The following is a 72,089-nucleotide window of genomic DNA, read 5'->3' on the forward strand; positions in this document are numbered from 1 at the left end:
ATATAGTCAGTCTAGCAGTATTATATAGTCAGTCTAGCAGTATTATATAGGCAGTCTAGCAATATTATATAGTCAGTCTAGCAGTATTATATTGTCAGTATAGCAATATTATATAGTCAGTCTAGCAATATTATTTAGTCAGTCTAGCAATATTATATAGTCAGTCTAGCAGTATTATATAGTCAGTCTAGCAATATTATATAGTCAGTCTAGCAGTATTATATAGTCAGTCTTGCAGTATTATGTAGTCAGTCTAGCAGTATTATATACTCATTCTAGCAGTATTATATAGTCAGTCTAGCAATATTATATAGACAGTCTTGCAGTATTATATAGTCAGTCTAGCAGTATTATATATTCAGTCTAGCACTATTATTTAGTCTGTCTAGCAATATTATATAGTCAGTCTAGCAGTATTATATAATCAGTCTAGCAGTATTATATAGTCATTATAGCAATATTATATAGTCAGTCTAGCAGTATTATATAGTCAGTCTAGCAATATTATATAATCAGTCTAGCAGTATTATATAGTCAGTCTAGCAGTATTATATTGTCAGTCTAGCAATAATAAATAGTCAGTCTAGCAGTATTATAATGTCAATATAGCAATATTATATAGTGAGTCTAGCAATATTATTTAGTCAGTCTAGCAGTATTATATAGTCAGTCTAAAAATATTATATAGTCAGTCTAGCAATATTTTATTGTCAGTCTAGCAGTATTATATAGTCAGTCTAGCAGTATTATATAGTCAGTCTAGCCGTATTATATAGTCAGTCTAGCAGTATTATATAGTCAGTCTAGCAATATTATATAGTCAGTCTAGCAGTATTATATAGTCAGTCTAGCAGTATTATATAGTCAGTCTAGCAATATTATATAGTCAGTCTAGCAATATTATATAGTCAGTCTAGCAGTATTATATAGTCAGTCTAGCAATATTATATAGTCAGTCTAGCAGTATTATATAGTCAGTCTACCACTATTAATTAGTGACTCTAGCTATATTATATAGTCAGTCTTGCAATATTATATAGTCAGTCTAGCAGTATTATATAGTCAGTCTAGCAGTATTATATAGGCAGTCTAGCAATATTATATAGTCAGTCTAGCAGTATTATATAGTCAGTATAGCAATATTATATAATCAGTCTAGCAGAATTATATAGTCAGTCTAGCTAGCAATATTAAATAATCAGTCTAGCAGTATTATATTGTCAGTATAGCAATATTATATAGTCAGTCTACCAATATTATTTAGTCAGTCTAGCAATATTATATAGTCAGTCGAGCAGTATTATATAGTCAGTCTAGCAATATTATATAGTCAGTCTAGCAGTATTATATATTCAGTCTAGCAGTATTATGTAGTCAGTTTAGCAGTATTATATAGTCATTCTAGCAGTATTATATAGTGAGTCTAGCAATATTATATAGTCAGTCTTGCAGTATTATATAGTCAGTCTAGCAGTATTATATAGTCAGTCTCGCACTATTATTTTGTCTGTCTAGCAATATTATATAGTCAGTCTTGCAGTATTACATAGTCAGTCTAGCAATATTATATAGTAAGTCTATCAGTATTATATTGTCAGTCTAGCAATATTATAAAGTCAGTCTAGCAGTATTATATAGTCAGTCTAGCAGTATTATATAGTCAATCTAGCAGTATAATATAGTCAGTCTAGCAGTATTATATAGTAAGTCTAGCAGTATTATATAGTCAGTATAGCCGTATTATATAGTCAGTCTAGCAGTATTATATAGTCAGTCTAGCAATATTATATAGTCAGTCTAGCAGTATTATATAGTCAGTATAGCCATATTATATAGTCAGTCTAGCAGTATTATATAGTCAGTCTAGCAATATTATATAGTCAGTCTAGCAGTATTATATAATCAGTATAGCAATATTATATAATCAGTCTAGCAGTATTATATAGTCAGTCTAGCAGTATTATATAGTCAGTCTAGCAGTATTATATAGTCAGTATAGCAATATTATATAGTCAGTCTAGCAGTATAATATAGTCAGTCTAGCAGTATTATATAGTCAGTCTAGCAGTAGTATATAGTCAGTCTAGCAGTATTATATAGTCAGTCTAGCAATATTATATAGTCAGTCTAGCAGTATTATATAGTCAGTCTAGCAGAAGTATATAGTCAGTCTAGCAGTATTATATAGTCAGTCTAGCAGTAGTATATAGTCAGTCTAGCAGTATTATATAGTCAGTCTAGCAATATTATATAGTCAGTATAGCAGAATTTTATAGTCAGTCTTGCAGTATTATATAGTCAGTATAGCAATATTATATAGTCAGTCTAGCAGTATTATATAGTAAGTATAGCAGTATTATATAGTCAGTCTAGCAGTATTATATAATCAGTCTAGCAGTATTATATAGTCAGTCTAGCAGTATTATATAGTCAGTCTAGCAGTAGTATATAGTCAGTCTAGCAGTATTATATAGTCAGTCTAGCAGTATTATATAGTCAGTCTAGCGATATTATATAGTCAGTCTAACAGTATTATATAGTCAGTCTAGCAATATTATATAGTCAGTCTAGCAGTATTATATAGTCAGTCTAGCACTATTAATTAGTGAGTCTAGCAATATTATATAGTCAGTCTTGCAATATTATATAGTCAGTCTAGCAGTATTATATAGTCAGTCTAGCAGTATTATATAGGCAGTCTAGCAATATTATATAGTCAGTCTAGCAGTATTATATACTCAGTATAGCAATATTATATAGTCAGTCTAGCAGTATTATATAATCAGTCTAGCAGTATTATATAGTCAGTATAGCAATATTATATAGTCAGTCTAGCAGTATTATATAGTCAGTCTAGCATTATTATATAATCAGTCTAGCAGTATTATATAGTCAGTCTAGCAGTATTATATAGTCAGTCTAGCAATATTAAATAGTCAGTCTAGCAGTATTATATTGTCAGTATAGCAGTATTATGTAGTCAGTCTAGCAGTATTATATAGTCATTCTAGCAGTATTATTAAGTCAGTCTAGCAATATTATATAGTCAGTCTAGCAGTATTATATAGTCAGGCAAGCACTATTATTTAGTGTGTCTAGCAATATTATATAGTCAGTCTTGCAGTATTATATAGTCGGTCTAGCAATATTATATAGTCAGTCTAGTAGTATAATATAGTCAGTCTAGCAGTATTATATAGTCAGTCTATCAGTATTATATTGTCAGTCTAGCAATATTATAAAGTCAGTCTAGCAGTATTATATTGTCAGTCTAGCAGTATTATATAGTCAGTCCTGCAGTATAATATAGTCAGTCTAGCAGTATTATATAGTCAGTCTAGCAGTATTATATAGTCAGTATAGCCGTATTATATAGTCAGTCTAGCAGTATTATATAGTCAGTCTAGCAATATTATATAGTCAGTCTAGCAATATTGTATAGTCAGTCTAGCAGTATTATATAGCCAGTCTAGCAGTATTATATAGTCAGTCTAGCAATATTATATAGTCAGTCTAGCAGTATTATATAGTCAGTCTAGCAATATTATATAGTCAGTCTAGCAGTATTATATAGTCAGTCTAGCACTATTAATTAGTTAGTAAAGCAATATTATATAGTCAGTCTTGCAATATTATATAGTCAGTCTAGCAGTTTTATATAGTCAGTCTAGCAGTATTATACTGTCAGTCTAGCAATATTATAAAGTCAGTCTAGCAGTATTATATAGTCAATCTAGCAGTATAATATAGTCAGTCTAGCAGTATTATATAGTCAGTCTAGCAGTATTATATAGTCAGTCTAGCAGTATTATATAGTCAGTATAGCTGTATTATATAGTCAGTCTAGCAGTATTATATAGTCAGTCTAGCAATATTATATAGTCAGTCTAGCAATATTGTATAGTCAGTCTAGCAGTATTATATTGTCAGTCTAGCAGTATTATATAGTCAGTCTAGCAGTATTATATAGTCAGTATAGCCGTATTATATAGTCAGTCTAGCAGTATTATATATTCAGTCTAGCAGTATTATATAGTTAGTCTAGCAATATTATATAGCCAGTCTAGCAGTATTATATAGTCAGTCTAGCAATATTATATATTCAGTCTAGCAGTATTATATAGTCAGTCTAGCACTCTTAATTAGTGAGTCTAGCAATATTATATAGTCAGTCTTGCAATATTATATAGTCAGTCTAGTAGTATTATATAGTCAGTCTAGCAGTATTATATAGGCAGTCTAGCAATATTATATAGTCAGTCTAGCAGTATTATATAGTCAGTATTGCAATATTATATAGTAAGTCTAGCAGTATTATATAGTCAGTCTAGCAGTATTATATAGTCAGTCTAGCTAGCAATATTAAATAATCAGTCTAGCAGTATTATATTGTCAGTATAGCAATATTATATAGTCAGTCTAGCAATATTATTTAGTCAGTCTAGCAATATTATATAGTCAGTCTAGCAGTATTATATAGTCAGTCTAGCAATATTATATAGTCAGTCTAGCAGTATTATATAGTCAGTCTTGCAGTATTATGTAGTCAGTCTAGCAGTATTATATACTCATTCTAGCAGTATTATATTGTCAGTCTAGCAATATTATATAGACAGTCTTGCAGTATTATATAGTCAGTCTAGCAGTATTATATATTCAGTCTAGCACTATTATTTAGTCTGTCTAGCAATATTATATAGTCAGTCTAGCAGTATTATATAGTCATTATAGCAATATTATATAGTCAGTCTAGCAGTATTATATAGTCAGTCTAGCAATATTATATAATCAGTCTAGCAGTATTATATAGTCAGTCTAGCAGTATTATATAGTCAGTCTATCAATAATAAATAGTCAGTCTAGCAGTATTATAATGTCAATATAGCAATATTATATAGTGAGTCTAGCAATATTATTTAGTCAGTCTAGCAGTATTAAATAGTCGGTATAGCTGTATAATATAGTCAGTCTAGCAGTATTATATAGTCAGTCTAGCAATATTATATAGTCAGTCTAGCAATATTTTATTGTCAGTCTAGCAGTATTATATAGTCAGTCTAGCAGTATTATATAGTCAGTATAGCCGTATTATATAGTCAGTCTAGCAATATTATATAGTCAGTCTAGCAATATTATATAGTCAGTCTAGCAGTATTATATATTCAGTCTAGCAATATTATATAGTCAGTCTAGCAGTATTATATCGTCAGTCTACCACTATTAATTAGTGAGTCTAGCAATATTATATAGTCAGTCTTGCAATATTATATAGTCAGTCTAGCAGTATTATATAGTCAGTCTAGCAGTATTATATAGGCAGTCTAGCAATATTATATAGTCAGTCTAGCAGTATTATATAGTCAGTATAGCAATATTATATAATCAGTCTAGCAGAATTATATAGTCAGTCTAGCTAGCAATATTAAATAATCAGTCTAGCAGTATTATATTGTCAGTATAGCAATATTATATAGTCCGTCTAGCAATATTATTTAGTCAGTCTAGCAATATTATATAGTCAGTCGAGCAGTATTATATAGTCAGTCTAGCAATATTATATAGTCAGTCTAGCAGTATTATATATTCAGTCTAGCAGTTTTATGTAGTCAGTCTAGCAGTATTATATGGTCATTCTAGCAGTATTATATAGTGAGTCTAGCAATATTATATAGTCAGTCTTGCAGTATTATATAGTCAGTCTAGCAGTATTATATAGTCAGTCTCGCACTATTATTTAGTCTGTCTAGCAATATTATATAGTCAGTCTTGCAGTATTACATAGTCAGTCTAGCAATATTATATAGTAAGTCTATCAGTATTATATTGTCAGTCTAGCAATATTTTAAAGTCAGTCTAGCAGTATTATATAGTCAGTCTAGCAGTATTATATAGTCAGTCTAGCAGTATAATATAGTCAGTCTAGCAGTATTATATAGTAAGTCTAGCAGTATTATATAGTCAGTATAGCAGTATTATATAGTCATTCTAGCAGTATTATATAGTGAGTCTAGCAATATTATATAGTCAGTCTTGCAGTATTATATAGTCAGTCTAGCAGTATTATATAGTCAGTCTCGCACTATTATTTAGTCTGTCTAGCAATATTATATAGTCAGTCTTGCAGTATTACATAGTCAGTCTAGCAATATTATATAGTAAGTCTATCAGTATTATATTGTCAGTCTAGCAATATTTTAAAGTCAGTCTAGCAGTATTATATAGTCAGTCTAGCAGTATTATATAGTCAGTCTAGCAGTATAATATAGTCAGTCTAGCAGTATTATATAGTAAGTCTAGCAGTATTATATAGTCAGTATAGCCGTATTATATAGTCAGTCTAGCAGTATTATATAGTCAGTCTAGCAATATTATATAGTCAGTCTAGCAGTATTACATAGTCAGTCTAGCAGTATTATATAGTCAGTATAGCCATATTATATAGTCAGTCTAGCAGTATTATATAGTCAGTCTAGCAATATTATATAGTCAGTCTAGCAGTATTATATAGTCAGTATAGCAATATTATATAATCAGTCTAGCAGTATTATATAGTCAGTCTAGCAGTATTATATAGTCAGTCTAGCAGTATTATATAGTCAGTATAGCAATATTATATAGTCAGTCTAGCAGTATAATATAGTCAGTCTAGCAGTATTATATAGTCAGTCTAGCAGTAGTATATAGTCAGTATAGCAGTATTATATAGTCAGTCTAGCAATATTATATAGTCAATCTAGCAGTATTATATAGTCAGTCTAGCAGTAGTATATAGTCAGTCTAGCAGTATTATATAGTCAGTCTAGCAGTAGTATATAGTCAGTCTAGCAGTATTATATAGTCAGTCTAGCAATATTATATAGTCAGTCTAGCAGAATTATATAGTCAGTCTTGCAGTATTATATAGTCAGTCTTGCAGTATTATATAGTCAGTATAGCAATATTATATAGTCAGTCTAGCAGTATTATATAGTAAGTATAGCAGTATTATATAGTCAGTCTAGCAGTATTATATAATCAGTCTAGCAGTATTATATAGTCAGTCTAGCAGTATTATATAGTCAGTCTAGCAGTAGTATATAGTCAGTCTAGCAGTATTATATAGTCAGTCTAGCAGTATTATATAGTCAGTCTAGCAGTATTATATAGTCAGTCTAGCAGTATTATATATTCAGTCTAGCAGTATTATATAGTCAGTCTAGCGATATTATATAGTCAGTCTAACAGTATTATATAGTCAGTCTAGCAGTATTATATAGTCAGTCTAGCAGTATTATATAGTCAGTATAGCAGTATTATATAGTCAGTCTAGCAGTATTATATCGTCAGTCTAGCAATATTGTATAGTCAGTCTAGCAGTATTATATAGTCAGTCTAGCAGTATTATATAGTCAGTCTAGCAGTATTATATAGTCAGTATAGCAGTATTATATAGTCAGTCTAGCAGTATTATATAGTCAGTCTAGCGATATTATATAGTCAGTCTAGCAGTATTATATAGTCAGTCTAGCAGTATTATATAGTCAGTATAGCAGTATTATATAGTCAGTCTAGCGATATTATATACAGGGAGTGCAGAATTATTAGGCAAGTTGTATTTTTGAGGATTAATTTTATTATTGAACAACAACCATGTTCTCAATGAACCCAAAAAACTCATTAATATCAAAGCTGAATATTTTTGGAAGTAGTTTTTAGTTTGTTTTTAGTTTTAGCTATTTTAGGGGGATATCTGTGTGTGCAGGTGACTATTACTGTGCATAATTATTAGTCAACTTAACAAAAAACAAATATATACCCATTTCAATTATTTATTTTTACCAGTGAAACCAATATAACATCTCAACATTCACAAATATACATTTCTGACATTCAAAAACAAAACAAAAACAAATCAGTGACCAATATAGCCACCTTTCTTTGCAAGGACACTCAAAAGCCTGCCATCCATGCATTCTGTCAGTGTTTTGATCTGTTCACCATCAACATTGCGTGCAGCAGCAACCACAGCCTCCCAGACACTGTTCAGAGAGGTGTACTGTTTTTCCCTCCTTGTAAATCTCACATTTGATGATGGACCACAGGTTCTCAATGGGGTTCAGATCAGGTGAACAAGGAGGCCATGTCATTAGATTTTCTTCTTTTATACCCTTTCTTGCCAGCCACGCTGTGGAGTACTTGGACGCGTGTGATGGAGCATTGTCCTGCATGAAAATCATGTTTTTCTTGAAGGATGCAGACTTCTTCCTGTACCACTGCTTGAAGAAGGTGTCTTCCAGAAACTGGCAGTAGGACTGGGAGTTGAGCTTGACTCCATCCTCAACCCGAAAAGGCCCCACAAGCTCATCTTTGATGATACCAGCCCAAACCAGTACTCCACCTCCACCTTGCTGGCGTCTGAGTCGGACTGGAGCTCTCTGCCCTTTACCAATCCAGCCACGGGCCATCCATCTGGCCCATCAAGACTCACTCTCATTTCATCAGTCCATAAAACCTTAGAAAAATCAGTCTTGAGATATTTCTTGGCCCAGTCTTGACGTTTCAGCTTGTGTGTTTTGTTCAGTGGTGGTCGTCTTTCAGCCTTTCTTACCTTGGCCATGTCTCCGAGTATTGCACACCTTGTGCTTTTGGGCACTCCAGTGATGTTGCAGCTCTGAAATATGGCCAAACTGGTGGCAAGTGGCATCTTGGCAGCTGCACGCTTGACTTTTCTCAGTTCATGGGCAGTTATTTTGCGCCTTGGTTTTTCCACACGCTTCTTGCGACCCTGTTGACTATTTTGAATGAAACGCTTGATTGTTCGATGATCACGCTTCAGAAGCTTTGCAATTTTAAGAGTGCTGCATCCCTCTGCAAGATATCTCACTATTTTTGACTTTTCTGAGCCTGTCAAGTCCTTCTTTTGACCCATTTTGCCAAAGGAAAGGAAGTTGCCTAATAATTATGCACACCTGATATAGGGTGTTGATGTCATTAGACCACACCCCTTCTCATTACAGAGATGCACATCACCTAATATGCTTAATTGGTAGTAGGCTTTCAAGCCTATACAGCTTGGAGTAAGACAACATGCATAAAGAGGATGATGTGGTCAAAATACTCATTTGCCTAATAATTCTGCACTCCCTGTAGTCAGTATAGCAGTATTATATAGTCATTCTAGCAGTATTATATAATCAGTCTAGCAGTATTATATAGTCAGTCTAGCAGTATTATATAGTCAGTCTAGCAGTATTATATAGTCAGTCTAGCAGTATTATATAGTCAGTATAGCAGTATTATATAGTCAGTCTAGCGATATTATATAGTCAGTCTAGCAGTATTATATAGTCAGTCTAGCAGTATTATATAGTCAGTCTAGCAGTATTATATAGTCAGTATAGCAGCATTATATAGTCAGTCTAGCGATATTATATAGTCAGTATAGCCGTATTATATAGTCAGTCTAGCAGTATTATATAGTCAGTCTAGCCGTATTATATAATCAGTCTAGCAGTATTATATAGTCAGTCTAGCGATATTATATAGTCAGTATAGCCGTATTATATAGTCAGTCTGATGGCCGCTGCTACATAAATATGGACTGCAGGTTCTCTTGTGACGAAGGCTGGCAAAAGTCTTTGATAAATCAACCCCTTAGTGTTGTGAAATTAAGAGATTTTTAGTCAAAATATCTTCCCTTTTTACATAGAAATATTTAGGTGAAATTTCGAATGTAACATTTGATTTAACAAATACTATTTAGAATTTCAACAATTCACGTGGGAGAGAACATAATAGATAAAAATACATCAATTAGAATTTTTCTAATTTGAATATTGCAGTATTCGAATATTAAATTGAAAGATAGCATTAGAAATAATATTACATTAAACAAATGTTAGAATGTACAAACGTTCAAAATAAAACAAACAAACAAATGTGTTAAAATTTGTTTAATATAATGAATGTTGCGAAACAGCAAGAGGTGTTTATTGTCCCTTTAACTGGCATCTAACATAAACTATAAAGCCCTACTGAATCAATCGGAAGCTGATCACATAATCATTGTTAGACTTTTTTTTAAACGTCTTGGCTAACTGTATTTTAGTTCATTTGATAATTGACAGCAAGCTCTCTCATAAGCCATGTAATTACGTAAACTATAATAATACTACAATCATTTAAAATGAATTTGTTTCTGATTAAAACCAATTCATTATGGGCTAGATTTCAAATGGAGCACAAAATATTAGAGCTATTGGGGTCGATTTATGAAGCAGCGGATGCTGCTTCCGACCCACTCCGCTTCAGTTCCGCCTGAAGTGGAAGTTAAAAAGCAGCGGTCCTAATCAGCCTGATCGAATACGATCGGGTTGATTGACACCCCCTGCTAGTGGCCAATTGGCTGCGAATCTGTAGGGGACGGTATTGCACCAGCAGTTCACAAGAACTGCTGGTGCAATGATAAATGCCAACAGTGTATGCTGTTGGCATTTATCGATGTGTGGCGGACATGATTCGCTATAGCGGATCATGTCTGTCCGCACCATGATAAATCTACCCCTTGAGTGTTAACATTGCTCAAGCTCAATCATTAGATTTTCTTTTTTGCCCTCATATCACAAGTCCAGAGTTATTCTTTAGTGCTTGAGCATGTTGGATAGCGAAGGGTGGGCTAAACCCCTTGCAAAATATACTTCTATGGGGGTGCACAGTAAAACTCATGTTGGATCTTGCTTGAGCGCTAAGCCGATGTGTGCGTTATGACATTGGTGCTTAAAGTGATGGTAAATCCGTACTTTTCTGAAATGCTATGATTTACCATTGGAACAAATAAAGAGGACTTTCAGTCATGAAGGATAAAATACTTCATGCTGAAAGCTCCTTTATTTGTTTGCAGCGGCTATTGGCTAAGAGGTGGAAACATCATCTATCAGCCAAATTGCATTCTGCTGTGTGCTGCCTTATCAGCTCAGTGCAGCAAATGCTGCAAACAAATAAAGGAGCGTTCAGCATATTTTATACTTCATGACTGAAAGTCCCCTTTATTAGTTCCAATTGTCAATTCTAGGGTTTCAGAAATGCTAGCATTTACCAGCCCTTTAAGTAGTGCATTTCTTCATGTAGCTTTGTGCTATAACATTTTAACTAAAGTTAGGTATAAAACATTTCATACCCCTTCACACATATACACACTCACACACACACACACTCACACACACACACTTATATATATATACACACACATTCACACACACACTCACACACACACACATATATATACACACACAAACAAACACACACACATACATATATACACACTCACACACACACTCACACACACACACACACACACACATATATATATATATACACACACTCACACACACATATATATATATACACACACACATATACACACTCACACACACACTCACACACTCACACATATATATATACACACTCACACACACACACATATATATATACACACTCAAACACACACTCACACACACACTCTCACACACACACATATATATATACACACACATACACACACACATATATATATATATATATATATAAACACACACATATACACACTCACACACACATATATATATATATATATACACACACATATACACACTCACACACACACACATATATATATATATACACACACATACAAACACACACATATATATATATATATACACACACACATATACACACTCACACACACACACACACACACATATATATATATACACTCACGCACACACACATATATATATATATACACACACATACACACACACACATATATATATATACACACACATACACACACACACACACACACACATATATATATATATATATATATATATGTAGATAGAGAGCACTCTCACTTTCCAAACTTAATGCCAGGGTGCCAGCAGATGAATATGCACAGTAAAGGAAGGCACTCATTGGTCTTTTTCTTCAAATTAACTTTAATAATCGTGACGTTTCGGGGACACACTCTGTATATGTTACAGTACCAACAGGGTACCAAGGGTTAATACCAGATGAACAATGTCCTGAATAGGGAATCAGCAATTCACAACCCCAAGCAGTTCCCCCCTCAAACATGAGACCAGGCTCCACATTAAAGGTAAAACAAAGTGAACTTTATTAAGGGCCATATGCCCAGTATTTATGCAGGTCTGACCCCAGGTGGAGGGGTTGAAAGAATGTTAAAAATTAGATAGAGGGAACACGCCCTTTGACATGATACAATAGAATTACCTTGCTTAAGCTGATAACAGTTTAAACACAAGACACACTTGGCTTTTCTTATCACCTAGGCGTCTGCTCTCTGGAGGTGATTAAACAATGGAATGTTTATCACTAACTTTAATGACAGTACACAATAGCTGAGGCTAGTAACCTTGTCGTTAGAAAATAGCTTCTTAAAGCTGAACAAATTTAACTCCTTCAGTACTGACAGATGGGTCTGTCACATGGCTCCCCCCTGGTGGAACACTCCGGCAGACCCGGCTTGACCCTTTGGCGGGTCAACTTGGGGATGACCGGACTAGGAGGTGGTAAGCATGTCAGTTTGCCGGGATAATCCATCTGCATTCCCGTTATGAGAGAGAATTCCTGCCCGTATAAATAAGGGTTCAATTTCCTCAGTGCCCAGACTAGGGCTAAACAGTCTTTCAAAATATCATCGGCTTCTTTACGTGGTTTTAGTACCTGCTCTTTATAGGTATCCACAATCCCTTCATACTGACATAGGGTGCCCTTGAGTTGCTGCACCTCACTATGAGCCAGCGTCAGCTTCTCCTCCAGTGTCACTAAGTTTGTCTTTAATGTTTCATGTTCCACTCTCAAGCTGGTGTTTTCTGCAGTCTGTCGGTGCAGCTTGTCTAGCAGAGATTCCCATTCTAAACGTGCTTTCTCCTCTGCGCCCCTCTTCTCTTTCATCAGCGCATTGTAACGGGACTTCCACGTATCAATAGCGGATAGAGATTTACTGAGCTCAGCGTCCTGGGGCTTAGCAGCAGGTGGGTCAGTCTCTGCAGCACGGATCTGGGCACGGGTAGTCACAGGGTTAACATCAGCAGGACCCATAGGAGCGTAGGCAGAAAAAAGGGGGGCCAAGTTATTTCCAAGGAGAACATCAGCTGGTAAATCCTTCATGACCCCCACATTCACAGGTCTAGCGCCCACTCCCCAATCCAAATGTACCCTGGCAACAGGTAGGCGGAACACAGCGCCTCCTGCTACCCTCACAGCCACAGTGTCTCCAGTGTGCTGTTTCTCAGACACCAAGTTCTTTTGAAGCAAGGTCGTGGTAGCACCAGTATCCCGTAGACCACTGACCTCCTTCCCATTCACTTTAACCAGTTGCCGGTTATTCCGGCGGGCAGCTTGCACAAGGTCTGCTTCATGTAGGATGCCCCAGCATTCTTCCACCTCTACGCAGTGGGCCGCAGGCTGAGGGTTATGTGTGATTCCGCCGGCAGGTCTTCTCCAGGACTGTGCTTGGTTCGCTGCATTTAGGGGACACTCTGGTCTTTTGTGCCCTAGTTGCTTACATCCAAAGCACCAAATAGGTTGTGAGTAGCCCCGCAAATTGAACCAGGCTCTCTGAGGGTAGTTTGTGGCCAGAGGCCGTGTGGTATAGCGGTGTGCCGGGGGTTGGTAACTGGCAGCTGCTGGGGTGACTGGGGGTCTGTACTCCACTCTGGCAGGGGATTTAGTGGTAGCAGTGTCCAGTTTGCGGGCATCCGTATACTCATCTGCCAAGCGAGCAGCTTCATGCAGGGTGGAGGGTTTACGGTCCCGAACCCACTCTCTAACTCCTGCTGATAACTTGTCAAAGCAATGTTCCAACAGGAATAGCTGCAGCACCTCTTCCCCAGATACGGCTTGGCACCCCGCCATCCATTGATCTGCTGTGCGGTGCACCTTATATGCCCACTCAACGTAGGAATCACCAGCTAATTTAACAGTGTCTCTGAACCGCCTCCGGTATGCCTCCGGTGTAAGCGCATACCTGGAGAGCAGAGCCTCTTTTACAGTATTATAATCCCCGACTTCCTCATCTGGAATAGCCCGAAAAGCCTCTCTGGCCCAGCCGGATAATTTTCCGGATAATATCGTGACCCAGTCCTCTGCGGGTACCTTGTGTAGTGCACATTGCCTCTCAAAATCCGCAAGGTACCGATCAATCTCTCCTTCTGTTTCCAGGAAGTTTTTAAAAGCTGCAAAATTTACCTTTCCCTTTTCCACTGGGGTTGCTGTGACTTGGGCTGCTGAAGCGCCGCTTTGGCGAAGTAGGTTGGCCTCCACAGCTGCTATGACCTGGTCGATAATTTCGGCAGATGGGTTGGGGCCATAATATGCCAGTCTTATTTTAACCGCCCAATCAAAGCTTGCTTCTTCAGGGGTTCTGTCTGATATGCTGGGCCCATTGGTTCCTTCTTTCCCTGGTACTCTTTCCATCTTAGTCAGTATTGTAATAATCCCCCTCTTCCTGAGGTTACTGGCTTGTGTAGTTGCTCTTCTGGGCAATAAGGATCTTCCCGTCGCTTGCCACCAATTGTTACAGTACCAACAGGGTACCAAGGGTTAATACCAGATGAACAATGTCCTGAATAGGGAATCAGCAATTCACAACCCCAAGCAGTTCCCCCCTCAAACATGAGACCAGGCTCCACATTAAACGTAAAACAAAGTGAACTTTATTAAGGGCCATATGCCCAGTATTTATGCAGGTCTGACCCCAGATGGGTGGTTGAAAGAATGTTGAACATTAGATAGAGGGAACACGCCCTTTGACATGATACAATAGAATTACCTTGCTTAAGCTGATAACAATTTAAACACAAGACACACTTGGCTTTTCTTATCACCTAGGCGTCTGCTCTCTGGAGGTGATTAAACAATGGAATGTTTATCACTAACTTTAATGACAGTACACAATAGCTGAGGCTAGTAACCTTGTCGTTAGAAAATAGCTTCTTAAAGCTGAACAAATTTAACTCCTTCAGTACTGACAGATGGGTCTGTCACAATATATATATACACACACATATATACACACTCACACACATACACATGCCTACATTATACATACACATGGATACATTATGCACACATACCCTCTTCCCAAGTCTGTCCCCTTGTCATATACCATATCCCTTTAAATCTGACACTTTTTTTTATTACTCAACCTTTGTTTCATAAGTGTTAAGCCTAAATATAACTTGAAACCTTTATTTCCATGTGTGTTATATAAACTAGAAAGTGGTTTACTTCAGGTCTCAAAACCTGCAAAATTTTACAGAGATATTTTGGATTATGCTCGAATAAAACACTGAGCCAACCATTTGTAATTTGAGTGCAGTGAGCAATCTAATAGTGCTCTCTACGCTATCAATAAAAAGTATAGTGTGCACTTTAGGTTTCAGCCTCATTAAGATGCTTTGGTTAAATTATTTAACTAGCCACTTAAAATATCAATTTGTGCCTTGTTCTTTACACACAGTCACGCTCTATTTTGTGTTCTCCATTCATAATCTAAACCTGTATGGGCATCTAAGTTTGTATTTATTTTTTAAAGTCGCTGTTTTTAAGAGCAATGACACACACAACATATTCAAAATCGATATAGGTCCGCTGCTCTTTTTTCTTTATCATGTCAACATGTTCAATAACATAGCCGATTTTTTCTAAGGTCTTTCTTAAGAACGCTTCATCATATGTAGCATTATTGAACTTGTGCTCACCCACCATGTAATAAGACATATTGCAACATCCGAAATATATCAAGCAACCTCCTACTTTTAGTAAAGATGAGATTTTTATCAGATTGTCAGTGAGCTCTTCTTTGCTTTTGCTGATAACATCAAGTCCACCTAGACAAAGCAGGCAATCGACTTTTTCTAACATAACAGGATATGTTGGGTTTTCTTTTGTAAGATCAAATTTTAGAATGCGTTTAATTATTTTTCTTAGCTTTTCTTCCTTTTTTTGGCAGTCGTCACTGAAATATATATATAAAAATGAAAGTAAAAAATCAATTTTGATATACATTTACACTACAGAAAATAAAACAAAAAACAGATCATTTCAAAAACACTCAGATAAAATATTGCACAGTGTAGGCAGGTATATAAAAAGATCATTATGAAAATGCAGTTGGTATTGGTGTGTGTTTGTGTGTCAATGGCCTCTATTCACCAAAGTCTGGCGGACCTGATCCGACAGTGCGGATCAGGTCCGCCAGACTTTGCTGAATACGTAGAGCAATACGCTCGCTGTATTCAGCATTGCACCAGCAGCTCACAAGAGCTGCTGGTGCAACGCCGCCCCCTGCAGACTCGCGGCCAATCAGCCGCCAGCAGGGGGGTGTCAATCAACCCAATCGTACTCTATCGGGTTAAATTGTGGCGATGTCTGTCTGCCTGTTCAGAGCAGGTGGACAGGTTATGGAACAGTGGTCTTTGTGACCGCTGCTTCATAACTGCTGTTTCTGGCGAGCCTGCAGGCTCACCAGAAACACAGGGCATCAAGCTCCATTCGGAGCTTGATAGATAGGCCTCAATGTGTTTGTTGCATATGTATGTGTGCGTGCGTTTATGTGTCTATGTGAGTGTGCCTGTGCTTGTGTATAACTGTGTGTGCGTTTATGTGTATATGTGTGTATATTTGTGTGCAGGTGTCTGTGTGTGTGTTTTTGTATGTATGTGTGTGTGACTGTGTGTCTGTGTTTGTGACTGTGCCTGTGTGTAACTGTGTGTATGTGTGTTACTGTGCATGAGTATGTATGTGTGTTTGCATTTATGTGTGTTTGTGTGACTGTGCTTGTGTGTAACTGTGTGTGCGTTTATGTGTGTTTGTGTGTATATCTGTGTATATTTGTGTGCAGGTGTCTGTGTGTGTGTGTTTGTATGTATGTGTGTGTGACTGTGTGCTTGTGTGTGTGTGTGTTTATGCATTACTGTGCATGAGTATGTATGTATATATGTGTATATTTGTGTGCTTGTGTGTGTGTTTATGCATTACTGTGCGTGAGTATGTATGTGTGTGTGTGTTTGTGTGCGTTTGTGTGTGTATGAGTGTGTGAGTTTATGTGTATTTTTGTGTGTGCGTGTGTGTCTACATGTGCATGTGTGTATGTGTATCTGTGCATATGTATATGTTTGTGTGCATGTCTGTATTTATGTCTGTGTAACTGTGTGTCTATGTGTGTGTGACTGTCTTTGTATGTGTTTGTGTGTAAGTATGTATGTGTGTTTGTGTGCATCTGTGTGTATGTGCATGTGTGTGTCAATCTGTGTGTGTATGTGTGTTTTTGTTTGTGTTTATGTGTGTGTGTGTATGTGTGTGTATGTTTGTCTGTGTGTGTATGTAACTGTGTATGTACAGTATGTGTTTGTGTGTTACTGTGTGTGAGTGTGTTTGGGTGCATGTGTATGTGAATCTGTGCGTCTGTGTGGGTGTGTCTATGTGTGCTGATTGATTACAATTTAGATCTATTTTCATGGGTCAAGTCCTACAAAAAAAGTGTGGGAACTCAACAAGACTTCCACCCTCCCTCACAATTAATATTATTTATATATATATACACACACACACACACATACTGTATTTATATTTAGATAATCTATACACTTTTGTTGAAGAAAGCAAATTAAATACAATGAAGGGTTGAATGGTTGCCTTTGGGCCTGATAATCCTCCTCTGTCCCTTAGTCCCAAAGTCTCACCCATTTAAGGTGCAATAGTCCTATTTCTGCTGAGGGGAGTTAAACAAACCCAGAGCAAGCCACACAGAAATGTAAGCACCATGTGTAATAAAAGATAATAAAGATAATATTCATAACAGGGGTGATAACACAGCAGGACCACTGACATTTTGCCCATTACTAGAGGATCTCACTATCCTTCTAACCCGACTGTGCCCCAGCTCCTCCCACCAGCAGCAGCAGTGTTTACTGAAGTTCCTCCTGCAAAAATAGTGCAGGAACACCATTCCCATGCGTTCCCTTTCGACTTGACCCCTGTCTATTTTTTATGTTTATATAACACAGTCCTATACATCTCTATTATGCATAAAATAAGGCACTTTTGACAATGATTATTATTATTATTATTGCAATAACGATTCAATGTGAGCCAATAAATGTTTGCAAAATTATTTTTTTTGTTTCTATAGTTTTTGCCGAGTCTAATCTCTAGCTTTAACAGCTGAGTTTGAACAACACCAATGGGCCTAGCTTCAATAAAACCTGTTTGTAAAATAAATTCTTCTGAAATAAATTGCAGCAACTCAAAGATTGCGGATTTCATAAAGATTCTGCATTTGCCTCATGTTGCAGCTATTAGCAATGAGATCAGCTCCTTTATACTCAAGGGAGCGGCTTCTATCTCACAACTTCACACTGCATAGAGTGAGTTCCACTGTCAAGATATAATTATGGAATAATATTCTAAATTATATTATATAAATAAATCTCCCGCTATAAAACAGCCCACTCTAAAACTTTAAAAAATATCAAGAGAAATAATAAAAAAATAAAAACAAGACAATGTGGTCAGCGACCACAAGATGACATACTTTACAAAGGCAATAAATACTATATGAATCTGTCATCCTTATATGAGTTTAGGTAAAACATCCTGACCACACCTGTAGAATCCCCCCCACAACACCCATGACCAGCCCCTTGTTTACATCTGTGAGTTTTCTTAGAAGGTTCTCGTTCTATTCAGCAAGACTTACCCAATAAAACAGACATGCACATTTTTTTAAATTATGAACATGTACAAAACCCTTTAGGTGTACTTCCTAAGTGTTGTGGATTTAATCATTTTTTCCATAACTTGCAATTTTCATTTGTGCGAGTTATCGTGCAATGAAAACTACAGACAGCAGAAGCTTTTACCTTGCTGTGATAGCGGGCAATAGGTTCCCAGGAGAAAACCTTATCTCACATTCCATAAATGTGGGTCATTGGAATCTAGCCCATTGCGCTTACAATTTCTAATCATCCATATGAAAGTACAGCATATAAACATGTTGTATTTGTTTTGCCAGAAGTAGAAAAATCTGTTAAATCTAAACAACTTTCCAAATCTCCTTTCCCCCTGACTAGGAAAGGGCGAATGTTTTGCAACATTAGAAAAATAAAACAAATTTTAACACCTTTGTTCATTCGTTTGTTTTGAATTTCGAATGTTTGTACAGCATTCTAACATTTGTTTAATGTAATATTATTTCTACTGCTTTCTTTGAATGTAATATTATATTTGAATTTTTCTAATAATTTTATTTGAATTATGCAATATTCAAATTCGAAAAATTATATTGTTCTGTTTAAATGTAAAATTCAAATTATGCAATATTCAAAATAAAAACATTGATATATTTGTATCTATTATGTATCAATTTACTAAATTCCCTACCATATGAACTATTGAACTTCTGAAAAGTATTTGTTAAATCGAATGTTACATAAAACATTTTTAATGTGGATTTTCAATCTAATTATGAACATTCGAAAAAGAAAGTAACATTAGGGAATCATAAACATTTGATTATCGAATTGTAATGGATTTTCATTCTTATTAACATTCAGTTGTCCAAAACGAATGTCCAAAGGACTATTTGTTCTACCAAATGAATTACAGTTTCAGCACATTCGCCCATCCCTACTCCTGGCTAACTTATTTTCAAATAAGGCACCTTCCCAGAATTTACCTTATCTCTACCCATCCACACAAGAAGGACTTGGTCAGACCATAAACTATATTTGAAACCTTATGTTCTAAACAGTTTAAAACAAGACGTACAATATCTATTTCTTATAAAATGATCCTTACATTTTTGCTCAATCTTTACCTTCTTACGACTCTCTTGAAGACAGAGATTTAAATATAACTATTTCTAATGTACAATGGAATAAGATATTTCTATGTATAAAGAAACATATCTCCGTATTTACACTGGAAACAAACTATACATTTTTGACTAGATGGTACCTAACTCTGTCTCGTCTCCATTCTATCTATCCCTCAGCTTTGCTAGATGCTGGAGGAAGTACGGGTGAGGCGGCATTTAAAGGGACAGTCTAGTCAACATAAAACTTTCATGATTTAGGTAGGGCATGCAATTTTAAAAAAACTTACCAATATACTTTTATCATCCATTTTTTATTTGTTCTTTTTGTATTCTTTTTTTGAAAGCTAAACCTAGGTAAAATGTTTAAACTGTTTAAAGCCTCCTCTTACCTTAGTGCATTTTGACAGATTTTCACAATTAGTGCTATTTCATGTGTGTCATATAGATAAGATTGTGCTCACTCCTGTGGAATTATTTATGAGTCAGCACTGATTGGCTATAATGCAAGTCTTTCAAAAGAACTGAAATAAGTGGTAGTCTGCAGAGGCTTAGATACAAGGTAATCACAGAGGTAAAGAGGTATTAATATAACAGTGTTGGTTATGCAAAACTGGGGAATGGGTAAACAAGGGATTATCTATTTTTTTTAAACAATAACAATTCTGGAGTAGACTGTCCCTTTAAGTCATACCTGCTGGAGTTGTGAGGTGCTTTAGACCTACTGGTCTTGTGTCGCCAAGCAAATTAACTCAGTTATTGGTTGCTCTATTGATTTTTCCCCACAACAAATACTTTTAAACTACCCTCCTAAAATTGCATGTGAATATAGGCCTGCCTTGTTTAACATTATGCTGAACTGTGCTAAATGTTTTACCCCTCAATATTGGAAGCAAATAAGATTTTCATCCAAGGCCAGTTTGACCTACGAGGGCACTGGGAGATTCACTGGGGGCTGTAGCAGTTGGGGCTGGCCAACTAAAATTGAAGGAGTTGGTGCTGTTGGTGAGTTCATGCAGCTGTAATACCTCTCTTTTCTCCCCTGACCCATATGCATTAAGGCCACAAAGTATTTCATTGCATGTTTATTTCTAAGACAAAAGGGGGCGATTTATCATTTGTTTGGCGGACATGATCCTCTGTAGCGATCATGTCTGCCAGACATTGATAAATCGGCCACTAGCGGGGGGTGTCGATCAGCCCGATCGTATGAGATCGGGCGGATTGATGTCCGGAGCCTCAGAGGCAGTGGACGAGTTAAGGAGCAGCGGTCTTAAGACCGCTGTTTCTTAACTCCTGTTTAACTCCTGTTTCTGTCGAGCGTTGCTCGGAAACAGGGGTATTTAGCCCCATTCGAGCCAAAATCGGCCCCTATGTATCATTCTAATGTCTAGTCAAGTCACACTATGAAACAGAGTAACACACTGTTTTAGAGTCTTCCCCAAATCACACTTTGGATAACCATTTTCACACTGTGAAAGGGAGACATGGATGACATTGTCTTGTAGATTGCCTATAGAAAACATATGGCATTTTTATTATTACAAACTAATATCATTTAATTTTGGTAAAAAAACAACAACATTGGGCAAAGAGTATCTCATTAATCCCTTTGAGAAGAATTGGCTGTGTTCATTCTATAGACTGAACAGATAACAGGCCTGGTCTTTCCAGAACTTCTTTTTATTCCCAGTCTGACCCTATGTCCATCTACCACTGAATGGCAACAGCTAGTGTCTCACACACTCCAACTTGTTAAGACCCATTGTATAAAAAAAAAACAATAAAAGAGATTTTTTCTTGAATGTGGGATTTTTTGGAATAACACCTTCCAGTATTGAGGAATGATAAAGGGGGAACAACCTCACCTGGTATGAATCTGCCTTCTCAAAACCGTGGCAAATTAGGAAACTATCTGCAACTTCATCAAACTCACAACTTACCTTTTGTTAACCCAGGTAGCATTTGCACTATGTTCTTTTATATTTTTTTGTTGTTGTTTTTTTTGTTATTTTTTTCCTTCTTATTTTTCTCTTACTTTGTTTCTACTGAATTACTATTTGACTTTGTTCTGCTTTTATTTTCTCTTAAAATGCAATACAATTCCATTAATAATAAAAAACTTAATCTAAACTGAAACGATTTAAGCCATTTTCAGTGTGTACATCTTACTACTTATTATTGCAAATAGATACAGTGATTATTTTTACCTATGTGCTTATGAGCATTAGTGGAAAGTATTTATTTGCCAATGCAAATTATTTCGAAACAGACAGCTGATACTGTGTATTACATTTTGTTTTTCAGGAAAACAAATTAGTGTGCATTAGTGATGTCGCGAATTGTTCGCCGGCGAACATAGCATGTTCGCGTTCGCCGCGGCGGGCGAATATATACGATGTTCGATCCGCCCCCTATTCATCATCATTGAGTAATACTTTGACCCTGTACCTCACAGTTAGCAGGCACATTCCAGCCAATCAGCAGCAGACCCTCCCTCCCAGACCCTCCTACCTCCTGGACAGCATCCATTTTAGATTCATTCGGAAGCTGCATTGTTAGTGAGAGGAGGGACAGTATAGCTTCTGCTGATTTAGTAGGGAAATCTATAGCTAGGCTAGTGTATTCAGTGTCCACTACAGTCCTGAAGGACTCATCTGATCTCTGCTGTAAGGACAGCACCCCAAAAAGCCCTTTTTAGGGCTGCTTTTTTCTTTTTTCTTTCCTGTGTAATCTAATTGCAGTTGCCTGCCTGCCTGCCAGCGTGTGTGTCAGGCTCACAGCGTATACTGTGCCCACTTGCCCAGTGCCACCACTCATATCTGGTGTAACAGTAGTGTAGATTTAAAAAAACAACACTTTTTTGACTGTGTTAAATAATAGCAGTCAGTTTCCTTCACACGTGTGCGTTTAAGTGCCTGCCTGCCAGGGCACAGTGTCACCCCAGTGCAACTCATATCTGGTGTAACAGTAGTGTACATTTAAAAAAAACAACACTTTTTTGACTGTGTTAAATAATAGCAGTCAGTTTCCTTCACACGTGTGCGTTTAAGTGCCTGCCTGCCAGGGCACAGTGTCACCCCAGTGCAACTCATATCTGGTGTAACAGTAGTGTAGATTAAAAAAAAAAAAAAACACTTTTTTGACTGTGTTAAATAATAGCAGTTAGTTTCCTTCACACGTGTGCGTTTAAGTGCCTGCCTGCCAGGGCACAGTGTCACCCCAGTGCAACTCATATCTGGTGTAACAGTAGTGTAGATTTAAAAAAACAAATTTATGCTTACCTGATAAATTTCTTTCTCTTGTGGTGTATCCAGTCCACGGGTTCATCCATTACTTGTGGGATATTCTCCTTCCCAACAGGAAGTTGCAAGAGGACACCCACAGCAGAGCTGTCTATATAGCTCCTCCCCTAACCCCCACCTCCAGTCATTTGACCGAAGACAAGTAAGAAAAAGGAGAAACTATAGGGTGCAGTGGTGACTGTAGTTTTAAAAAATAAAAACACCTGCCTTAAAGTGACAGGGCGGGCCGTGGACTGGATACACCACAAGAGAAAGAAATTTATCAGGTAAGCATAAATTTTGTTTTCTCTTGTAAGGTGTATCCAGTCCATGGGTTCATTCATTACTTGTGGGATACCAATAACAAAGCTTTAGGACACGGATGAAGGGAGGGACAAGGCAGGTACTTAAACGGAAGGCACCACTGCCTGTAAGACCTTTCTCCCAAAAATAGCCTCCGAGGAAGCAAAAGTATCAAATTTGTAGAATTTAGAAAAAGTATGAAGCGAAGACCAAGTCGCCACCTTACAAATCTGTTCAACAGAGGCCTCATGTTTAAAAGCCCATGTGGAAGCTACCGCTCTAGTAGAATGAGCTGTAATTCTTTCAGGAGGCTGCTGGCCAGCAGTCTCATAAGATAAACGGATTATGCTTCTTAGCCAAAAAGAAAGAGAAGTTGCCGAAGCCTTTTGGCCTCTCCTCTTTCCAGAGTAGACAACAAACAATGCAGATGTCTGACGAAAATCCTTAGTAGCTTGCAAATAAAACTTTAAAGCACGAACCACGTCAAGATTGTGTAACAGACGTTCCTTCTTTGAAGAAGGATTAGGACACAGTGAGGGAAGAACAATTTCCTGATTGATATTCCTATTAGATACTACCTTAGGAAGAAACCCAGGTTTGGTACGCAAAACTACCTTATCTGCATGGAAGATCAGATAAGGAGAATCACACTGCAAGGCAGATAACTCTGAAACTCTTCAAGCCGAAGAGATAGCTACTAAAAACAGAACTTTCCAAGATAAAAGTTTGATATTTATGGAATGCAAGGGTTCAAACGGAACCCCTTGAAGTACTTTAAGAACTAAATTTAAACTCCATGGCGGAGCAACAGGTTTAAACACAGGCCTGATTCTAACCAAAGCCTGAGAAAAAGCCTGAACGTCTGGAACATCAGCCAGGCGCTTGTGCAAAAGAATAGACAGAGCAGAAATCTGTCCCTTTAAGGAACTAGCCGATAATCCCTTTTCCAATCCTTCTTGGAGAAAAGATAGTATCCTGGGAATCCTGACCTTACTCCACGAGTAACCCTTGGATTCACACCAATGAAGATATTTACACCATATCTTATGATAGATTTTCCTGGTGACAGGCTTTCGAGCCTGAATCAAGGTGTCAATGACCGACTCGGAAAAACCACGTTTTGATAAAATCAAGCGTTCAATCTCCAAGCAGTCAGACGCAGAGAAACTAGATTTGGATGTTTGAATGGACCTTGGAGTAGAAGGTCCTGCCTCAGCGGCAGAGTCCATGGTGGGAAGGATGACATGTCCACCAGATCTGCATACCAAGTCCTGCGTGGCCACGAAGGTGCTATCAAAATCACCGAAGCTCTCTCCTGCTTGATCTTGGCAATCAGACGAGGGAGGAGAGGAAACGATGGAAACACATAAGCGAGGTTGAAGGACCAGGGCACTGCTAGAGCATCTATCAGCGTTGTCTGGGGATCCCTTGACCTGGACCCGTAACGAGGAAGCTTGGCATTCTGACGAGACACCATCAGATCCAGTTCTGGTTTGCCCCATAGTTGAATCAACTGGGCAAATACCTCTGGATGGAGCTCCCACTCCCCCGGATGAAAAGTCTGCCGACTTAGAAAGTCCGCCTCCCAGTTCTCTACTCCTGGGATATGGATAGCAGATAGATGGCAAGAGTGAACCTCCACCCATAGAATTATCTTGGAAACTCCCATCATTGCCAGGGGACTCCTTGTTCCCCCCTGCTGGTTGATATAGGCTACAGTCGTGATATTGTCCGACTGAAATCTGATGAATCTGACCGCAGCTAGCTGAAGCTGAGCCTGAAGAGCATTGAATATCGCTCTGAGTTCCAGAATGTTTATCGGAAGGAGGGCTTCCTCCTGAGTCCACGAACCATGAGCCTTCAGGGAGTTCCAGACTGCACCCCAGCCCAAAAGTCTGGCATCTGTCGTCACTATAGTCCACTTTGGCCTGCGGAAACTCATTCCCCTGGACAGGTGGACCCGAGATAACCACCAGAGAAGAGAATCCCTGGTCTTTTGATCCAGATTTAACAGAGGAGACAAATCTGTGTAGTCCCCATTCCACTGATTGAGCATGCAAAGTTGCAGTGGTCTGAGATGTAGGCGGGCAAACGGAACTATGTCCATTGCCGCTACCATTAGGCCGATCATTTCCATACACTGAGCCACTGACGGCCGAGAAGTGGAATGAAGAACACGGCAGGAAGTTAAAAGCTTTGAAATCCTGACCTCCGTCAGAAAAATCTTCATTTCTACTGAATCTATCAGAGTTCCTAGGAAGGAAACTCTTGTGAAGGGAGAAAGAGATCTCTTTTCTCTGTTCACTTTCCACCCGTGAGACCTCAGAAAGGCCAGAACAATGTCCGTATGGGACTTGGCGATTTAAAAAGTCGACGCCTGAATCAGAATGTCGTCTAGGTAAGGAGCCACCGCTATGCCCCACGTCCTTAGGACCGCCAGAAGGGACCCTAGAACCTTCGTAAAGACTCTTGGCGCCGTGGCTAACCCGAAGGGAAGAGCCACAAACTGGTAATGCCTGTCTAGGAAGGCGAACCTTAGGAACTGATGATGCTCTCTGTGAATCGGAATGTGGAGATAAGCATCCTTTAAGTCCACGGTAGTCATATATTGACCCTCCTGGATCATAGGGAGGATGGTTCGGATCGTCTCCATTTTGAAGGATGGGACCCTGAGAAATTTGTTTAGGATCTTGAGATCCAAAATAGGTCTGAAAGTTCCCTCTTTTTTGGGAACTATAAACAGGTTTGAATAGAAACCCTGTCCCTGTTCCTCTCTTGGAACTGGGTGGATTACTCCCATAACCAGTAGGTCTTGAACACAACGTAAGAATGCCTCTCTCTTTATCTGGTTTGCAGATAATTGTGAGAGATGAAATCTCCCCTTTGGAGATGATCCTTTGAATTCCAGCAGATAACCCTGGGAAACAATTTCTAGTGCCCAGGGATCCTGGACGTCTCTTGCCCAAGCCTGGGTGAAGAGAGAAAGACTGCCCCCTACTAGATCCGGTCCCGGATCGGGGGCTACCCCTTCATGCTGTCTTAGAGGCAGCAGCAGGCTTCTTGGCCTGCTTCCCTTTGTTCCAAGTCTGGTTAGGTCTCCAGACTGGTGTGGACTGGGCGAAATTTCCCTCTTGTTTTGCATTAGAGGAAGCCGAAGCTGCGCCACCCTTGAAGTTTCGAAAGGAATGAAATTTATTCTGCTTGGTCCTTAATTTACTGGACCTATCCTGAGGAAGGGCATGACCCTTTCCTCCAGTAATGTCAGAGATGATCTCCTTCAGGCCAGGCCCGAATAGGGTCTGTCCCTTGAAGGGGATGTTAAGAAGCTTAGACTTTGAAGTAACGTCTGCTGACCAGGACTTAAGCCATAGCGCCCTGCGCCAGAATGGCAAAACCTGAATTCTTAGCCGTTAGCTTGGTTAAATGAAAAATGGCATCAGAAATAAAGGAATTAGCTAACTTAAGAGCTTTAATCCTGTCTAAAATATCATCTAACGGGGTCTCCACCTGTAGAGCCTCCTCAAGAGACTCAAACCAAAAAGCCGCTGCAGCAGAAACTGGGGCAATGCATGCAAGAGGCTGGAGAATAAAACCTTGATGTATAAATTTTTTATTAAGGAGACCCTCCAATTTTTTATCCATAGGATCTAGGAAAGCACAACTGTCCTCGACGGGGATAGTTGTACGCTTTATGGGACAGTATCGTTGTGCAGCAACAATGAGACAGGAGACAACACACACTGAGAGTCTGGGTACTCACAAGGATTAAGGCATATACGTATGCCTCACTGAGCAGGACGGAACCTTAGTCGCCCGCCAGACAGACCAATGGGAGAAAGTAACCGGAACTCCAGAGTCCAATCCGCAGGTATGCAGGGAATGTATTGTTATCCTTTGATAGCCATCACCCGAAAAAAAATTAATTGAAAATATCCCTTACGGTCAATTGTACGGATTTCAGTCAGTTAAAATCAGAAGTAAATAATCTTTTAAAGACAAGTGAAGTTCGTCCTCCAGCTGAAAGGCTTCGGTCCTTCCTGTATATCTTCAAAATTTTGGATCATTCAGCAGCACTGCAAGTGTTGTGTGTCTTTCCGGCCAATTCTTCACGCCACTCTGTCTTCCTTCAGGGCAGGACTAATACATCTGAGTTCATGCTGATAACAGGCACTAATGTCTGTGCTCAGGAAGTAGGTTCCCTTATTCACTCCAGTTACAGCAATACCTGATATCTCTCAGTGCTCTGGCCGTGTCCAGCAGCAGCTGCACAGGCAGTAAAAGTCCCATTTACTTCCTGTGCAGCTACAGATTTTTGGTTACTACTCCTCTCCAAGAGTGCTGCCGTCTACATCGGTTGCTGGTTGATCCAGTAACTCTGCCTTTCTCGAGACTGTATTTGAGCCGGGTCTCGGCTATCAGCTGTGCGCACCTCCATAGGATTTATCCTTCACTTTCTTCATAGTTGTACGCTTAGCTAGGGTAGAGACTGCTCCCTCCACCTTAGGGACCGTCTGCCACGAGTCCCGTATGGCGGCATCTATTGGAAACATCTTTTTAAAAGCAGGAGGGGGAGAGAACGGCACACCTGGTCTATCCCATTCCTTAGTAATAATTTCCGAAAACCTCTTAGGGACTGGAAAAACATCAGTGTAAACAAGTACTGCAAAATATTTGTCCATCTTACACAATTTCTCTGGAACTACCATGGGTTCACAGTCATCCAGAGTCACTAAAACCTCCCTAAGCAATAAGCAGAGGTGTTCGAGCTTAAATTTAAACGCTGTCATTTCAGAATCAGACTGAAGCAACGCCTTCCCTGAATCTGAAATGTCACCCACAGATAGAAGCTCTCCTGCCTCAGCTTCTGAGCATTGTGAGGGTATATCGGACACAGGTATTAAAGCGTCAGAAAGCTCTGTATTAGTTCTGGCCCCAGAGCTGTCTCGCTTTCCCTGTAACCCTGGCAGTTTGGACAATACCTCTGAGAGGGTAGCATTCATAACTGCCGCCATGTCCTGTAAGGTAAAAGAATTAGACGCGCTAGATGTACTTGGCGTCACTTGAGCGGGAGTTATAGGTTCTGACACATGGGGAGAGCTAGATGGCATAATCTCCCTTTTTTCAGTCAGTGAATCCTCTGGAGATAAATCTATAAGCGCCATAATATGGTCTTTATAGTTTATAGAAATTTCAGTACATTTGGTACACATTCTAAGAGGGGGTTCCACAATGGCTTCCAAACATATTGAAGAAGGAGTTTCCTCTATGTCAGACATGTTTAACAGACTAGTAATGAGACAAGCAAGCTTGGAAAACACTTTAATAAAGGTGAAACAGCAATAAAAAAAAAACATTACTGTGCCTTTAAGAGAAAAAAAACTAGCACTTAAACTGCAAAACAGTGTAAAAATATAGTAAAGTCTTCGAAATTTTTACAGTGTGTGTAAGGGACTAAAGCAACATTGCACCCACTTGCAAATGGATGGTTAACCCCTTAGCCCCCAAACCGGATTAAAAAACGTCAACCACCGGTAAAAAACAGTTGAGCACCTTGCCACAGCTCTGCTGAGGCTCCTACCTGCCCACAAATACGATTTGGTGAAGGAATAAACCCTTTATAATGGTCCTCAGATGCCAAAGGACTCCTCTAGGGAAGCTGGATGTCTCAGTCTGAATTAAAACTGCGCAGCTAGAGCGCTAAAATAGGCCCCTCCCACCATGTACTGGATGTCAGAGGGGCCTTAAGAAAATTCTCCTAGGAGTATCTGACTAGCCATGTGGAAAACTAGGCCCCAAATAAAGATTTATCTCCCTCAGAGAAAAAACGTTCTATTTATGAAAACATGTAAACGTTTTGACACTAAATAATATTAACATGAGTATTACCCTGTTTTGTAAGCATGATCCCAGTCGTTGTTAAATCACTGCATCAAGCTTACCTCAAATACACAAGGCTCTGTCAGCATTTTCTAGAACTTATTCATCTCTCTAGAAATAAAAATACTGAACATACCTCAAAGCAGGTAATCTGCAGACTGTTCCCCCAACTGAAACATTCCCATACTCTTCAGTTATGTGTGAGAACAGCAATGGACCTTAGTTACAAACCGCTAAGATCATCAACCTCCAGGCAGAATTCTTCTTCCAATTTCTGCCTGAGAGTAAAACAGTACAACGCCGGTACCGTTTAAAAATAACAAACTCTTGATTGAAGGTAACACTACACTAAGGCCTAGATTTGGAGTTCGGCGGTAAAAGGGCTGTTAACGCTCCGCGGGCTTTTTTCTGGCCGCACCATAAATTTAACTCTGGTATCGAGAGTTTAATCAAATGCTGCGTTAGGCTCCAAAAAAGGAGCGTAGAGCATTTTTACCGCAAATGCAACTCTCGATACCAGAGTTGCTTACGGACGCGGCCGGCCTCAAAAACGTGCTCGTGCACGATTCTCCCATAGGAAACAATGGGGCTGTTTGAGCTGGAAAAAAACCTAACACCTGCAAAAAAGCAGCGTTCAGCTCCTAACGCAGCCCCATTGTTTCCTATGGGGAAACACTTCCTACGTCTGCACCTAACACTCTAACATGTACCCCGAGTCTAAACACCCCTAACCTCACACTTATTAACCCCTAATCTGCCGCCCCCGCTATCGCTGACCCCTGCATATTTTTTTTAACCCCTAATCTGCCGCTCCGTAAACCGCCGCAACCTACGTTATCCCTATGTACCCCTAATCTGCTGCCCTAACATCGCCGACCCCTATATTATATTTATTAACCCCTAATCTGCCCCCCTCAACGTCGCCGACACCTGCCTACACTTATTAACCCCTAATCTGCCGAGCGGACCTGAGCGCTACTATAATAAAGTTATTAACCCCTAATCCGCCTCACTAACCCTATCATAAATAGTATTAACCCCTAATCTGCCCTCCCTAACATCGCCGACACCTACCTTCAATTATTAACCCCTAATCTTCCGATCGGAGCTCACCGCTATTCTAATAAATGGATTAACCCCTAAAGCTAAGTCTAACCCTAACACTAACACCCCCCTAAGTTAAATATAATTTTTATCTAACGAAATAAATTAACTCTTATTAAATAAATGATTCCTATTTAAATCTAAATACTTACCTGTAAAATAAACCCTAATATAGCTACAATATAAATTATAATTATATTATAGCTATTTTAGGATTAATATTTATTTTACAGGCAACTTTGTAATTATTTTAACCAGGTACAATAGCTATTAAATAGTTAAGAACTATTTAATAGTTACCTAGTTAAAATAATAACAAATTTACCTGTAAAATAAATCCTAACCTAAGATATAATTAAACCTAACACTACCCTATCAATAAAATAATTAAATAAACTACCTACAATTACCTACAATTAACCTAACACTACACTATCAATAAATTAATTAAACACAATTCCTACAAATAAATACAATTAAATAAACTAGCTAAAGTACAAAAAATAAAAAAGAACTAAGTTACAGAAAATAAAAAAATATTTACAAACATAAGAAAAATATTACAACAATTTTAAACTAATTACACCTACTCTAAGCCCCCTAATAAAATAACAAAGCCCCCCAAAATAAAAAATTCCCTACCCTATTCTAAATTAAAAAAGTTACAAGCTCTTTTACCTTACCAGCCCTGAACAGGGCCCTTTGCGGGGCATGCCCCAAGAAGTTCAGCTCTTTTGCCTGTAAAAAAAAACATACAATACCCCCCCCCAACATTACAACCCACCACCCACATAGCCCTAATCTAACCCAAACCCCCCTTAAATAAACCTAACACTAATCCCCTGAAGATCTTCCTACCTTGTCTTCACCATCCAGGTATCACCGATCCGTCCTGGCTCCAAGATCTTCATCCAACCCAAGCGGGGGTTGGCGATCCATAATCCGGTGCTGAAGAGGTCCAGAAGAGGCTCCAAAGTCTTCCTCCTATCCGGCAAGAAGAGGACATCCGGACCGGCAAACATCTTCTCCAAGCGGCATCTTCGATCTTCTTCCATCCGGAGCGAAGCGGCAGGATCCTGAAGACCTCCAGCGCGGAACATCCATCCGGACCGACGACTGAACGACGAATGACTGTTCCTTTAAGGGACGTCATCCAAGATGGCGTCCCTCGAATTCCGATTGGCTGATAGGATTCTATCAGCCAATCGGAATTAAGGTAGGAATTTTCTGATTGGCTGATGGAATCAGCCAATCAGAATCAAGTTCAATCCGATTGGCTGATCCAATCAGCCAATCAGATTGAGCTCGCATTCTATTGGCTGTTCTGATCAGCCAATAGAATGCGAGCTCAATCTGATTGGCTGATTGGATCGGCCAATCGGATTGAACTAGATTCTGATTGGCTGATTCCATCAGCCAATCAGAAAATTCCTACCTTAATTCCGATTGGCTGATAGAATCCTATCAGCCAATCGGAATTCGAGGGACGCCATCTTGGATGACGTCCCTTAAAGGAACAGTCATTCGTCGTTCAGTCGTCGGTCCGGATGGATGTTCCGCGCTGGAGGTCTTCAGGATCCTGCCGCTTCGCTCCGGATGGAAGAAGATCGAAGATGCCGCTTGGAGAAGATGTTTGCCGATCCGGATGTCCTCTTCTTGCCGGATAGGAGGAAGACTTTGGAGCCTCTTCTGGACCTCTTCAGCACCGGATTATGGATCGCCAACCCCCGCTTGGGTTGGATGAAGATCTTGGAGCCAGGACGGATCGGTGATACCTGGATGGTGAAGACAAGGTAGGAAGATCTTCAGGGGATTAGTGTTAGGTTTATTTAAGGGGGGTTTGGGTTAGATTAGGGGTATGTGGGTGGTGGGTTGTAATGTTGGGGGGGGGTATTGTATGTTTTTTTTTACAGGCAAAAGAGCTGAACTTCTTGGGGCATGCCCCGCAAAGGGCCCTGTTCAGGGCTGGTAAGGTAAAAGAGCTTGTAACTTTTTTAATTTAGAATAGGGTAGGGATTTTTTTATTTTGGGGGGCTTTGTTATTTTATTAGGGGGCTTAGAGTAGGTGTAATTAGTTTAAAATTGTTGTAATATTTTTCTTATGTTTGTAAATATTTTTTTATTTTCTGTAACTTAGTTCTTTTTTATTTTTTGTACTTTAGCTAGTTTATTTAATTGTATTTATTTGTAGGAATTGTGTTTAATTAATTTATTGATAGTGTAGTGTTAGGTTAATTGTAGGTAATTGTAGGTAGTTTATTTAATTATTTTATTTATAGGGTAGTGTTAGGTTTAATTATATCTTAGGTTAGGATTTATTTTACAGGTAAATTTGTTATTATTTTAACTAGGTAACTATTAAATAGTTCTTAACTATTTAATAGCTATTGTACCTGGTTAAAATAATTACAAAGTTGCCTGTAAAATAAATATTAATCCTAAAATAGCTATAATATAATTATAATTTATATTGTAGCTATATTAGGATTTATTTTACAGGTAAGTATTTAGCTTTAAATAGGAATCATTTATTTAATAAGAGTTAATTTATTTCGTTAGATGTAAATTATATTTAACTTAGGGGGGGGTTAGTGTTAGGGTTAGACTTAGCTTTAGGGGTTAATCCATTTATTAGAATAGCGGTGAGCTCCGATCGGAAGATTAGGGGTTAATAATTGAAGGTAGGTGTCGGCGATGTTAGGGAGGGCAGATTAGGGGTTAATACTATTTATGATAGGGTTAGTGAGGCGGATTAGGGGTTAATAACTTTATTATAGTAGCGCTCAGGTCCGCTCGGCAGATTAGGAGTTAATAAGTGTAGGCAGGTGTCGGCGACGTTGTGGGGGGCAGATTAGGGGTTAATAAATATAATATAGGGGTCGGCGGTGTTAGGGGTAGCAGATTAGGGGTACATAGGGATAACGTAGGTGGCGGCGCTTTGCGGTCGGAAGATTAGGGGTTAATTATTTTAAGTAGCTGGCGGCGATGTTGTGGGGGGCAGGTTAGGGGTTAATAAATATAATACAGGGGTCGGCGGGGTTAGGGGCAGCAGATTAGGGGTACATAAATATAACGTAGGTGGCGGTCGGCAGATTAGGGGTTAAAAATTTTAATCGAGTGTCGGCGATGTGGGGGGGCCTCGGTTTAGGGGTACATAGGTAGTTTATGGGTGTTAGTGTACTTTAGGGTACAGTAGTTAAGAGCTTTATGAACCGGCGTTAGCCAGAAAGCTCTTAACTCCTGCTATTTTCAGGCGGCTGGAATCTTGTCGTTAGAGCTCTAACGCTCACTTCAGAAATTACTCTAAATACCAGCGTTAGAAAGATCCCATTGAAAAGATAGGCTACGCAAATGGCGTAGGGGGATCTGCGGTATGGAAAAGTCGCGGCTGAAAAGTGAGCGTTAGACCCTTTAACCCCTTAGTGACCAGAGCACTTTTCCATTTTCTGTCCGTTTGGGACCAAGGCTATTTTTACATTTCTGCGGTGTTTGTGTTTAGCTGAAATTTTCCTCTTACTCATTTACTGTACCCACACATATTATATACCGTTTTTCTCGCCATTAAATGGACTTTCTAAAAATACCATTATTTTCATCATATCTTATCATTTACTATAAAAAAAATTATAAAATATGAGGAAAAATGGAAAAAAACACACTTTTTCTAACTTTGAACCCCAAAATCTGTTACATATCTACAACCACCAAAAAACACCCATGCTAAATTGTTTCTAAATTTTGTCCTGAGTTTAGAAATACCCAATGTTTACATCTTCTTTGCTTTTTTTGTAACTTATAGGGCCATAAATACAAGTAGCACTTTGCTATTTTCAAACCATTTTTTTTCAAAATTAACGCTAGTTACATTAGAACACTAATATCTTCCAGGAATCCCTGAATATCCATTGACATGTATATATTTTTTTTTAGAAGACATCCCAAATTATTGATCTAGGCCCATTTTGGTATATTTCATGCCACCATTTCACCGCCAAATGCGATCAAATACAAAAAATTGTTCACTTTTTCACAAATTTTTTCACAAACTTTCAGTTTCTCACTGAAATTATTTACATACTGCTTGTGCAATTATGGCATAAATGGTTGTAAATTCTTCTCTGGGATCCCCTTTGTTCAGAAATAGCAGACATATATGGCTTTGGCATTGCTTTTTGGTAATTAGAAGGCCGCTAAATGCCACTGCGCACCACACGTGTATTATGCCCAGCAGTGAAGGGGTTAATTAGGGAGCATGTAAGGAGCTTTTTGGGGTAATTTTAGCTTTAGTGTAGTGTAGTAGACAACCCCAAGTATTGATCTAGGCCCATTTTGGTATATTTCATGCCACCATTTCACCGCCAAATGCGATCAAATTAAAAAAAACGTAAAATTTTTCACAATTTTAGGTTTCTCACTGAAATAATTTACAAACAGCTTGTGCAATTATGGCACAAATGGTTGTAAATGCTTCTCTGGGATCCCCTTTGTTCAGAAATAGCAGACATATATGACTTTGGAGTTGCTTTTTGGTAATTAGAATGCTGCTAAATGGCGCTGCGCATCACACGTGTATTATGGCTAGCAGTGAAGGGGTTAATTAGGTAGCTTGTAGGGAGCTTGCAGGGTTAATTTTAGCTTTAGTGTAAAGATCAGCCTCCCACCTGAAACATCAGACCCCATGATCCCTCCCAAACATCTCTCTTCCCTCCCCTACCCCACAAATGTCCCCGCCATCTTAAGTACTGCAGAAACTCTGCCAGTACTAAAATAAAAGGTATATTTGGGCTTTTTTGTGCATTTTTTGTTAGCATATTTACATATGCTTCTGTGTAGGGATCCCCCTTAGCCCCAACCTCACTGATCCCCCACTAAACAGCTCTCTAACCCTCCCCCTCTGAATTAATGTGCGCCATCTTGGGTACTGGCAGCTGTCTGCCAGTACCCAGTTTAGTGAAAAAAAATGCTTTTTTTTTAATAAAATATGTCCCTTTTCTGTAGTGTAGCTTTCCCCCCCCCCAAGACCAACCCCCCACCCCTTCCAGATCCCTTAGATGGTTTTGAAAAAAGTTTATTTATTTATTTTTTTTACTTTTCCTTTTCTACTTTTCTGTAGTGTAGCGGTTCCCACCCGCTCCCGCCCCGTGCACGCGCCCGCCCGCCACCCCCCGTGCACGCGCGCGCGCCCGTGCGCGCCCCCGACGATCCCGATCCCGCCCCCCGTGACGTCACGCGCAACACCGATGGCCGCCCACCCGCCTCCCAATTCGGCTCCCACCCACCAACGATACCGGCCATCGATGTCCGGTGCAGAGAGGGCCACAGAGTGGCTCTCTCTGCATCGGATGGCCATGTATGGTTATTGCAGGATGCCTCCATATCGAGGCATCACTGCAATAACCGGAAAGCAGCTGGAAGCGAGCAGGATCGCTTCCAGCTGCTTTCCACACCGAGGACGTGCAGGGTACGTCCTCAGGCGTTAACTGCCTTTTTTTTGAGGACGTACCCTGCAAGTCCTCGGTCATTAAGGGGTTAATCACTGACTCCAAATACCAGCGGGCGGCCAAAACCAGCGTTAGGAGCCTCTAACGCTGGTTTTGACGGCTACCGCCGAACTCCAAATCTAGGCCTAAGTCACCACATATCTCTTGATACTTCCCTTGTTGAGAGTTGCAAGAGAATGACTGGAGGTGGGGGTTAGGGGAGGAGCTATATAGACAGCTCTGCTGTGGGTGTCCTCTTGCAACTTCCTGTTGGGAAGGAGAATATCCCACAAGTAATGGATGAACCCGTGGACTGGATACACCTTACAAGAGAAAAACAACACTTTTTTGACTGTGTTAAATAATAGCAGTCAGTTTCCTTCACACGTGTGCGTTTAAGTGCCTGCCTGCCAGGGCATAGTGTCACCCCAGTGCAACTTATATCTGGTGTAACAGTAGTGTAGATTTTAAAAAAACAACACTTTTTTGACTGTGTTAAATAATAGCAGTCAGTTTCCTTCACACGTGTGCGTTTAAGTGCCTGCCTGCCAGGGCACAGTGTCACCCCAGTGCAACTCATATCTGGTATAACAGTAGTGTACATTTAAAAAAAACAACACTTTTTTGACTGTGTTAAATAATAGCAGTCAGTTTCCTTCACACGTGTGCGTTTAAGTGCCTGCCTGCCAGGGCACAGTGTCACCCCAGTGCAACTCATATCTGGTGTAACAGTAGTGTAGATTTAAAAAAAACAACAATTTTTTGACTGTGTTAAATAATAGCAGTCAGTTTCCTTCACACGTGTGCGTTTAAGTGCCTACCTGCCAGGGCACAGTGTCACCCCAGTGCAACTCATATGTGGTGTAACAGTAGTGTAGATTTAAAAAAAAACAACACTTTTTTGACTGTGTTAAATAATAGCAGTCAGTTTCCTTCACAGTAGCTTGCACGCATAGTACCACTAATCGAAAAAAAAATGACAGGCAGAGGCAGGCCACCCCGCAGGGTCCGTCGTGTTCGTGGTGCTGTGATTCCCTTTGGCCCAAGAATAATGCCCAGTGTTCAGAGGCCACGTACCCGAACTCGAACATTTCTGACTCTGAGGACATAGTTGACTGGCTAGCACAGGACACCTAATCTTCTACAGCTTCCACTCGGAACCTTGACGCACCATCCTCCTCCAGCTTATCTTCGGGCACCTCTCAAGTTACCACTCGCCCGCCTGCCGCCACCACCAACACTAGCACCACAGCCGCTTCACTTGATCTGTCAGAGGAGTTATTTACACATCAGTTGGAAGAAATGAGTGATAGTGATGCGCAACCATTATTGCCAGAGGATGTAGATAACAGGGATATGTCTCAGTCAGGCAGCATTACACACATGGACGTACGGTGTGATGATGATGATGTTGTACCCGCTGCTGCTTCCTTTGTTGACTTGTCAGATACAAGTGAAGCGGTTGATGATGACGATGCGTCCGTGGATGTCACGTGGGTGCCCGCTAGAAGAGAAGAAGAAGAGGGGGAAAGTTCAGATGGGGAGACAGAGAGGAGGAGGAGACGAGTTGAAAGGAGGGGGAGGTCGTCGCAAGGAGCTAGTGGCACAGTCAGACAGCATGCATCAGCACCCGGGGTCAGCCAGACAGCACGCCAATCAACGCATGCTGTTGCCAGCACCAGAATGCCGTCATCGCAGAGCTCAGCAGTGTGGCATTTTTTTGTGTGTCTGCCTCTGATAACAGCGATGCCATTTGCAACCTGTGCCAAAAGAAACTGAGTCGTGGGAAGTCCAACACCCACCTAGGTACAACTGCTTTGCGAAGGCACATGATCGCACATCACAAACGCCTATGGGATCAACACATGAGTACAAGCAGCACAGAAACTCAAAGCCGCCATCCTCCTCCTGGTCCAGCATCTTCAGCCACGTCAACCACTGCTGTCCTCCTTGCCCCCTCTCAACCATCCGCCACTCCGTGTCTCGCCTTGAGCAGTTCCTGCTCATCTGCCCACAGTCAGGTGTCTGTCAAGGACATGTTTGAGCGTAAAAAGCCAATGTCACAAAGTCACCCCCTTGCCCGGCATCTGACAGCTGGCTTGACTGAACTCTTAGCCCGCCAGCTTTTACCATACAAGCTGGTGGAGTCTGAGGCGTTCAAAAAACTTGTAGCTATTGGGACACCGCAGTTGAAGGTACCCGGCCGAAATTTCTTTGCACAAAAGGCAATCCCCAACCTGTACTCGATTGTGCAAAAGGAAGTAATGGCATGTCTGGCACACAGTGTTGGGGCAAGGGTCCATCTGACCACTGATACCTAGTCTGCAAAGCATGGTCAGGGCAGGTATATCACCTACACTGCGCATTGGGTATGGAATGCGTGGCTCTGCAGAGGAGTTGGTGACACCGCCACGACTTGCAGGCAGGCCTGATACCACCTCCTCTACTCCTCCTACTCCATCCTCTTCCATAACCTCCTCGGCTGAGTCCTCTTCTGCTGCTGCATCTTGCTTCACATCAATGGCACCCCCCCAGCTCCCCAGGTACTATTCCACATACCCGGATACGGCAGTGTCACGCCGTCTTGGGGTTGACTTGCCTGAAAGCAGAGAGTCACACCGGATCAGCACTCCTGTCCACCCTGAACACACAGGTGGATCAGTGGCTGACTCTGCACCAACTGGAGATCGGCAAAGTGGTTAGTGACAACGGAAGAAATTTTGTAGCAGCATTGAATTTGGGCAAGTTGACACATGTGCCATGCATGGCACATGTGTGTAATCTGATCGTACAATGCTTTTTGCATAAGTACCCAGGCTTACAGGACGTCCTGAAGCAGGCCAGGAAGGTGTGTGGCCATTTCAGGCGTTCCTACACGGCCATGGCGCACTTTTCAGATATTCAGCGGCGAAACAACATGCCAGTGAGGCGCTTGATTTGCGACAGCCCGACACGTTGGAATTCAACACTCCTAATGTTCGACCGCCTGATCCAACAAGAAAAAGCCGTTAATGACTATTTGTATGACCGGGGTGCTAGGACAGCCTCTGCGGAGCTGGAAATTTTTTTGCCACGTTACTGGACGCTCATGCGCAATGCCTGTAGGCTCATGCGTCCTTTTGAGGAGGTGACAAACCTAGTCAGTCACACTGAAGGCACCATCAGCGAAATCATACCATTTGTTTTCTTCCTGGAGCGTGCCCTGTGAAGAGTGCTGGATCAGGCCGTAGATGAGCATGAAGAGGAAGAGGAAGAGTTGTGGTCACCATCACCACCAGAAACAGCCTTATCAGCATCGCTTGCTGGACCTGCAGTAACACTGGAAGAGGATTGTGAGGAAGAGGAGTCAGAGGAGGAATGTGGCTTTGAGGAGGAGGAGGAGGAAGACCAACCACAACAGGCATCCCAGGGTGCTCGTTGTCACCTATCTGGTACCCGTGGTGTTGTACGTGGCTGCGGGGAAGAAGATACCTTCAGTGAGATCAGTGAGGATGAGGAACGGGACATGAGTAGCTCGGCATCTAACCTTGTGCAAATGGGGTCTTTCATGCTGTCGTGCCTGTTGAGGGACCCTCATATAAAAAAGCTGAAGGAGAATGACCTGTACTGGGTGTCCACGCTACTAGACCCCCGGTATAAGCATAAAGTGCCTGAAATGTTACCAAATTACCGCAAGTCGGAAAGGATGCAGCAGTTCCAAAACTGTTTTCTGGCCTCTGGTGCTGCACTGTGGCTTCAAAAAGCAAACCAAAAAAAAAGGCACATAACAGGGATTAAACTGATAAGAATAGAACTACTTAACACACCACTCATATCTGGTGGCACATTAGATTGCACGCGCAGTGCCCCAAATTTGAAGTAGGAGGACCGGTTCCTAAAATCAATGCCATATACACGTCCCCTGATAGGGGACGTAACAGGGATTAAACTCATAAGAATAGAACTACTTAACACACCACTCATATCTGGTGGCACATTAGATTGCACGCGCAGTGCCCCAAATTTGAAGTAGGAGGACCGACCAAGCATCTTTTTCCATCTCCCGGTTCCTAAAATCAATGCCATATACACGTCCCCTCATAGGGGACGTAACAGGGATTAAACTGATAAGAATAGAACTACTTAACACACCACTCCTATCTGGTGGCACATTAGATTGCATGCGCAGTGCCCCAAATATGAAGTAGGAGGACCGACCAAGCATCTTTTTCCATCTCCCGGTTCCTAAAATCGATGCCATATACACATCCCCTGATAGGGGACGTAACAGGGATTAAACTGATAAGAATAGTACTACTTAACACATCACTCCTATCTGGTGGCACATTAGATTGCACGCGCAGTGCCCCAAATTTGAAGTAGGAGGACCGACCAAGAATCTTTTTCCATCTCCCGGTTAATAAAATCGATGCCATATACACGTCCCCTTATAGGGGACGTAACAGGGATTAAACTGATAAGAATAGTACTACTTAACACACCACTCCTATCTGGTGGCACATTAGTTTGCACGTGCAGTGCCCCAAATTTGAAGTAGGAGGACCGACCAAGCATCTTTTTCCATCTCCCGGTTCCTAAAATCGATGCCATATACACGTCCCCTGATAGGAGACGTAACAGGGATTAAACTGATAAGAATAGAACTACATAACACACCACTCCTATCTGGTGGTTCATTAGATTGCACGCACAGTGCCCCAAATTTGAAGTAGGAGGACCGACCAAGCATCTTTTTCCATCTCCCGGTTCCTAAAATCGATGCCATATACAAGTCCCCTGATAGGGGACGTAACAGGGATTAAACTGATAAGAATAGTACTACTTAACACACCACTCCTATCTGGTGGCACATTAGATTGCACGCACAGTGCCCCAAATTTGAAGTAGGAGGACCGACCAAGCATCTTTTTTCCATCTCCCGGTTCCTAAAATCGATGCCATATACACATCCCCTGATAGGGGACGTAACAGGGATTAAACTGATACGAATAGTACTACTTAACACACCACTCCTATCTGGTGGCACATTAGATTGCACGTGCAGTGCCCCAAATTTGAAGTAGGAGGACCGACCAAGCATCTTTTTCCGTCTCCCGGTTCCTAAAATCGATGCCATATACACGTCCCCTGATAGGTGACGTAACAGGGATTAAACTGATAAGAATAGTACTACTTAACACACCACTCCTATCTGGTGGCACATTAAATTGCACACGCAGTGCCCCAAATTTGAAGTAGGAGGACCGACCAAGAATCTTTTTCCATCTCCCGGTTCCTAAAATCGATGCCATATACACGTCCCCTGATAGGGGACGTAACAGGGATTAAACTGATAAGAATAGTACTACTTAACACACCACTCCTATCTGGTGGCACATTAGATTGCACGCGCAGTGCCCCAAATTTGAAGTAGGAGGACCGACCAAGCATCTTTTTCCATCTCCCGGTTCCTAAAATCAATGCCATATACACGTCCCCTGATAGGGGACGTAACAGGGATTAAACTGATAGGAATAGTACTACTTAACACACCTTATAATAATGCAGAGAGAGGCAGCACAGAGAGAGGAGTCTGAAGAGTCAGAGGAGGAAGGGGGCTTTGAGGAGGTGGAAGACCAAACACAGCAGGCGTCCCAGGGGGCTTGTTGTCACCTTTCGGGGACCCTTGGTGTTGTACGTGGCTGGGTGGAGGAAGATACCTTCAATGACATCAGTGAGGACAAGGAACGGGACATGGCTAGCTTGGTATCCAACCTTGTGCAAATGGGGAGTTTGCGGTTGTTTGCGGTGCGTTAAAGGGACAGTCTAGGCCAAAATAAACTTTCATGATTCAGATAGAGCATGTAATTTTAAACAATTTTCCAATTTACTTTTATCACCAATTTTGCTTTGTTCTCTTGGTATTCTTAGTTGAAAGCTTAACCTAGGAGGTTCATATGCTAATTTCTTAGACCTTGAAGCCCACCTCTTTCAGATTGCATTTTAACAGTTTTTCACCACTAGAGGGTGTTAGTTCACGTATTTCATATAGATAACACTGTGCTCGTGCACGAGAAGTTATCTGGGAGCAGGCACTGGTTGGCTAGACTGCAAGTCTGTCAAAAAACTGAAAAAAGGGGCAGTTTGCAGAGGCTTAGATACAAGATAATCACAGAGGTTAAAAGTATATTATTATAAATGTGTTAGTTATGAAAAACTGGGAAATGGGTAATAAAGGGATTATCTATCTTTTAAAACAATAAAAATTCTGGTGTAGACTGTCCCTTTAAATGGGGAGTTTGGTCTGTCACTGTGAAGCGGGCGTAACCCTTACACTACCTGATCGATACAACATCATACCTGATGTTTTAAAGCACGTTATTCCAAACAATTTAGGAATGTTAGGTGATTTATGCACTTTATGGATTAAAACCAGACTCTGCATCAACTATTTTTCCATTGGAGTTTTGCCATGGATCCCCCTCCGGCATGCCACAGTCCAGGTGTTGGTCCCCTTGAAACAACTTTTCCATCACTATTGTGGCCAGAAAGAGTCCCTGTGGGTTTTAAAGTTCGCCTGCCTATTGAAGTCTATGGCGGTTCGCCCGTTCACGAACAGTTGCGGAAGTTCGCGTTCGACGTTCGCGAACCCAAATATTTATGTTCGTGACATCACTAGTGTGCATGAATGCAGCAAATAATATAAATATTTTTAGAGACTCACAAACGTATTTACATATATACTAGTGTATATTGTAAACTTTAGAAGCAATTTTCAAACTTTTAAACATAAACATTTTATATTGAGTAAAAAAGAATTATAACATTAAAGTAAAAAAAAATGTAAACATTGCTACCCATATGAAGTAAATACTTCACCTGCTGCCTTCCAGCTCAATAAGATGTGTTGATGCATGAGACCAGTCATACGCATCTTTATCTTCATACAGCCATTTTTTTAGTTCCTTGACAGAGCTTTCATTTGGTTCTAACACTGTGATATCTTTAAAGCAATCACAGAATAGGAACAGATGAAAAAGGGTTGGTCCAACGCTGAGTTCAGCTAATGTGTCTCCACTAACATATCCTGCAAAGTAAACACATGCAAATAAACAAACTATATAATATATGTGTCACATTAATCAACTACAATAAATACATAAGCAAATTCATGCAAAATGATTAAACATGACTTACTCTCTAAGGGCCTGATACTCAAAGCATCATCATAACAGCGCTATGTTCTAAAGGTATCTGCATTAGAATCAAAATGTCACGAGAAAGGTGGAAAGTGGCGGAATGTTCAAAGCACCCACGCCATGTGCAGTGAGGGTTTAATGTAAAAGATCACTTTAGACAGTATTGGACGACAATACGATTTACATGCGTGAACTGAAACTATATAGGTACAATACAATAGTGAAACATATACACGGATAAGAAAATCTATGTGAGCTGGGGGATTGTGGATATGTTGTGTGTGTGTTTGTATATATATATATATATATATATATATATATATTTATTTATTTATTTTTTTTCAGCTTTTTCCTTCAGTTTTTTTATTTCTCTATTTCTACACTTTGTAACAGTTTCTTTTTGAAGACTAGCTGTAATTATTATGTGGTGATATCACTCTATTTAGCAATCTATAGCGCTTACTAATAGTCCTATAATACATCATGGTATATAACTTCAATCTCCAACTTAAAAAAACAACCTATTGATTGGTTCTTTATATAGGGCCATTTAATAATATTAATACATATACACTTATTATTAGGGGTCCAGATTTGGCAATCATAATCAGACTTTCTCTGTCATAAGAGCTGTCAAAATAAAGTCAGCTGTTCTATCTTAGCGTATAAGAAAGGTTGCCAGTCACATGACCAGGTTTGGCCAATCATGGCAACTCCACGACTAAGGAAAGTCCGCAATCCCTTTTTTAAGTGGAGCACGGACGCCGGACTACAAGTATTGTCTCTGAGAAAGGAGAAAAATAATATACAGCCTTCGAAATGCATAAATATTTATACAAAAACAATAAAGGACTGTGGTTTTAGAATGTATTCCTTTCTTTTTGTGCATGGATTTGATCTATGCATTTAATTTATTTTATAAACTTTAATTTACCAGATTATTCAGTGACTTTAGTAGCATACCACACACTCAGCCAGATTACAAATTTTGCGTTATGGCTGGTTCGCTAATAACTTGTACGTTATTTCCACCACTCACTTTTAATACCGCTGCTGTTACAGGTTTGCAAAAAAACGGCTTGTGCGGGCGATATGGTTGGGTTAGCTCCATACCGCACTCAAATACAAGCAGTGTTTTGACGTGCTCGTGCACGATTTGCCCATAGACATCAATGGGGAGAGCCGGCAAAAAAAAAAGCCTAACACCTGCAATCGCAGAGAGTAAAGCTCTGTAACGCAGCCCCATTGATGTCTATGGTGAAAAAAAATGTATGTTTAAACCTAACACCCTAACATAAACACCGAGTCTAAACACCCCTAATCTGCCACCCTCGACATCGCAGACACCTACATTACACTTATTAACCCCTAATCTGCCACCCCCAATGTCGCTGACACCTACATTATGCTTATTAACCGCTAATCTGCCGCTCCCAATGTCGCCGCCACCTACCTAGATTTATTAACCCCTAATCTGCCGCCCCCTACATAAATTTATTAACCCCTAAACTGCCGCCCCCAATGTCGCCTCCGCCACTATACTAAAGTTATTAACCCCTAAACCTCTGGCCTCCCACATCACTAACACTAAATATATTAACCCCTAACGTAACCCTAACTCTAATCCTAACCCTAACGTAACCCTAACACTCCCTAACTTTAATATAATTAAAATAATTCTAAATAAAACTTACTATTAATAGCTAAATAATTTCTATTTAAAACTAAATACTTACTTACCTGTAAAATAAACCCTAAGCTAGCTACAATATAACTAATAGTTACATTGTATCTATCTTAGGTTTTATTTTTATTTCACTGCTATGTTTGTATTTATTTTAACTAGGTAGACTAGTTAGAAAATAGTTATTAACTATTTACTAGCTACCTAGTTAAAATAAATACAAAGTTACCTGTAAAATAAAACCTAACCTGGGTTACACTAACACTTAACATTAAAATAAAATTAAATAAATTAAATTAACAAAATACATTTATCTAAATTACAAAAAAAAAAACACTAAATTACACAAAATAAAAATAGAAATGTTCAAAAATAAAAACAAATTACTCCTAATCTAATAGCCCTATCAAAATACCCCCCCCCCCCAAATAAAAAAAAAAACCCTAGCCTACATTAAATGACCCTTAAAAGGGCCTCTTGCGGGGCATTGCTCCAAAGAAATCAGCTCTTTTACCTGTAAAACAAAATCCAAACAACACCCCAACAGTAAAACCCACCACTCACACAACCAAACCCCCCAAATAAAATCCTATCTAAATAAACCTAAGCTCCCCATTGCCCTGAAAATGGCATTTGGATGGGCATTGCCCTTAAAAAGGCATTTAGCTCTTTTACATTGCCCAAAACCCTAAGCTAAAAATAAAACCCACCCAATAAACCCTTAAAAAAACCTAACACTAACCCCCGATGATCCACTTACAGTTTTTGAAGACTGGACATCCATCCTCATCCAGGCAGCAGAAGTCTTCATCCAAGCGGGCAGAAGTCTTCATCCAGATGGCATCTTCTATCTTCATCTATCCGGCGCGGAGCGGATCCATCTTCAAGACATACGGCGTGAAGCATCCTCTTCTTCCGATGGCTGTTGAAGAATGAAGTTTCCCTTTAAATGATGTCATCCAAGATGGCATCCCTTACATTCCGATTGGCTGATAGAATTCTATCAGCCAATAGGAATTAAGAGGGAAAAAATCCTATTGGCTGTTGCAATCAGCCAATAGGATTGAGCTTGCATTCTATTGGCTATTCCAAGCAGCCAATAGAATGCAAGTCAAATCCTATTGGCTGATTGGATCAGCCAATAGGATGAAAGCTCAATCCTATTGGCTGATTGCAACAGCCAATAGGATTTGTTTCCCCTTAATTCCTATTGGCTGATAGAATTATATCAGCCAATCGGAATGTAAGGGACGCCTTCTTGGATGACATCATTTAAATGGAAACTTTATTCTTCAACAGCCATCAGAAGAAGAGGATGCTCCGCGTCGGATGTCTTGAAGATGGACCCGCTCCGCGCCGGATGGATGAAGATAGAATATGCTGTCTGGATGAAGACTTCTGCCTGCATGGATGAAGACTTCTGCCGGTTTCGAGGAGGACTTCTGCCAGCTTCAAAAACTGTAAGTGGATCGTCGGGGGTTAGTGTTAGGTTTTTTTTAAGGGTTTATTGGGTGGGTTTTATTTTTAGCTTAGAGTTTTGGGCAATGTAAAAGAGCTAAATACCCTTTTAAGGGCAATGCCCAACCAAATGCCCTTTTCAGGGCAATGGGAAGATTAGGTTTATTTAGATAGGATTTTAATTGGGGGTTTGGTTGTGTGGGTGGTGGGTTTTACTGTTGGGGGGTTGTTTGTATTTTATTTTTTTTTACAGGTAAAAGAGCTTTTAAGGGCCATTGGCAGTTTAGTGTAGACTAGAGTTTTTTTTATTTTGGGGGGGCTTTTTTATTTTGATAGGGCTATTAGATTAGGAGTAATTTGTTTTTATTTTTGATAATTTCTTTTTTTATTTGTGTAATTTAGTGTTTACTTTTTTGTAATTTAGATAAATGTATTTTGTTAATTTAATTTATTTAATTTTATTGTAATGTTAAGTGTTAGTGTAACTCAGGTTAGGTTTTATTTTACAGGTAACTTTGTATTAATTTTAACTAGGTAGCTAGTAAATAGTTAATAACTATTTACTAACTTTTGTACCTAGTTAAAATAAATACAAACTTAGCTGTGAAATAAATATAAAACCTAAGATAGATACAATGTAACTATTAGTTATATTGTAGCTAGCTTAGCTTAGGGTTTATTTTACAGGCAAGTAAGTATTTAGTTTTAAATAGGAATAAGTTAGTTATTAATAGTAGGTTTTATTTAGATTTATTTTAATTATATTTAAGTTAGGCTGTGTTATGGTTAAGTTAGGGTTAGGTTTAGGGGTTAATAGGTTTATTATAGCGGCAGAGTGGGCGTACGGCAGATTAGGGGTTAATAATATTTAAATAGTGTTTGCGATGTGGGAGGGCGGCGGTTTAGGGGTTAATAATTTTATTATAGCGGCGACAATGTCGGGGAGCGGCGGAATAGGGGTTAATACATTTTTAAGTGGCGGCGATGTCCGGAGCGGCAGATTAGGGTTAATAATTTTATTTTATTATTTGCGATGCGGGAGGGCCTCGGTTTAGTGGTTAATAGGTAGTTTATGGGTGTTAGCATACTTTTTAACACTTTAGTTATGAGTTTTATGCTACAGCTTATAACTACTGACTTTAGATGGCGGTACGGATCTTGTAGTTATAGAGTGTACTGCTCACTTTTTGGCCTCCCATTGAAAAATTACTTTTTTTAAAGTGCGGTACTGACGTTGCGTGACGCCCAAAAAAGTGTGTGGTACACCTATACCTACAAGACTTGTAATAGCGGCGTTAGGGAAAAAGCAGCGTTATACTCATAACGCAAAACTCGTAATCTGGCTGACTGTAACTTGCTTATAAGACTACATGTGCATAGATTGAACATTTGGGGAACTATTTGCGAATCCTGAAAGATCGGTATTGGGTTTGATTGTTACCTCATATACAACTGAGGTTCTAACATGTGAGTAGAATAGTAAGAGAAATAAATAATATGAATAGTGATGAAGAGGGTGCTACAAAGCTGTGATTCACATTCCTATAGTACAACTAACAGATGTAAATATCATACGATAGGATAAAATGTTTAATGACAGAATAATAATTAAAAAAATAAATTAAAAAAAGAGAGATAGAGAAAGAGAGAGAGAAAGAGAGAGAGAAAGAGAGAGAGAGAAAGAGAGAGAGAAAGAGAGAGAGAAAGAGAGAGAGAAAGAGAGAGAGAAAGAGAGATAGAGAGAGAGAGAAAGAGAGAAAGAGAGAGAGAGAGAGAGAAAGAGAGAGAGAAAGAGAGAGAGAAAGAGAGAGAGAAAGAGAGAGAGAGAAAGAGAGAGAGAAAGAGAAAGAGAGAAAGAAAGAAAGAAAGAAAGAAAGAGAGAAAGAGAGAAAAAGAGAAAAAGAGAAAAAGAGAAAGAGAAAGAGAGAGAGATTAAAAATCAGCTCCAATACAATAAACAATATGATGCAGTAACTTGTTAAGAGCCCAAAAACGGTAAAGGGACGTCTCACTGTATATTGTTATAACCAAATGTTCCACTAATGACAAGCTCTTGTCCTACAAATCCGTTATAGCAAACAATAATCCAGATTATAAACTTTACTTCAGGTCTCAAGCCAGTCACAAATTCACAAGGTGACCCAATTGGCTAAGCAGAATATCGCCATACCGTGTGACAAAGATCCCAATTTTATTTAAAAGCATAGATGCTTTTGTAGCATTTAAAAATGTGTTTATTTGATAATGTATGTGTGCCAAAATATAAAATAATAATAGCCTGACACTTGTAACCTGGTCCATCATATTTATTAAGCCATTACAATCAGCCTGTAACTGTAAGTAAGTTCTCTCTGTACAGAACGGGTTTGCGTTTAATATGAAGGTCACACTGTACCAAGCGTGTTATTAAAAGAAACATTTGGCATAATATAATATAGGACTAGATTACAAGTTGAGCACTAATTTGTAGCTCACCCGTAAAAGGGCAAAATCACCCGTTTAAGGGTGTGGGATAGATAATCAGCCAATACAGGGAGTGCAGAATTATTAGGCAAATGAGTATTTTGACCACATCATCCTCTTTATGCATGTTGTCTTACTCCAAGCTGTATAGGCTCGAAAGCCTACTACCAATTAAGCATATTAGGTGATGTGCATCTCTGTAATGAGAAGGGGTGTGGTCTAATGACATCAACACCCTATATCAGGTGTGCATAATTATTAGGCAACTTCCTTTCCTTTGGCAAAATGGGTCAAAAGAAGGACTTGACAGGCTCAGAAAAGTCAAAAATAGTGAGATATCTTGCAGAGGGATGCAGCACTCTTAAAATTGCAAAGCTTCTGAAGCGTGATCATCGAACAATCAAGCGTTTCATTCAAAATAGTCAACAGGGTCGCAAGAAGCGTGTGGAAAAACCAAGGCGCAAAATAACTGCCCATGAACTGAGAAAAGTCAAGCGTGCAGCTGCCAAGATGCCACTTGCCACCAGTTTGGCCATATTTCAGAGCTGCAACATCACTGGAGTGCCCAAAAGCACAAGGTGTGCAATACTCAGAGACATGGCCAAGGTAAGAAAGGCTGAAAGACGACCACCACTGAACAAGACACACAAGCTGAAACGTCAAGACTGGGCCAAGAAATATCTCGACTGATTTTTCTAAGGTTTTATGGACTGATGAAATGAGAGTGAGTCTTGATGGGCCAGATGGATGGGCCCGTGGCTGGATTGGTAAAGGGCAGAGAGCTCCAGTCTGACTCAGACGCCAGCAAGGTGGAGGTGGAGTACTGGTTTGGGCTGGTATCATCAAAGATGAGCTTGTGGGGCCTTTTCGGGTTGAGGATGGAGTCAAGCTCAACTCCCAGTCCTACTGCCAGTTTCTGGAAGACACCTTCTTCAAGCAGTGGTACAGGAAGAAGTCTGCATCCTTCAAGAAAAACATGATTTTCATGCAGGACAATGCTCCATCACATGCGTCCAAGTACTCCACAGCGTGGCTGGCAAGAAAGGGTATAAAAGAAGAAAATCTAATGACATGGCCTCCTTGTTCACCTGATCTGAACCCAATTGAGAACCTGTGGTCCATCATCAAATGTGAGATTTACAAGGAGGGAAAACAGTACACCTCTCTGAACAGTGTCTGGGAGGCTGTGGTTGCTGCTGCACGCAATGTTGATGGTGAACAGATCAAAGCACTGACAGAATCCATGGATGGCAGGCTTTTGAGTGTCCTTGCAAAGAAAGGTGGCTATATTGGTCACTGATTTGTTTTTGTTTTGTTTTTGAATGTCAGAAATGTATATTTGTGAATGTTGAGATGTTATATTGGTTTCACTGGTAAAAATAAATAATTGAAATGGGTATATATTTGTTTTTTGTTGCCTAATAATTATGCACAGTAATAGTCACCTGCACACACAGATATCCCCCTAAAATAGCTAAAACTAAAAACAAACTAAAAACTACTTCCAAAAATATTCAGCTTTGATATTAATGAGTTTTTTGGGTTCATTGAGAACATGGTTGTTGTTCAATAATAAAATTAATCCTCAAAAATACAACTTGCCTAATAATTCTGCACTCCCTGTACAAGCGGCCGGCTATTGCTACTCGTGGTAGCAATTAGTGCTCAGAAAATGAACCAGATATAAGTGCCCAATTGGCCCCCAAATAAAAAACTACTGCACAGAGCAGTTTTTAGTGGTGAAAAGTGGAGGGTGTGGGGAGTTAGTAAAAAAAACAGCCTATGAGAAATGTGTGTTCCCTGTAAATATATATGTATATATTGCATTAATTGTAATATGTGTATGTACAAATATAAACAAATAAATATATATGTATATATTACATTAATTGTAATGTGTATGTACAAATATAAACAAATAAATATATATGTATATATTGCATTAATTGTAATATATGTATGTACAAATATAAACAAATAAATATATATGTATGTACAAATATAAACAAATAAATATATATGTATATATTGCATTAATTTTAATATATGTATGTACAAATATAAACAAATAAATATAAATGTATGTACACATATAAACAAATAAATATATATGTATATATTACATTAATTATAATATGTGTATGTACAAATATAAACAAATAAATATATATTAAACCAAGAGATAGTAAAATGTAAAGGGCGCTCAGTGTAGAGAACTGTGGATGGAAGAGTACTCTAAGTATTAAGCTAGAGTAAAAAATATAATATAAATATCAATATAATACCATAGGCACAATATATCAAAAACGGCCCCAGCGGTGTGATCTTAAAAATTAATGTAAAGTAAGATTGGCCGTAATAAGACCGCTACTATTGTTCATACAAATTTGATACAATGTAGAAAAAAAAAAAGTAAAGATGTCACTGTATAGAACGTGTAAATGTAAATAGTACAAATGTTGAATACAAGCTCATACATATACAAACATACACAATAGACTATCAATTTATGCTAATGTGCTTAAAACACCGCGAGTGACAAATACAATTTGCAGAGCACAGAATCAAGACATGCAGTTTACAGTAAAAATAAATATAAAGTCCATGAGTGATACTGAGTGGAGAAACGGAAAGAGTGGAAATCCCAGTGTTGCGTGTCACACTATCCCCTCAAGGGATTCTACTTACTCTCCTTAACCTCAATCCATATGAGGTAAGTGTCGCGCAGGGTAAGTAGAATGACTTTCCTTGACGGACAACTGTGTGCTGTGCATACTATAGTGAGAACATATTTGAGTTAGCGATTGTGTCTGACACAGGAATCGTTGTGACAGCGAAAGACTTGGGAGACAGCTACAAGCCTGAGGATACTTGACACAACAAGGAAAGTCATTCTACTTACCCTGCGCGAAACTTACCTCATATGGATTGAGGTTAAGGAGAGTAAGTAGAATCCCTTGAGGGGATAGTGTGACACGCAACACTGGGATTTCCACTCTTTCCGTTTCTCCACTCAGTATCACTCATGGACTTTATATTTATTTTTATTTTTACTGTAAACTGCATGTCTTGATTCTGTGCTCTGCAAATTGTATTTGTCACTCGCGGTGTTTTAAGCACATTAGCATAAATTGATAGTCTATTGTGTATGTTTGTATATGTATGAGCTTGTATTCAACATTTGTACTATTTACATTTACACGTTCTATACAGTGACATCTTTACTTTTTTTTTTTCTACATTGTATCAAATTTGTATGAAAAATAGTAGCGGTCTTATTATGGCCAATCTTACTTTACATTAATTTTTAAGATCACACCGCTGGGGCCGTTTTTGATATATTGTGCCTATGGTATTATATTGATATTTATATTATATTTTTTACTCTAGCTTAATACTTAGAGTACTCTTCCATCCACAGTTCTCTACACTGAGCGCCCTTTACATTTTACTATCTCTTGGTTTAATATTTTTGTTCTTTATTAGGACTGTGGGGTTTTGGGGATCCCACTACCCTAATAAGTAATTTGGGGCAGCATAGTGATATATATGCTTTTTCCTCTAACAGTACATATATAAACAAATAAATATATATGTACACATATAAACAAATAAATATATATGTATGTACACATATAAACAAATAAATATATATGTATATACACATATAAACAAATAAATATATATGTATATACACATATAAACAAATAAATATATATGTATATATTGCATTAAATGTAATATGTGTATGTATAAATATAAACAAATATATATATATATGCATATATTGCATTAATTGTAATATGTGTATGTACAAATATAAACAAATAAATATATATGCATATATTGCATTAATTGTAATATGTGTATGTACAAATATAAACAAATAAATATATATGTATGTACAAATATAAACAAATAAATATATATGTATATACACATATAAACAAATAAATATATATGTATATATTGCATTAAATGTAATATGTGTATTTGCAAATATAAAGAAATAAATATATATGTATATATTGCATTGATTGTAATATGTGTATGTACAAATATAAAGAAATAAATAAATATGTATGTACAAATATAAAGAAATAAATATATATGTATATACACATATAAACAAATAAATATATATGTATATATTACATTAATTGTAATATGTGTATGTACAAATATAAACAAATAAATATATATGTATGTACATATAAACAAATAAATATATATGTATGTACACATATAAACAAATAAATATATATGTATGTACAAATATAAACAAATAAATATATATGTATGTACATATAAACAAATAAATATATATGTATGTACACATATAAACAAATAAATATATATGTATGCACAAATATAACCAAATAAATATATATGTATGTACAAATATAAACAAATAAATATATATGTATGTACACATATAAACAAATAAATATATATGTATGTACAAATATAAACAAATAAATATATATGTATATACACATATAAACAAATAAATATATATGTATGTACACATATAAACAAATAAATATATATGTATGTACACATTTAAACAAAAAAATATATATGTATGCACAAATATAAACAAATAAATATATATGTACATACAAATATAAACAAATAAATATATATGTATGTACACATATAAACAAATAAATATATATGTACATACAAATATAAACAAATAAATATATATGTATGTACAAATATAAACAAATAAATATATATGTATGTACAAATATAAACAAATAAATATATATGTATGTACACATATAAACAAATAAATATATATGTATGTACAAATATAAACAAATAAATATATATGTATGTACACATATAAACAAATAAATATATATGTATGTACAAATATAAACAAATAAATATATATGTATGTACACATATAAACAAATAAATATATATGTATGTACACATATAAACAAATAAATATATATGTATGTACACATATAAACAAATAAATATATATGTATGTACATATAAACAAATAAATATATATGTATGTACAAATATAAACAAATAAATATATATGTATATATTGCATTAATTGTAATATGTGTATGTACAAATATAAACAAATAAATATATATGTATGTACAAATATAAACAAATAAATATATATGTATATACACATATAAACAAATAAATATATATGTATATATTGCATTAAATGTAATATGTGTATTTACAAATATAAAGAAATAAATATATATGTATATATTGCATTGATTGTAATATGTGTATGTACAAATATAAACAAATAAATAAATATGTATGTACAAATATAAAGAAATAAATATATATGTATATACACATATAAACAAATAAATATATATGTATATATTACATTAATTGTAATATGTGTATGTACAAATATAAAGAAATAAATATATATGTATGTACATATAAACAAATAAATATATATGTATGTACACATATAAACAAATAAATATATATGTATGCACAAATATAAACAAATAAATATATATGTATGTACAAATATAAACAAATAAATATATATGTATGTACACATATAAACAAATAAATATATATGTATGTACAAATGTAAACAAATAAATATATATGTATATACACATATAAACAAATAAATATATATGTATGTACACATATAAACAAATAAATATATATGTATGTACACATTTAAACAAATAAATATATATGTATGCACAAATATAAACAAATAAATATATATGTACATACAAATATAAACAAATATATATATATATGTATGTACACATATAAACAAATAAATATATATGTATGTACACATATAAACAAATAAATATATATGTATGTACACATATAAAACAAATAAATATATATGTATGCACAAATATAAACAAATAAATATATATGTATGTACACATATAAACAAATAAATATATATGTATGTACAAATATAAACAAATAAATATATATGTATGTACAAATATAAACAAATAAATATATATGTATGTACACATATAAACAAATAAATATATATGTATGTACAAATATAAACAAATAAATATATATGTATGTACACATATAAACAAATAAATATATATGTATGTACAAATATAAACAAATAAATATATATGTATGTACACATATAAACAAATAAATATATATGTATGTACACATATAAACAAATAAATATATATGTATGTACACATATAAACAAATAAATATATATGTATGTACAAATATAAACAAATAAATATATATGTATGTACATATAAACAAATAAATATATATGTATATATTACATTAATTGTAATTGGTGTATGTACACATATAAACAAATAAATATATATGTATGTACACATATAAACAAATAAATATATATGTATGTACATATAAACAAATAAATATATATGTATATATCATATTAATTGTAATATGTGTATGTACATATAAACAAATACATATATATGTATATATTCATATACATACTGTATATATTTAAATTTGCTGCCCATTGCTGCACGACTTACCCCCTTTGCTGCGCTAGGTTCTCATGCCATGTCTGACAGCATGAGACCAAGGCTCCCATTGGAGCCTATGGAAGCGTGCTCTCTTAAGTGCAATGCTTCCATGCAATGCGTACGCGAGGTCGCGTTCGCATTGTGGCTAACTTGTAATACCAAAGCACATTTGTGTGCACTGGTATTACTTAGTTAAGCGAAAATATCTCTTTTGTGAAAGCGATATTTTACACTCCACTTATAATCTAACCCATAATGGACTAGATTACAAGTAGAGCACAGACGTTTGAGCCCGAGCGATTAGGGGTATATCACAAGGTTTTGTGCTCATCAGGCTTACAACTCATATTATGAGTTGAAAGTAAACGTGATTGTGTGAGCGCAATGGCGATTTACGCTAGAATCATTACCTCGTATTCAGAGCTCTGGTTAACTGTTTCGCAAAACTAACAAGTTACATAAAACACATCAAAATTACTTTACAAAGTACACTTACACTCATAATAGAACCATCTAATACAAATTATTTTTTAAAAATTGCACACAAAAGTTATAAGGGCTCAAAGATATGAGGACTCGGTTGTTAGAAAAAAAAGGCAGGTAAAGGGCTTTAATAAAGAGACACACATATATATGTCTGAATATATATATATATATATATATATATATATGTATACATGCACATATGTAATATTATATAATATAATAGGGTCTATTACAATCCTTTAGAAAAAATATATTAAATCGATGGAGATTTTCTTAGATAAGCCAACAGCAGTTTTCCTAAATGATTGGGATCAACCAAAATATATCATAATATCATGTAATATAATATAATAAATAGTGGTTGATAAAAATTGATAACAAAAAGTTATCAAATGATTTTCAACAGAAAAACTCTATTAAAGTTTATGGGGATTTTTGTAGATAAATTATTTGAGTTTTTCTAAACAATTGAGATCAACCCATAGATAGACAGACAAACAGACACACAAATAGAACATATATTAAATAGGATGTCAGAGAGATATTATGCAGTAGTATACAGAATTATGCAAGGGCCTCTGTGCTGTTACACTAAATTATATAGAGATGTGTGAACATTATTAAATCAGCTGCCTAGAATAGTATAGGTATTGAATCAGCTGCCTAGAATAGTATAGGTACTGAATCAGCTGCCTAGAATAGTATAGGTATTGAATCAGCTGCCTAGAATAGTATAGGTATTGAATCAGCTGCCTAGAATAGTATAGGTACTGAATCAGCTGCCTAGAATAGTATAGGTACTGAATCAGCTGCCTAGAATAGTATAGGTACTGAATCAGCTGCCTAGAATAGTATAGGCACTGATAATGCTGGATTGGCTGGTGAGGTCAGTGAAATAGAAGAGGCTTCTAAGTTCATATTGCAGATTATCTCATGTCACACATAAATCACTGATATATTAGGTATATAAATTACATTACCTTTATCCAGTGCCTTATGAATTTGTTCCATAGGAAATTTAACCAATTCTTCATAAAGTAATTTTTCAGATTTCGATGAAAAATATGTATCAAGAAAAACTGCTCCAGACATTTCATCCTCATGATAGTGTTTAATTAAATCCATTCTTGATAGAATGAAGATATTAAAGTTCTTGAGTTTTAGAGATCAGTTGTATAGCTGAGTGATAGGACTGACTTTAAATAGTTTTCATATGTTTGCCTTGCCTTTAATTAGTTGTCACACAAATACCTGCAGGCCAATGACAATATATATGGTACTATAAATCACTTCTAAAAAAAAAAAAATGCTTATCATGTGGATTTCCCCAGGCATACACATTATATTTGATTCTTGTCTTGTTTCGTTAAATTTGCTTTCACAAGGATGTTGCTTATCAAAATACTCACTGTACCTACATTTTGTCCATCAAAGCCCCTATGTGAGCCTTGTTGTGACCCACACACCCCACCATAGCTGTGTCAACCACAAACTACTGGTAGTGAGAGAGGGTGGGATCTTTTTTCCAGCTTCAAAAATGCTGAGAGCTTCAGCTGTCCACCCATTTTATCCTTTTTCTATCCCCTTAACTCTATTGTAGCCCCCTTAGCTCCATTGCCTATGTACGATCAAAAACACCTCTATCCATTACTCTTCTTCTGGGGGTTGCTATTCATAGAGAACAAAACTAAAATATATGTTGTGATCTTAAAATCAGTAGCTGCTGCACCCTACAGTCTACATTCATGTAGTGGTCTGTCCCTGCTGCCTTGGGCTGCTCCTTTTTCAAAAGGGACACAGTGGACAGATAAAGAACTATGTTGTAGCCAAAAGTAGCACAATAATTATAAAAGCCTTAGAATCCTGTATCATGCATGGAGAACCACACCAATTTTCTGAAAGGGAACCAAACTTATTCCCTAAATAAAATAATATTAGTGGCAAAATGTGCAGAAGGAGTCAGTTACTTTTTGCACAGATGATCTGTGCATCATTTTAAAAAGTTTACGTTTAGAGCTAAAGGCAGGTTCTTTTGATAGCTGAAACATCCCAACCTCAACTACAGAAGTCTCTGGAATGCCCATGAACTAAGCCCTGGAGATACCATTTTTCCTGTCCAGTGAGACCGCTAACCTTTTTTGTTTCATTGACCTTACAGCTACTATATTGCAGATCCACTACTGGCAGCAACACTTGAAGGTAGCTACTTCAGAACAAACAGTAAGGGCTTGATTATGGGGCCTATCTATCAAGCTACGAATGGCTCGCCAGAAACAGCAGTTATGAAGCAGCGGTCACAAAGACCGCTGCTCCATAACCCTGTCCGCCTGCTTTGATGAGGCGGACAGGAATCGCCGGAAATTCAACCCGATTGAGTACGATCGGGTTGATTGACACCTCCCTGTTGGCCGCGAGTCTGCAGGGGGCGGCGTTGCACCAGCAGCTCACAAGAGCTGCTGGTGCAATGCTGAATACGGAGAGCGTATTGCTCTCCGCATTCAGCAATGTCTGTCGGACCTGATCCGCACTGTCAGATCAGGTCCGACAGACATTTGTTAAATATGCCTCTAAAAGTGAAGGGGAAACAGTTTTGCGCAAGCGATATCGTCTTTTCGCAAGACTTTTTCATTGCACTGATATTACAAGTTCAGTGCAATCACCATTTACACTTCAATCCTTACCGCAAACTCAGAGCTGTGGTTAGATGTTTTGTGAAACAAAAAAGATGCACAAAACACATCAGAAATACATTACAAAGTACAGTTACACTTTTAATAACACTGTCTAATAAACATTATTACAAAAACAATATTTTGTAAAAAAAGTTATAAAGGCTCAAAGATAGGAGATCTCAGGTGTTAGAAAAAAAAAAAAGACAGGCAAAGTTCTTTAACATTGAAGCACATACAGATACATTTCTAAAGATGTATTTGTATGTATATAGATAGGTCTATATGTGTACATATATATTAGTGTAGTTATAAGTGTATACATGTATTTGTATGTATATAGATAGGTCTATATGTGTACATATATATTAGTGTATTTACAGACATATATTCCCGTTCAAACACATAAATATATATGTACACACATATAGACATATACAAGTGCATTAGAGCCCTTTGCCATTAAAGGGACACTGAACCCATATTTTTTCTTTTGTGATTCAGATAGAGCATGACATTTTAAGCAACTTTCTAATTTACTCCTATTATCAAATTTTCTTCATTCTCTTGGTATCTTTATTTAAAATGCAAGAATGTAAGTTTAGATGCCGGCCCATTTTTGGTGAACAACCTGGGTTGTCCTTGCTGATTGGTGGAAAAATTCATCCACCAATAAAAAAGTGCTATCCAGAGTTCTGAACCCAAAAAAGCTTAGATGCCTTCTTTTTCAAATAAAGATAGCAAGAGAACGAACAAAAATTGATAATAGGAGTAAATTAGAAAGTTGCTTAAAATTGCATGCTCTTTCTGAATCACGAAATAAAAAAATTGGGTTCAGTGTCCCTTTAAGTAGATGAAAACATGATAAAACATATTTATGCAATATTGATATTTAATAAAGATTTTAAATATGTATTTACTGTAAATCTTTCTCCATTCTCCATTGTTCTCCATTGACTTCTATAGAGAATACGAAAATGCAATGGAGCAGTAGTATTATTGGAAAACATTTTAAAATCAATTATTGTCAAAGCTCAGGGCATGGTGACCTAGCTTTGTAACGGTAAATATGAGAAATGCCATATGCACCATGTGCTATAAGTTGGTGTTCTTTTGAGGGGGGTTAGAGATAGAGTCCTCTATCTTAAACTCAAAATTTATACTTTTCCTCTTCCCAAGAGAACCTGGAGTGCAATCCATGGAATTTGTTTTTTTATTGAGAAAATAGGGAAGATATAAAGGTATGTTTGTAGCAAACTTTAATCCATAAGCTTTTATTAAAGTATAATATTTTGAACAAATGATTTACCATTGTACAATTCAAAGAGCTAAATGTAGCATTAACTGTAAAAATGTGTCCAATTTTTAATTAAATCACTAATACATTTGCATAAAAAGGGTCAACACAATTAAATACAATTAAAACATAACCTACCTATAACTAAATTATATAGCAATGATTCATTGATGAGCTTAGTTATGTTTTTAAAAATGTTGAATAAATGACATAAAATGAACAACACGTGTAGCAGAGCCCATTGATAATTTATGTTTGATTAATAGACAGTTAATCCTTAGCTGTTCTCTTGCCCAGTGTTTATGTACTTTTTTAAATTTTGTTCCCTTTAGACGTCACTTGTTTCAGTTTAAATTAAAAGGTAATTAAATAAATCATCACTTTCCCTGCTATATGCTATATAATAATGTGTTAAAAATTATGTATGTTGACTCTAAAAATAGTCTCTTTTCATGTAAAAAAAAAATTAGAAACAATTCTTCATGGGTTTTGTCTTTCAAAAAAACAAACAATAATAACTATAAGAAACGGGTATTACAGGATTTTCGTGTACATTTTTACAAGTGCTTTAGCGATCTCTATGGAAATAAAAGATAACATATATGTTTAACATAGGTTTGCATACTTAAACAATAATATAAATTCAGCATGTGGGTGCAGTTAATAATATCTTATTATTTTGATTGTTTTTTTAATTAAAGCAAATGGTCATTTGCCATGTCAATAAATCACACTGCACATGATTTCACTTGATTACACATATCATAAATCAATTCAAACATATTAGACAATCATAAGCAACACTTTATTCTTTAAAGGGGCACATCAATCTCTAAATTTATGTATTTTATGTTTCTAGAATCATAAAATAAGCATACTGATACTTTTGCAAGTAAAAGTATTTAAATGTGTCTGTTTGTTGTGTATGTTTATGTTTGTGAGTCTGTGTATGTATGTATATGTGTGTTTATGTGCATGTGTCTGTCTTTGTGTGTTTGTATATGTGTAAATGTGTGTCTATGTTTGGAACTGTGTGTGTATGTGTGTGTAAGTGTGCATGTGTGTATGTGTGTGAGTAACTGTGTATCTATATGTGTGTAACTGTGTGTGTGTTTGTGTGTGTGAGTGTGCATGTGTGTATGTGTGTGAGTAACTGTGTGTCTACATGTGTGTTACTGTGTGTGTATGTGTTTGTGTATGTGTGTGTAAGTGTGTGTGTGTGTGTATGTGTGTGAGTAACTGTGTGTCTATATATGTGTAACTGTGTGTGTATGTGTTTGTGTATGTGTGTGTGAGTGTGCGTGTGTGTGTGAGTGTACGAGTGTGTGTGAGTGTACGAGTGTGTGTGTGAATGTGTGTGTGAGTGTGCATGTGTGTGATTAACTGTGTGTCTATATGTGTGTAACTGTTTGTGTATGTGTTTGTGTATATGTGTGTGAGTGTGTGTGAATGTGTGTGTGAGTTTGCGTGTGTGTATGTGTGTGAGTAACTGTGTGTCTATATGTGTGTAACTGTGTGTGTTTGTGTATGTGTGTGTGAGTGTGCGTGTGTGTATGTGCGTGTGAATGTGTGTGTGAGTGTGCGTGTGTGTATGTGTGTGAGTAACTGTGTGTCTATATGTGTGCAACTGTGTGTGTTTGTGTGCATGTGTGTATGTGTGTGTGAATGTGTGTGTGAGTGTGCATGTGTGTGAGCAACTGTTTGTCTATATGTGTGTAACTGTGTGTGTATGTGTTTATGTATGGGTGTGTAAGTGTGCGTGTGTGTATGTGTATGTGAATGTGTGTGTGAGTGTGCGTGTGTGTATGTGTGTGTGAATAACTGTGTGTCCGTCTATATGTGGGTAACTGTGTGTGTATGTGTTTGTGTATGGGTGTGTGAGTGTGTATGTGTGTGTGTGTGTGTGTGAATGTGTGTGTGAGTGTGCGTGTGTGTATGTGTGTGAGTAACTGTGTGTCTATATGTGTGTAACTGTGTGTGTATGTGTTTGTGTATGTGTGTGAGTGTGCATGTGTGTGTGAGTGTGTGAGTGTGTGTGTGTGTATGTGTGTGAGTAACTGTCTGTCTATATGTGTGTAACGGTGTGTGTATGTGTTTGTATATGTGTGTGTGAGTGTGTGTGCGTGTGTATGTGAGTGTGCGTGTGTGTGTGAATGTGTGTGTGTGAGTGTAAGTGTGTGTAAGTGTGTGAGTAACTGTGTGCCTATATGTGTATAACTTCATGTGTATGTGTATGTGTGTGTGAGTGTGCGTGTGTGTATGCGTGTGTGAATGTGTGTGTGAGTGTGCGTGCGTGTATGTGTGTGAGTAACTTTGTGTCTATATGTGTGTAACTGTGTGTATGTGTATGTGTGTGTGAGTGTGCGTGTGTGTATCTGTGTGTGAATATGTGTCTGAGTATGGGTGTGTGTAGGTGTGAGTAACTGTTTGTCTATATGTGTGAAACTGTGTGTGTGTGTATGTATGTGTGTGTGAATGTGTGTGTGAATTGCGTGTGTATGTGTGTGAGTAACTGTGTGTCTATATGTGTGTAACTGTGTGTGTATGTGTTTGTGTATGTGTGTGTGAGTGTGCATGTGTGTATGTGTGTGCGTGTGTGTATGTGTGTGAGTAACTGTGTGTCTATATGTGTGTAACTGTGTGTGTTTGTGTGTGTGTGAATGTGTGTGTGCGTGCATGTGTGTGAGTAACTGTGTGTCTATATGTGTGTAACTGTGTGTATGTGTTTGTGTATGGGTGTGTAAGTGTGTGTGTGAATATGTCTGTGAGTGTGCGTGTGTGTATGTGTGTGTGAGTAACTGTGTCTCTATATGTGTGTAACTATGTGTGTATGTAAATAGAAAACAGCAAATTTCCCATAGGTATAATAACTCTGGATCCTAATGAAATAATGTATACACATTCGTAGCTGGACAGTCATACGTCCAAAATAGCTGTGAAACCCCCAGGAAAGCACACTATACGTGCACCAGATGATCCTGTAAATCCAAACAGTATACGGCAAACAGTTCCAAAGCTCCCAACAGGGTCAAATGAATAAGGAGACAACTTTCAAACTCACCCCGCAAGTCTTTGTTCTCTGAACTTTAAACTTTTCTTTTAACTTGCGTCAAAGGATCCCATCGTCTGCAGAGTACAGGCTCCGTCGTCCCGGTGAACCGCAGCTCCGGTGTGGAATTACTCACTAGACGAGCCTCCTTGTGCAGCGTTGCCTTTGGTATGCAAGACCGGCGTGTGACGTCACACCGGGGGCGTGCCTATGCAGGGGCTTGCAGCGTGTGTGTCTCCCAAAAGCTTGGTGCCGTTTCTTCAGCTTTCCTAGAGGAAACAGGTAAACCAACAGCTTGCCATAGAAAGTGTTGAGGCTGTAAGGGCTCCAGATAAGAAGCGGACTCCTTGTAGCCCGTAAAAGGTATAAACAAAGGAAGATTCAGGAGTCCCAGTTTTAAAAAGTATCCAACAAACTTTATTTGTGAAAAAATAATAAAAATAGGTAGTGACACCAGCAGAGTAACAGAGAAACAGCTGGTCCTACTAGTTTCGGCTAGTTGCCGTAATTTAAGACCTACTGTGTACTACAACAAGGGCGTTTAAAAGTAGTGCTCTGCACAGTTATTGGCTACTGGGGATACAACAATTGGCTCCCACTTAACCCATGATTGGACAAATAACGTTTGGGGTATTACAGGCAAAAGCAACATTAATTACAATTCGGCTGACATGCTAAGAATACATCACATAAATGCAGATATATATATACACACTGTTGGTTACAGAATGCAAAGCTATATATATACAGGTTGCAGTAATAAAGGAAGACATATGGTGATAGATAGGAGAGCACATTTAAGAATAATCAGTATATCAACACAAGCAAATATATACAAGCACACAAATATACTCAAATATGGCTTATACTTAAATAAACACAAGTAGATAAGAAGATATATAGCCTTCAAAAAAGTCTATAAATATAACTGATATACACATGCCTGTCAGCCGATAATACTGGAATTTGTAATGCGGCATTGGTGTTGAGCAAAAAGTTCAGCACCAGTGGTTGATTAAGTCAAACTCCGAATTGAAGCCATTAGGAGTCTGAGTACGGAGTTTAAATATCCAAAATGCCTCTTGGCGTGCTAAAATAGCATCTTTATGTCCCCCTCTAGACGGTCTCCTAATGGCTTCAATCGCCCGCCATTTAAAAGATCTAACATCTCCACAGTGGATTTCAATGAAATGCCTGGCCAACTCAGAACAGGTTTTTTCATTTTTTATGTAGCCTAAGTGTTCACGCACTCATGTGCGGACATCTCTAGATGTCATACCAACATATTGCAAATGGTGAATATTGCATTCGATAAGATAAACTACATAGATAGTGGAGCATTTAATGCACCCTTTTGTCTCATATGTCTGGTTCGTGACACAAGAATAGAAGGATTTACCTTCTGTAATGAAGTCAAAGGCCTTACACCTTGAGACTCCACATTTATAGGTACCATTCACAGAGAGCCAGGTAGTTGGTTTGGGATCCTGTGGAAGTTGACTAGGTGACAGGATATTTCCTAGAGTAAGGTTTCTAGAATAGACACATTTGAAGCCTTTTTCCACTACTGGTTTGAGTTGTTTATCCCCATATAAAATGGGAAAATATTTCTTTAAGATATTACAGATATCATAAAATTCTGACGAATATTTAGTTATAAAATATGTGCGTTGATCAGATATTTTATTAGTTTTACTCTGTAAGATGTCTTTTCTTTCAGTACTGGTGACTTCCTTCAAGACATTATTCACCAATGAATGGCTATAACCTCTCTCAAGTAGTCTATGTTTTACCTCTAGGCTCTCCTTTTTGTAATCTGATTCCCTATTGCAGATCCTTCTAGCCCTAAGCAATTGCCCCTTGGCAATGCCTTTAAAAACATGTTTAGGATGGGCACTTTTGTTATGTAGAAGGGTATTTCCTGCAATAGGTTTCCGATACAGTTTAGAATTGATGGTACCAGTTTTGATCTCTCCCATAAGGCTGACGTCCAAAAAATGGATTTCAGATTTTTGCCACTCATGGGTAAATGTAACTCCATTATTACTAGAGTTAAGAAAGTCAACAAATTCCACGGCCGTCTCTTCATCTGAGGACCAGATGATGATCAAGTCATCAATAAAATGTTTATACATCTGTATATATTGTGTGAAGGGGTTTCTATCTGCATAGACAAAGTTTATCTCTAACCACCCCATGAAGATATTGGCATAAGAGGGGGCAAATTTGCCCCCCATGGCAGTGCCCTGTCTCTGCAGATAGAAAACCCCCTCAAACACAAAATAATTGTGCTTTAACAGAAAGCTGGTCACTCTGATGACAAAATCAGCCGTTGACTTGTTCATAGAATAAAAAGATTCCAAAAAGTATCTGATGGCATTAAGGCCCATATCATGAGGGATGGTGGAATACAAAGACACCACATCTATAGTAAGCCAACTACTCTGTGGTGTCCAAACCACCTCTTCTAAGAGCTTTAAAATGTGTGTGGTGTCCCTGATATGGCTATGCAGTGAGAGGACAATGGGTTGCAAGATGGCGTCCAACCATTCTGACAATGGCTCCAAAAGGGAGCCAATGCCAGAAACAATTGGACGTCCCTTGACTTCCTCTAGACTCTTATGTACTTTTGGCAGATGATGGAAGATAGGGACAACTGGGTTATTAACATATAGATAATTGACTGTGTCATCATCCATGAGGTCCAAATATCTTCCATCATCTAACAAGCAAGAAAGTTCTTTTTGAAACTTTTTGGTTGGGTCATATGGCAATGTGCAATAGGTGAGTGGATCACTCAATTGTCTTATTGCTTCAGAAATTTAGGAATCTTTATCCAAAAGTACCACACTTCCACCCTTGTCAGAGTTTCTAATAATGAGAGAATCATTATTATTAAGAGCACTCAACGCCTCTTTCTCTCTTAGTGACAAGTTGTGGGAGGTTGGTCTGTCAGAATAGTATAGCGAGGTAAGATCTTCAACCACCCTCTTGTGGTAGAGTTCTAATGTTTTGCCTCTACTTTGGAGCAGGTAAAACTTAGATGGTGATTTAAATTTTGGAAAAATACCCTTAGCAGAATCTTCTAAGGTGTCAGATTCAGTCTGTAAACTTTCCAAGGTAGTAATATCACAGACATCCTGCAAACAAGCTAGGTTCAGAGGCAGAAATTAAAATAAAAATAAAAATAGGAATCAATCTAATACTAATGAAGGGAGTGAAGTCTCAGGAAGTGAGGAATCAAATGGTAGCTTATCCAGTCATCAAAAAAAAACAAAAACAAAAATAAAAATAAAAATAAGAAAAAGGTTAGTTTTGCAGACACAGATTCCACAGATGATGAACATTCATCATTTATTGCTACCACATCAGGTGAGGACTTTTCAGGATCTGATAATGAAATTGTATCTTTTCCTTTAGCAGTAGATCCATTAACATCTATAAACCTACAAGCTGCACCCAGTAATACAAATAGTAATGATGTAGAACTCAGTCAAGGAGCTAGACTCAAAGTGAGTAAAAATTTAACAAGTGGGAACTTTGTCACTGCTAGGTCTAACACTGATGATGGAGTGTCTAATGTGCTATCTGACAACACTAACAAACAGCAGGTTTTTCGGCCTGTCCTCAAACAACCCACAGGGAGAGGAACGGATGTGGGGAGCAAACACAGGTATTGTTTGAGAGACAACAAACGTCTAACTTAGGTAGCGTTATAAATCTGTCTTCGCATACACTTACCCCTACTGAGATCAGGGTGTTAAACTATGGCTTGGGCTTTTGCCCAAATAATAGTTTCAATTTATTCAACACTATAGTGGACGTAAACAGATTTATAAGAAAGCTTACCCTTCAGAAACATTTTCACAACTCTGAATTGACATATACAAACACTGATAACATTGCCACTCCAAACACAACCGTACCCCTTTATTCCAATATTAGTAATTTCCAGGATGTCTGTGATATTACTACCTTGGAAAGTTTACAGACTGAATCTGACACCTTAGAAGATTCTGCTAAGGGTATTTTTCCAAAATTTAAATCACCATATAAGTTTTACCCGCTCCAAAGTAGAGGCAAAACATTAGAACTCTACCACAAGAGGGTGGTTGAAGATCTTACCTCGCTATACTATTCTGACAGACCAACCTCCCACAACTTGTCACTAAGAAAGAAAGAGGCGTTGAGTGCTCTTAAAAATAATGATTCTCTCATTATTAGAAACTCTGACAAGGGTGGAAGTGTGGTACTTTTGGATAAAGATTCCTACATTTCTGAAGCAATAAGACAATTGAGTGATCCACTCACCTATTGCACATTGCCATATGACCCAACCAAAAAGTTTCAAAAAGAACTTTCTTGCTTGTTAGATGATGGAAGATATTTGGACCTCATGGATGATGACACAATCAATTATCTATATGTTAATAACCCAGTTGTCCCTATCTTCCATCATCTGCCAAAAGTACATAAGAGTCTAGAGGAAGTCAAGGGACGTCCAATTGTTTCTGGCATTGGCTCCCTTTTGGAGCCATTGTCAGAATGGTTGGACGCCATCTTGCAACCCATTGTCCTCTCACTGCATAGCCATATGTCTTCATGGGGTGGTTAGAGATCAACTTTGTCTATGCAGATAGAAACCCCTTCACACAATATATACAGATGTATAAACGTTTTATTGATGACTTGATCATCATCTGGTCCTCAGATGAAGAGACGGCCGTGGAATTTGTTGACTTTCTTAACTCTAGTAGTAATGGAGTTACATTTACCCATGAGTGGCAAAAATCTGAAATCCATTTTTTGGATGTCAGCCTTATGGGAGAGATCAAAACTGGTACCATCAATTCTAAACTGTATCGGAAACCTATTGCAGGAAATACCCTTCTACATAACAAAAGTGCCCATCCTAAACATGTTTTTAAAGGCATTGCCAAGGGGCAATTGCTTAGGGCTAGAAGGATCTGCAATAGGGAATCAGATTACAAAAAGGAGAGCCTAGAGGTAAAACATAGACTACTTGAGAGAGGTTATAGCCATTCATTGGTGAATAATGTCTTGAAGGAAGTCACCAGTACTGAAAAAAAGACATCTTACAGAGTAAAACTAATAAAATATCTGATCAACGCACACATTTTATAACTAAATATTCGTCAGAATTTTATGATATCTGTAATATCTTAAAGAAATATTTTCCCATTTTATATGGGGATAAACAACTCAAACCAGTAGTGGAAAAAGGCTTCAAATGTGTCTATTCTAGAAACCTTACTCTAGGAAATATCCTGTCACCTAGTCAACTTCCACAGGATCCCAAACCAACTACCTGGCTCTCTGTGAATGGTACCTATAAATGTGGAGTCTCAAGGTGTAAGGCCTTTGACTTCATTACAGAAGGTAAATCCTTCTATTCTTGTGTCACGAACCAGACATATGAGACAAAAGGGTGCATTAAATGCTCCACTATCTATGTAGTTTATCTTATCGAATGCAATATTCACCATTTGCAATATGTTGGTATGACATCTAGAGATGTCCGCACATGAGTGCGTGAACACTTAGGCTACATAAAAAATGAAAAAACCTGTTCTGAGTTGGCCAGGCATTTCATTGAAATCCACTGTGGAGATGTTAGATCTTTTAAATGGCGGGCGATTGAAGCCATTAGGAGACCGTCTAGAGGGGGAGATAAAGATGCTATTTTAGCACGCCAAGAGGCATTTTGGATATTTAAACTCCGTACTCAGACCCCTAATGGCTTCAATTCGGAGTTTGACTTAATCAACCACTGGTGCTGAACTTTTTGCTCAACACCAATGCTGCCATACAAATTCCAGTATTATCGGCTGACAGGCATGTGTATATCAGTTATATTTATAGACTTTTTTGAAGGCTATATTTGGCTGTATTATGTATTGATGGGAATACACTTTGGATTGGCAGTTTCAATACCTGTAACCCTTTTCCATATAATAATCCATGACTAAGTGTATTCCTTTTATTTATACTTATACACAGCCTTAATTATATACTTTGTTCTAATACACTTGTAGCCACATATTTATAAGCATATTTTCTAAATTAAATTAAATCAAACCATAGTTTCCACACAATAGATAATAATGGAGAACGAGATATTTTCAACCTATCATTATTGAGCCCTATTTACTGGCTTATTTGGGGACCTCCGATGTTTGACATTTGTTAGCTTATATATAATATATATTTTATATATCTTCTTATCTACTTGTGTTTATTTAAGTATAAGCCATATTTGAGTATATTTGTGTGCTTGTATATATTTGCTTGTGTTGATATACTGATTATTCTTAAATGTGCTCTCCTTTCTATCACCATAAGTCTTCCTTTATTACTGCAACCTGTATATATATAGCTTTGCATTCTGTAACCAACACTGTGTATATATATATCTGCATTTATGTGATGTATTCTTAGCATGTCAGCCGAATTGTAATTAATGTTGCTTTTGCCTGTAATACCCCAAACGTTATTTGTCCAATCATGGGTTAAGTTGGAGCCAATTGTTGTATCCCCCGTAGCCAATAACTGTGCAGAGCACTACTTTTAAACGCCCTTGTTGTAGTACACAGTAGGTCTTAGATTACGGCAACTAGCCGAAACTAGTAGGACCAGCTGTTTCTCTGTTACTCTGCTGGTGTCACTACCTATTTTTATTATTTTTTCACAAATAAAGTTCGTTGGATACTTTTTAAAACTGGGACTCCTGAATCTTCCTTTGTTTATGTGTGTATGTGTTTGTGTATGGGTGTGTGAGTGTGCGTGTGTGTGTGAATGTGTGGGTGAGTGTGCGTGTGTGTATGTATGTGTGAGTAACTGTGTGTCTATATGTGTGTATGTGTTTGTGTATGTGTGTGAGTAACTGTGTGTCTATATGTGTATAACTGTGTGTGTATGTGTTTGTGTATGTGTGTGTGTGTGAGTGTGCGTGTGTGTGTGAATGTGTGTCTGAGTGTGCGTGTCTGCGTGTGTGTATGTGTGTGTGAGTAACTGTGTGTCTATATGTGTGTAACTGTGGCATCTACTTATCAAGCCGTCAACCGCAAATACGCTGGAATTCCGCAGCGTATTTGTGGTGAGCCTGATTCGCCTTAGTTATCAAACCCTACAGACCGGCAGAAGTAGAATTTTGTGACGTAACATACGATCCGCCGGACTCAGTCCGGCACAGATCGATGCTTACGTCATTACAGATGTTCCGAATGCAAATTCGGCACAATCTGACTACTTTTGCTAGTTATCAAATAACTATCAGGTACGCTTGCCACTATTCCGGCCCAGCGTACCTGGTTTTCAATCCGCTGCCCTGGAGGCGGCAGATGCCATAGGAATCAATGGGAGTCTGAAATCAGCGAAAGCTCATGTTCGCTGCTGCCCGATATCCCATTGATTCCTATGGTAACGTTTACACCTAACACTCTAACATGCACCCGAGTCTAAACACCCCTAATCTGCCCCCCTACACCGCCGCCACCTACATTATACTTATAAACCCCTTATCTGCCCCCCCTTCACCGCCCCCACCTACATTAAATTTATTAAACCCTAATCTGCCACCCCTGACACCGACACCACCTAAATTATACTTATTAACCCTTAATCTGCCCCCCCTACATCGCCGCCACCTACCTACATCTATTAACCCCTAATCTGCCGCTCCCAACATCACTGCCACTATATTACATTTATTAACCCCTAAACCTAAATCTAACCCTAACCCTAACACCCCCTAACTTAAATATAATTTAAATAAATCTAAATAAATATTCCTATCATTAAATAAATTATTCCTATTTAAAACTAAATACTTACCTATAAAATAAACTCTAAGCTAGCTACAATATACTAATAGTTACATTGTATCTAGCTTAGGGTTTATTTTTATTTTACAGGTGAGTTTGTATTTATTTTAACTAGGTAGTTAATAACTATTTAGTAACTATTCTATTTACTAACTTAACTATTTACTAACTACCTAGTTAAAATAAATGCAAATTTACCTGTAAAATAAAACCTAAACTAAGTTACAATTACACCTAACACTACACTATAAATAAATTAATTCCCTAAATTGAATACAATTAAATAACATTAAATAAAATTATCTAAAGTACAAAAACAAACACTAAATTACAGAAAATAATCAACAAATTACAAGATTTTTTAACTAATTACACCTAATCTAATCCCCCTAACAAAATAAAAAAGCCCCCCCCAAAATAAAAAAAAGCCATACCCTACACTAAATTACAAATAGCCCTTAAAAGGGCCTTTTGCGGGGCATTGCCCCAAAGTAAACAGCTCTTTTACCTGTAAAAAAAGTACAAATCCCCCCCCAACATTAAAACTCACCACCCACACAACCAACCCTACTCTAAAACCCACCCAATATCCCCTTAAAAAAAAACCTAACACTAACCCCTTGAAGATCACCTTACCGGGAGAAGTCTTCACCCAACTGGGCCGAAGTCCTCAACGAAGCCGGCAGCAGTGGTCCTCCAGATGGGCAGAAGTGGTCCTTCAGACGGGCAGAAGTCTTCATCCAGACGGCATCTTCTATCTTCATCCATCCGGCACGGAGCGGCTCCATCTTCTAGACATCCGACGTGGAGCATCCTCTTCATCCGAAGGCGACTGAAGAATGAAGGTTCCTTTAAGTGACGTCATCCAAGATTGAGTCCCTTCAATTCCGATTGGCTGATAGAATCCTATTAGCCAATCGGAATTAAGGTAGGAAAAATCCTATTGGCTGATGCAATCAGCCAATTGGATTGAGCTTGCATTCTATTGGCTGTTCCAATCACTTTTCTGAGGCTAACGCCGGCTTGAAGAAAACCTGTAATACCAGCATTGTCTTAAGTGAGCGGTGAGAAAAAAAGGCTTGTTAGCCCCGCACACCATTACCGACAAAAACTCGTAATCTAGCCGAATCTAAGTTACAAAAAATAACACAAACTAAATTACAAAAAATAAAAAAGAAATTATCAAAGTTTTAAACAAATTACACCTAATCTAAGGGCCCTTTGAAAATAAAAAATCCCCCCCAAAATAAAAAAAACCCTAGCCTACAATAAACTAAAAATAGCCCTTAAAAGGGCCTTTTGCGGGCATTGCCCCAAAGTAATCAGCTCTTTTACCTGTAAAAAAAAAATGCAAATACCCCCAACAGTAAAACCCACCACCCACACAACCAACCCCCCCAAATAAAAAGCTAACTAAAAAAACCTAAGCTCCCCATTGCCCTGAAAAGGGCATTTGGATGGGCATTGCCCTTAAAAGGGCATTTAGCTCTTTTGCAGCCAAACACCCTAATCT

General features: G+C 37.9%; 1 protein-coding gene across 1 annotated transcript; it reads right to left on the minus strand.

Moving 5' to 3' along the window:
- Positions 1 to 14,697: 14,697 nt before the first annotated feature.
- On the minus strand, positions 14,698 to 56,861 carry LOC128638231 (indolethylamine N-methyltransferase-like). The gene is made up of 3 exons (XM_053690079.1): positions 56,698 to 56,861; positions 42,789 to 42,996; positions 14,698 to 16,024 (listed from the first exon to the last, which is right to left on the minus strand). Exons 1-3 carry the CDS (start codon positions 56,840 to 56,842, stop codon positions 15,589 to 15,591), a joined length of 789 nt encoding a protein of 262 aa, XP_053546054.1. The 5' UTR covers positions 56,843 to 56,861; the 3' UTR covers positions 14,698 to 15,588.
- Between the last annotated feature and the right edge of the window lie 15,228 nt (positions 56,862 to 72,089).

The sequence above is a fragment of the Bombina bombina genome, chromosome 8, assembly GCF_027579735.1.
Source record: "Bombina bombina isolate aBomBom1 chromosome 8, aBomBom1.pri, whole genome shotgun sequence".
Taxonomy (NCBI): Eukaryota; Metazoa; Chordata; class Amphibia; order Anura; family Bombinatoridae; genus Bombina; species Bombina bombina.

Excerpts from the sequence above, each read along its gene's own strand:
- LOC128638231 (XM_053690079.1), bottom strand. The coding sequence starts at position 56,842 with ATGGATTTAATTAAACACTATCATGAGGATGAAATGTCTGGAGCAGTT. Across the intron at positions 42,997-56,697 it reads TCATAAGGCACTGGATAAAG|GATATGTTAGTGGAGACACA; the intron begins GTAATGTAATTT and ends TTTACTTTGCAG. Across the intron at positions 16,025-42,788 it reads ATTGAGCTGGAAGGCAGCAG|TGACGACTGCCAAAAAAAGG; the intron begins GTGAAGTATTTA and ends TATATATTTCAG.